General features: G+C 47.8%; 1 protein-coding gene and 1 long non-coding RNA gene across 3 annotated transcripts; both read left to right on the top strand.

Annotated features, from left to right (window-relative positions):
• The first annotated feature begins 19,656 nt into the window (after positions 1-19,656).
• On the top strand, positions 19,657-24,469 carry LOC125514301. Of its 2 annotated transcripts, none has more exons than XR_007286337.1 (8): positions 19,657-20,194; positions 20,297-20,427; positions 21,268-21,385; positions 21,633-21,799; positions 21,874-22,039; positions 22,745-22,911; positions 23,213-23,374; positions 24,055-24,469. It is a non-coding gene; the product is annotated as an uncharacterized LOC125514301 (long non-coding RNA). The 2 variants fall into 2 exon arrangements; XR_007286336.1 differs by having other exon boundaries at positions 19,660-20,194; positions 21,874-22,106.
• Positions 24,470-26,379: 1,910 nt separating this feature from the next.
• LOC125514300 (protein KINESIN LIGHT CHAIN-RELATED 2-like) lies at positions 26,380-30,220 on the top strand. Its single transcript, XM_048679614.1, has 3 exons — positions 26,380-26,688; positions 26,922-28,923; positions 29,786-30,220. Exons 2-3 carry the CDS (start codon positions 27,008-27,010, stop codon positions 29,997-29,999), a joined length of 2,130 nt encoding a protein of 709 aa, XP_048535571.1. The 5' UTR covers positions 26,380-26,688; positions 26,922-27,007; the 3' UTR covers positions 30,000-30,220.
• The last annotated feature ends 34,160 nt before the right edge of the window (positions 30,221-64,380 follow it).

The raw sequence follows: 64,380 nt of genomic DNA, 5'->3' as shown, positions 1-64,380 counted from the left end.
CTAACTCCTCAGTCTGAACAAATTCCTCAGAGACCAGAAGATCTTTGTCTCTGTCACTGAAGAAATTGACTGAACTGTATGAGATTTACAAAGGCTTCACTCGAAGGATTGGGTATGTGTAGGCTTTGAGACGAGCATCACTAGGAAATTTTTCCTTAGTATTACCTCGACCCCCTTTAACAGTATGGTGTTTCCTATGACTCAAGAAAGGAAAATGAAACTACGAAAACAAAAGTCTTCATGCTTCATAGTCCTCGCATCAATATCAATATCTTCAAGGTCACATCAATTTCCTCATTTTCAAAGTCTTCAAGAAAACCAAAGTCTTCAAGTGAAGACATTCATTTTTAGGGGTTGACTTTCGTAGAAAATATCAAACTCCTCATAGACTTATTATACTCGTGTATGTCGGCGTTCTGGGAACGGGGGTACCCAGACTTGCCTGCCTGTGGCCCATGGTGTGGCTTCATCGATGGCCTGGTATGGCCCACCTTCAACATCGACAACTCAAGACCCTCGCGAGGGGCCGAGCCTCACTAGGCAGATGACGCCAAGACCTCCATGAGGAGCGGCCTCCTCAGGCTGGCTCCTGAGGAGAGGAGATTTCTATGTAGGCTTCACCTCATGAGGTTCGGATGACGTGAGCCATGATGACCAAGGCTAGGCGGGTGCCAGCGGGCGTAGTGTACCAGTTTCCTCTTTGGTGCTTAGGAGGCAAGTGCAGACTCGGAGTCCTGAGGAATCAGCCAAAGGTTTCCATTTTGGTGCAACAAGACCAAGACCGCCAGGACGGCAGGACAGAGGTCATCACCGAGCCCACTGCGGCGTCACGACCAGAGGCTTTTTGCAGGCGGAGACTACTTTTGTCAGGATAGCATGTACTAGTTGTCTCCCTTCAAATTTGGCCGTTGTGGGAACCCTTCCCACCTTCATTTTGGGAAGAGGACGAAGGCCACTATAAATAGGGCCTAGCCACCACCATAGAAGGGGATCCGAACCAACGAGATCATCCTCTCCCCCACCAGCTCAAGAACACACCTCCTGAGGTTGTTCTCCCACTGTACTAGTTCATCCTCAGCCCCTCGAGGCCAATCCACCACAAAGCAGGAGTAGGGTTTTACACCTCAAGGTGGCCCGAACCTTGGTAAACTGTTGTGTCTTGTTTCCTTCCTGTTCATCGAGCTAGGCCGAGAGATTGGCGAGTAGGCAGACTAGGGAGGTTGAGTTCTTCGCACGCACCCCAGAGTTCGAACCTCTCAAGGGTCTGCGGAGCCCGAAATCCGACATTTGGCGTGCCAGGTAGGGGTGCGTCGGAGCCTCTCTTCCTCTGGTCGATTCGCCACCGTTTCACTGTCCCCATGGCTGATGCTCGTCGAGTTCGTGCTGAGCACCGGGCCGCCCTTGCCGCCCGCGTTGCCCAGACCACACCCGCTGGTGACGGTGCTCCCCGTTGTTCCCCATCGCCTGCGGCCAATGCTGCAACCGGCCTCGCGGCCCATGAGCAGCAGGCTTCATCGATGCAGCCCTTCGTGCGGCGCGATGGACACATCGCCACTCCATCGCTGACCCCGGCGACCGCTTCGTTGTCTCAAGCTCGTTGCGGGCCAGTGAACGTGTAGGCCGCGCTGCTCATGGTACACAAGCTCCTGCGCTACCGCCCCATCAACGACCTCTACGAGGACTGGCTGGACCGCATCACCGAGCTCGTCAGCGTCGCCGGAGAGTCTCCTGCACCATCTTGCTCGCTGCCTCGCCCGTCGCCTATCACGGGTGACGTGGCTCATGGAGCACCTCCTCCACCTCCCTGATAGGACGCCATCATCAAACCAAGGCGCGAGGCTCCATGGTGCGACCCGCCGCGCAAGGCGCCGGCGCGCGACGAAGAAAGCTGCCAGGTGGTGCAGCGGCCGCAAGGAGAGGCGCGTGCGCTCCCAGCACCGCCACGTCAAGACCGCGCGCCTCCTGCGATAATGGCGTGTGAGCGCCAAGATCAGGCTCCACCTCCATGGAGGGCTCCCGTGACCACGGCTGGATGCCGCGCGTTCACCCTGGAGCTGCGCAGCGTCGTCTGGCTAGGGAAGTTCAAGCCCGAGCTGCCTCCACGCTATGACGGCACCCCCGACCCTGCTGAGTTCCTGCAGCTCTACGAGCTGAGCATCGAGGCGGCCAACAGCGGCGAGAAGGTTATGGCGAACTGGTTTCCCATGGCCCTCAAAGACGGCGTGCGCTAGTGGCTCCTGAACCTCCCCGCGGGATCGATCTCTTCCCGGGACGAGATGCGAGAGCGTTTCGTCACCAACTTCCAGGGCACTCGCAACCGCCCGTCAGCTGCGAGTGACGTGCGACGCATCAAGCAGCAGCCAGGAAAAACCTTGCAGAAGTACATCCAGCACTTCAACAGTGTTTGCCTCAACATCCCCAAGGTGTTGGATGAGGCCATCACCTCGGCATTCACTGATGGCGTCCGCGACGTCAAGATGAAGGAGGAGCTCGCCATACACGGGGACATGTGCATAACCCTGGAGATGTTCAACATGGCAACCAAGTGTGCAAGAGCTGAGGAGGGACGCCTCTCCCTCCTCGAGCTCCCTGAGGCTGACCCAGAAGACAAGAAGATCAAGGCCAAGGACGTGAAGCGCAAGGGGCTGGCCATACTCACGGCCGAACCAGAAATGAAGCGAGGCTGCGACCATCCAGAGTCATCCAAGGGCAGCCTCCCATTCCGCGTCTTCCACAACGTGCACAACCACAACACCAACGACTGTCAAGAGCTCAAGGCCATCCGCGATGGGCACTTCGGTCGTCTCCCAGAGCGCAATGATCGAGGCTACGACTGCGGAGGAGGCCGAAGCGGAGGACGCTGGGACGGTCGCGACCAGCCTCATGAGGACCGCTGGCAGGGCCAGCCTCATGAGGATGCCTGGAGAGACCAGCCCCGCGAGGACCGTCCTCGGGGCAACGCTGGCCTTCCCCCGCTTCTGCCACCACCGAGAAGAAACGCCGACCATCACCAGAACGAGGGGGCTGGGGGCTTCCAGGAGCCTCGTGTCGTCGCTTGCATCCTAGGCGGCGCTCAGGCCCCATCCTCCCATCGCATCTTCAAGCAGTTCGCGCGTGAGGTGAACGCAGCCATCCCCAAGCTCGAGGCAACACATCCACTCAAGTGGTCCAAGTACACCATCACCTTCAGCTCTTCCGACCAGCTCAAGTGTGCGGCAATTGTCGGTGCCCTTCCAATGCTCTGCTCGCCTACCATCAGCAACGTGCTCATCACCAAGACACTCATCGATGGCAGTGCGGGGCTCAATGTCATTTCCATCAAGACGTTCGACCGCCTCCAAGTGCCCTACAACCAGCTGTACCCCACCAAGCCTTTCTCAGGAGTGACCGATGGCTCCACCACCCCGATAGGGCAGATCCGCCTCCCCATCACCTTCGGCACCCGCGACAACTACCGCACTGAGCTTATCGACTTCGACGTCGCCCACATTCACCTCTCGTACAACGTCATCCTCGGGTATCTGGCCCTGGCCAAGTTCATGGCAGTGACCCACCATGGCTACAATGTCCTCAAGATGCTAGGAAGTTGCGGCATCATCACCATCGCCTGCGAGGAGAAGGATGCGATGTGCTCTCTTGAGCGCGCCTACCAGGCTGCGGCGGTTGAGGACCCGGACAACAAGGGCGCTGTCTACCCTCCTGAGGCTGTCCCCAAGAAGAAGAAGCAGCTGCTCCGCCAAGGACCTCAGGAGGGCGGGGCGCCCGGCGGTGCTGCCTTAAGCTTTGCACCCACCGACGGAGCGCCTTCCCCTCTCGCATAGGAAGGCGTGCCCAGCGCCCCTCTCGGGCTGGGCTCGGGGGCTCTCCTCTGGAGGGCCTCCGATCTGACCAGCGTCACGAGGGAGGTGTTCGGGCACCATGTGGAGGCGTGCTTCAATGCGCGCGCTTCCATGAGGAAAGCACATGGCGCGAGGCGCCAGGCGCTCAGGAGTTCATGACCAAGGCAACCGAGGAGCTTCAGGAGGCAAGAGCTATGCGAGGTGATCGTCGCCCACCACCCGGCGTAGCTCCCTGCCCCGGCGAGGACAGCGAGCTGCGCGCCTACGTCAACATCCCTGGGCTCAATAGGGCCGCGTCCTAGGAGCTCTTCTGGCCGTCCCGTGTTGGTCGGTGCGAGGGCCCACCTCACAGCTATGTCTGCATGACTTTCGGCTTGTTGAACAGGGTTGTTGTGCATCAGCGCCACATGCGGGGCGTCCTGACAGCTCATGAGGCCAGGCACCAGGCGATCCTGACGAAGATGATGATGGATCCTCGCGAGCCCCCCGGGCCTCCAGAGCCTCCCGAGGTTCAGGACCTGGGCGGCTCATGAGGGGCGACTTCTGCAACACGCGTCTTTGGCTACTCCAACATCTCTTCAGCAACGGTGCCAGGTGACATCTTTTGGTTTGTCTAGTTGGGGGCGCCCCTCGAGTTGCATTATCCCCAAGCCATGTGGGTCCGTCCCTGCGACATGTATCCTTCTTGCATCTATTAGAACTGGCTTTACCTTCGATCATGAGTTGCTTTATGATTATCATCTGTCTGTCCGATGCTTCGTCGCCATGAACGTCGTACGCCCTTGCAATCCCACCCACGACCGCCTCATGATTAAGGACTGGCACGGTGTCTATGCTCGGGTTCATCCCTGCAGTGTTGCTAAACCCAAGTCGCTGAGCTCTGGCTCGCGGGCCAGCTCCCGTGCACGTCACCTCCCATGGCCCTTGGTGCCTTATTCTCGCATGAGTAATCGCAGGCGGATGAGTAAGGGCGCGTGACCCGGTGTCTCATCACCACGGGAGCCGCACACCGGTTGTCTTTCTTCAGGACCTTCGCATGAGAAGACTGGGCACGGCGTCTGTGCTCGGGTCCATCCCTGCAGCGTCGATAAACCCAACGACTGAGCTCTTTCTAGCGGGCCGGTCCCGTTCGCGTCACCTCCTGGGGTCGTTGGTGTTTGGCCTTCTCATGTGATAACCTCAGGAGATTCACTCGGCGCAGGTTGCCTGACCATCTCGCAGGATTATCACAAGTGTTCCAAGCCAAATTCAGGCGCAACCTGCCTTGAGGTAGGGCTTCACGAGTCCCGCGCTGGATCACGAGTGCCCACACACACCTCTCTAGCCCCGTCGTGCAAGCCACATGTCAGGGCGGGGCTGTACATGCCCCGGAGTCTCCCCTTAGAGGAAGGTCCCACCCACATACCAGTGTAAGCACCATGCTCCGCGCTGGCAGTCGACATGGTCGAGGAGCAGCTATGCCCGTGCAAGAGCGGAAGCGCCATGCTCCACACTGGTGATAAACAACTGAGGGTGGCCTCATGGTTGCATTAACCTCAGGCGAGCCACCGGGCTCGATGCTCAGCCTCACCGTGCCGCTTTCCCCTTGGGAGAGTTGCGCGAGGGGGGATGGGCACGGGGGCTATGCTCAGGTCATGCCTGGCGTACGCCACCTCGTCAGGTCCCTCGGACCTGGTCTTCACGCACCCCTCCCTAGCGAGAGCCCAGCGAGGAAAGGTATGGAGGTTTGTTCGTACGTCAAGGGGGACTCTTGAGCATCGTGACTCAGGAGCCTAACTGGTCACGTAGCCTCTCACCCCTTGGTCTCGTCCTGGTGATCCGGATGATCCAACAGCGGCTGAGGTATGCGCGGGGCGGGGCCCTGCCAACGCAGAACGCTAGGACCTACTCTCGCATCTCCTCCTCGAGGGTTGTTTGTACGTCAAGGGGGACTCCTGAGCATCGCGACTCAGGAGGCTAACTAGTCACGTAGCCCCTCACCCTTTGGTCCTGCCCTGGTGATCCGGATGATCCAACGACGGCTGAGGTATGCGCGGGGTCGGGCCCTGCCGACGCAGAACACTAAAGCAAACAGAAAGGAAATCACAGAACCGTAGCAAATTATTACAAAACATGTTGTCTCTTGAAAGTACCAAGCATAAGTTCTTACGCCTCCACGAGGCACGATACATGTTGCAGGACTTGAACAGAGGGGAGCGCCACCATCGAGCCTCTTGTTCAGCCTTGGATGCCGCCATTTCCCGCTTGGGGAGCCCCCTCGTCGACGATGTCGCCGCCGTCCTTGCCATCAGTCGTGGTCGCGGGTTCGACGACGAGGAACTTCCGCAGCAGGGCCTCCACCTGATCCTTCACGGCCTCGGCAGCGGCAGCATAGGACTCAGGGTCCACAGGCTCAAGCAAGGCACCAAGGTCGAAGCCGGTGTCCCGGAGATAGAGGTGGTTGAAGACACGCGTCACGGTTGAGGTGGAAAGTGCGCGGGCCTCACCCTCCACCATGGGGCCCACTCCGACAACGATGCCCTCGAGCACCATGACGAGCTTGAGGAGCAGTTGGACCTTCCTCCGGTGTCACCAACGGGTCCTTGTACCCGCTCCCGTAGAGATCCTGCAGCGCCTTGCGGGGCCTCAACTCGAGGGAGTCAAAAGCGGCGCGCCCCACGGCGACCGTCTTCTCAGCAGTGGCGAGGAGCTTCTTCCTGGTCTTCGGCCGAGCTTCGTCCTCGGAGACAAGCTTGGTGTGGAACGCCTAGGCCGCCTCCACCTCCTCCTTCCGCTTATCCAGGCGACCATGCTCCATGGCCTGTTCCCGGGCTACCTACTCCAACTCGGCATCATGATCGGCGTCTGCAGCCTCTTGGGCCTTCAGGTCCTCCTCCCGCACCTCGAGCTGGCGGGCCTGAGCGGCCTGCTTATCACGGAGGGTCCTCAGCTTAGCCTCCGCCGCACGACCACGCACTTCAGAGGCCTTGGCGTCCTTCAACACCACATCGCGGGCGACTGCGGCTAGGCCGGACACCTTCCGGCCCTCCTCTGAGGCCGCCACAGCCTGGGCCCAGGCTGCCCTGACGGACACGTCGGCCTAGAGCCACCTCGAGACCAGCTCCAGGCGCCCCGACGCCCTGCGCCGGTCGGGGCCCTGAAGAGCATCCCGGAGCCGGTCCGGTGTGGAGAAGGCCTCCTCCAGGGCACCGGGCGCGACAGAAGAACCATGGCCCGTTGGCGTGATGGCTAGGGGAGGAGACGGCGCCGGCGTCAAGACTGGTGAAGCAGTAGCAGTGGAGAGGGCCGGGGGCTCCGGAGCCCTCGGGTCCTCAGTAGGTGAACTGAGCGTGAGTGCCTCCGGAGTCGGCTTGGCTGTAGGGACTGTCTTCTCCTGAGGCTGGGCCCTAGAGCCTCGGGAGGGTAACCCTGCCGCAGGAGCACGAGAGGCAGCCTCGCCCTTCTGCGCCAGAGTCGTTGCAACCATGACAGGTCGCTTGGCCTCAGCGGCTCCAGCGTCCTCTTTATTCCTCTTCGCCGCTGACATCAGCCTGGCATGAAGATGGAGACATTGAGTACTGCGTCGAGATCAAAGAGCAAGGGCAAGGAAACACACTTACTGATCCTTGGCGACGTAATCCCTCTTCCTGCCCAAGAGTGCAAGCTTCCCGGGCACGGGCGTCGTCGCGCTCTCAGGGGCGGACGAACGCGTGGCCAACTCTGTGACGATGGCGGCCGGCAACAAGGTGGATCCACTGCCCTGGGGAATCAGCGCCGAACTATCCTTCATTAGGATCCCCTGCCTCAGCCTCTTCCGGGGGGTGACCCCGGTGGAGAGCGGCGACTCCCTGACTGGGTGCTCGTCGGCGTCGTCGTCATCATCAGAGAAGGCCCGGAGGAGCTCGCTCTGCCACGGGGGAGAGGTCTCTTCCACCTCCTCCAAGGTCGCCTCTGATTCTGCCTTCTCCTCCTCCTCGAACTCACCAGAGGACACTGGCACCAGGGAACCCAGGGGCTGGGAAGGCTTCAGCGTCATGAGCCCTTGCTCGTTGAAGGCAGGCATGGCGGCGGCCACCTTCTCCCCATCCTCATGACGGTATAGCGGGAGATGGGCTTCTGGGGGCTGCCCTGGTCCTTCCCGAGCAAGGTACGCATGACCTTGCTCAGCTCCTTGTCAGACAAGGCGTCTGGGTGCAACCGGAGGTCATCTTCCGCACCCTTGAAGCTCTACAAGGGACGCAAGTGTGCCTGGAGCGGAGCCAGGTGCTGCATCAGGAACTCCTTGATGATCATGGCCCCCATCAGCTGCTCCGCGTCCAGGTCAGCCATCATCTGCTCCAGCAACCACTCCGCCCGGGGGTCGGTGAGCTTCTCGTGAGTCCACCAGTCCAGCTTCGCCGGGAAGGCGGTCGGTAGCTCCAGCCGAGCATGGGAGCGCTTGGCGTTCATGAAGATCCACCTGTGCCGGAAGTCCTCCACCTTTTTCCCAGCCCTCGAGATCGCGTTGCTGCCATGAACCGCGATTAAGCTGGCGCACCCAGAGCATTGGTCGTTGCTTATTCAGAGGTAGAAAAAGTGGCGGAACAGCGCAATGGAGGGCATCACCCCCACGAGTGCCTCGCAGTAGAAGGCGAAGATCGACATGAGCAGGATGGAGTTGGGATGAAGATGGAGGGCGTGGAGCCCGTAATGGTAGAGGATGGCATAGAAGAAACTGGAGAAAGGGGGAACCAGCCCAGCAAAGACGCTGTGCAGGAAGAAGGGGTAAAAGGTGTCACCCAAGGCTTCCGACTTGGCAGAGCCGACCTGGAGCTCTGTCTCTCCCCCCTCATTGCCTTCGCCCGCCATCAGTGGGACCATGGCAGCGAGGTGCTTCTCGTCAGCGATGGTGGATGCACTCAGGGCCGGCTCGAACCAAGAAGCCAGGCGCGTAGCTGGAGCTGAATACTTTGCCTTGTCGGTGGCCATCAACGGCGAGTTCAGAGGAGGGATTTAGCAGATCTGAAGGTGATTGGAGCAGAGGAAGAAAGGGATGGAGCAAGACGAATGTAAGGCAATAAAGGCTCAATGGCAGGCGCCAGCCTTTTTTCAGTCGGGAACGGTTGCCGAGGCCACGTAAGGAAGCGAAGACACCCATGTCCCATCAATCGCCATGCGTCAACCAAGGCCGTAGGCGGTTAGGGCCCGCGGCGCTCCGCACTTGCCCTTTGGCTTTGCCTCAAAGCCATGCTCGAGCGCGGCTTGGGCCCGGGGGCTACTGTCGGTGTTCTGGGAACGGGGGTACCCAGACTTGCCTGCCTGCGGCCCACAGCGTGGCTTCATCGACGACCTGGTACGACCCACCTTCAGCATCGACAACTCAAGACCCTCACGAGGGCCCGAGCCTCGCAAGGCGGACGACACCAAGACCTCGATGAGGAGCGGCCTCCTCAGGCTGTCTCCCGAGGAGCGGAGATTTCTATGCAGGCTTCACCTCATGAGGTTCAGATGACATGAGCCATGGCGACCAAGGCCAGGCGGGCGCCAGCGGGCGCATTGTACCAGTTTCCTCTTTGGTGCTTAGGAGGCAAGCGTAGACGCGGAGTCCCGAGGAATCAACCAAAGGTTTCCATTCCGGTGCAACAAGACCAAGACCGCCAGCTCAAGAACACACCTCCTGAAGTTGTTCTCCCACTGTACTAGTTCATCCTCAGCCCCTAGAGGCCAATCCACCACAAAGCAGGAGTAGGGTTCTACACCGCAAGGTGGCCCGAACCTGGGTAAGCTGTTGTGTCTCGTTTCCTTCCTGTTCATTGAGCTAGGCCGAGAGATTGGCGAGTAGGCAGACTGGGGAGGTTGAGTTCTTCGCACGCACCCCAGAGTTCGAACCTCTCAAGGGTCTGCGGAGCCCGAAATCCGACAGTGTACACTCACAAACACATTAGTCTCTTAACCTATAAGTCTTCAATACACCAAAATCACTAAGGGGCACTAGATGCACTTACACTCTCCCTCATATAAAATTGAATAATAATTACCGGTCTAGTTATCGATTGCCTAGGGACAAAATCTTTCTCTTGTGTTACAAAAAGCTATCTACTAAACAACTAACTTTATTATCTTGCAGATTACTCATAGTTTTATTCTCTCTAGGTACATCTAGTTTTATTCTTGCAAACCTATCCTATCACCTACAAAATAGTTTCATACTTGTTCTAGGTAAAGTGAACGTTAAGTGTGCTTAGAGTTGTATTGGTGGTTGATAGAACTTGAAGGGAATATAAATCCTACCTTTAGCTCCTCGTTGGGTTCGACACTCTTATTTATCGAAAAAGCTACAGTTGATCCCCTATACTTGTGGGTTATCAATCAACTATAAGATGTAATCAACACTACTAGCAACCCATAGGTACCAATTTGAGGTTTTGACACAAAGTTGAATACAATATATGAACTAGGGTTTAAGATGAGATGGTGCTGGTGACGATGTTGATGAAGATTGATCTTGCCAAGATGAGATGGTTGTTGGTGATGTCGATGGCTTTGATTTCCCCCTCTCAGAGGGAAGTGTCCCTAGCGGAATCGCTCCGCAGGGGAGCTAAAGTGCTCCTGCCTAGGTTCTGCCTCGAGACGACGGCGCTTCATCCCGAAAGTCCTCTCTTGATTTTTTTTCTAGGCCAAAACACTTCATATAGTAGAAGATGGGGGTCAGAGGCCAGCTATGGGCCCCAAAGGCATCAGGGCACGTCCAGGGGGGTAGTCGCGCCCTATTGCCTTGTGGGCAACTGGTGCGCCCCCTTTGGTACTTCTTTGCTCCAGTATTTTTGATATATTCCATAAAAATTCTCCATTAAATTTTAGGTCATTTGGAGTTCTACGGGATAGGTATCTCTGATATAGCTTTTCTAGGTCCAGAATTCTAGTTGCCGGCAATCTCCCTCTTCATGTAAATCTAGCAAATTAAGAGAGAAAAGGCTACATGATGCAAAATGGACGTATCACTCCACCATCGCCAAGGAACGTCACTCCTGAGCCAGTCATTCGCCCTGAACAAACTGGACAAGACTTGGAAGCTCCTTCTCTGCCAAGGCCAACTGAATCAGTGCCCGTGGCCTCCACTGCTCAAGTTGATATACCCTTGAAATATGCTTCTAAAGAGGGTCAAATTCCTCGCTCCGAGCTCTCTGCGGCTCCTTCTCAAGATGCTCTGAGAGTCTCCGATCCCGTTGTGATCGAACAACAACCTAATCACGTGGCCAACTCGGTACCACTAGTTGCTCAAGGATCCACACCAATTTCCCGAAACAAATCATGTCCAACAACCGACTATTTCTGAGGCTCCATTATCAGTAGCACCAACCCCATCACCGCTCAAGTTGACAGTTAATACATCTGTGAGAACAAATGAAGCAGGTCCCTCTGCAAGGACATCAGTTTCTGCTTGCCATCCCAACTCCATTGTATATGATGATGATTTCCTTTCGCCAGAAGAACTCAAGTACCCCAATCCTCAAGAGGAATTTCCCATATTCTCTGTTGGTGCTGGTGCGAAGGGTCCTCTATTCAACAGAAATGTGCATTCACAATTCTTTCAGGACATCAACTATGATGGACCTCGCTCTAAGTAGATTTTTGAGTGGATGACCAAAGGCAAATGGATCAAGTGTACTTCAACACATTTCACCTTGCATTTTTCATTTTCCTCTCTTTGAGCATGGAAATACCGAGATTCGAGTGCACAACATTGATGTGATCTTCGATGAAGATTTTAAGTGCACAATGGACAAGGAGAAGATTCACGACTACTCTGGTCCTCCTCGTCCTGAACATTTAACTTTTGAGAACCAGATTCTATATCATCCACTCTCCTACACCATATGCCCATTGGCTGGCATGAACACTGACAAGACCATATCTGATGTTCTTTGGAATGCCATCTATGCAATCTCTGAAAGATACATCTTCGATATTGAAGATATGTTTCTGCGCATTCTGAAGGATTCTTCTCAGTTTCCTTTCACCGTAAAGGTATTTGCTCCATGGATCCAGAAAGTCATTGATCATGCAATGGGCACAGTGTATCTGGCAAAGGGAAGCCACGAATGATTTATTCCTCCTGTTCGTCATACCATGCAAGCAATGGAAGATTTCACCTTGGGAAAGTCCTGGCGTCCCCTCAAGACTACCACCAGAAGTTTGATGGTCCTCTCCTTCCTCAACATGATCGAATGGTTTCTCCACAGCCTCCTTGACAACTTGAAGTCAGTTTTGGCACGCAACAACTGCTTCTGAAACATATGGAAGATGATAGGCAGGAGAATGAACATCTCGCCAATGAGCTTAATGCTATCAATAACCGCACCGAGCTGATGCATTCGATCGCTGATGAGAAAAAGAAAAGACTTTGGAAACTACTTCGTAAGTTCTTCACCAAGAAGCAACTCCTGAATATGAACCTCCAAGAGCTCTATGATTATATTGACAAAGGCTTCACAGTTGAAGACTTTCAAGAGCATCTTACTCCTCTACTGCCTGCTCGCGAGCCAACCACCTATCTCCTTCATCTGAAGCTTCGCAAGCTGCTTGAAGAATCCGAAGCCATCTCACCAAAAATAAAGCCCTCTGAAGAAAATGTCTTAACTCGCGTTCCTCGGACAAGACTCACTTTAAGACGCAGCGAGATATTGCCATCTGTTAGTGTCAAGTACAATGTCTATGCCATGTCCTAGACCTAAGGTCCTCATATGTTCTCAGGATGAGGGTCAACTCACTTAGGGTCTATCAAACGCTACTCCGTAACTGAGTAGTTATAAAGGTAGCTTTCGAGTGAGTCGTGAGACATGCCGTGAGACATGGCTGACCAAGAAGGGATTTGCCCCTCCTATTTGGAGAGATATTCTCTAGCCCCCCCTCGAGTAATCAGATTCGGAAAGCATGGCCATGCGACTTGGGTTAAGTGTTAATCCAGTTCTGGAATTTGTATCACGGTGTCGAGAAGAGAGGTCGAGCTACCACAAGGGTGACAAGTACTCACCTTGAGCTTGACAACATATATCGTAAGGCAAAAGGAATGTTGGATATGAGACACATTGACGAGGTTCGTCAAACGACTTTACGCACACATGGGAGTTGGCACGTTCTGCTAGGAGCCGCTACCAATAATCAACTCTGGTCATGTCCATTGTACGTGAACCTATAGGGTCACACACTTAAGGGGCTGCAGCCCATTCGGATTGGATCCCAGTAGAAAATGGATGTAGACTCCTAGTGGGCTCAAGTGTTGAGCCCACCTCGGAGGTCTATATAAAGGGGAGTGGGCGCACCACTTAGGGTTGATCTTTTTCCACCCTCGATAACCGCTGCCACAACTCCCCACACGCATGTCATGCGACCGGACCTAGCAGTCCGCCGCCCGATGCTGCACCCCGCATGTGTGTATACCTTGGAGGGATCGCACTTGCGGTGCTTGGATGAACTGTTCGAGGGATCCGCGAGGTGCCGTTCGTGGGAGATCATCGTTCATGGATCTTTTTTGTTCGCGGGAGATCGACGACGCGAGGAGGAGACACCTCGGGAGATCGAGTACACGCATCACGAACTATACTTCCGTCGTGGAGATCTAGCACAAACGAATCATTTCCCTAGGAAGTGGGGAGGGGCAAGTCAATGTTTCGTGGGAAACCACCCCGGCACGGGGTGCTCCTGTTCGACGCCCTCAGTGCCGCTTAGACTAGTTGGTGCTCGCATGCGACTTATAACGGTCCGACCTAGTAACCTGCTCTGAAACACAACAAACGATAGATTCTCAAAAAGAAAAAAAAAGCAAACACGGAGAAAAAAAGTAAACGGGTTATTCCTCACGTCAATTTTGTAGAAACGGGTTATTTTTTAGCGCATTGGGAATAACTTTTAAATGTAGTTAAATTCTCACATCTGGTTGTATTATTAGTCGAGACGTTCGTTGTACGTGCACACTTATAGTAGTAATATTAAAGGGAGGATTTTTTTTGTTCTCCGCCCATCACTCCTCCTACTTCCCAACTTCTGTACATTGTTGATTATTCTTGGGTACATTGCCTCCTGGGGCCAACCTCATGTGTGGTGCCGTGTAGGCCCGTGTATGATGCATTCATCGATTAGGCATGTGTATGAGGCCCATTGGGCCTCCGGATGTTGCCGCTTGGCAGGAGCTCCTTAAGTGCATTGCTCTCCAGTCGTCCAACGTGGATCAGCCAATCGATCACATCTCCTGGCATCTCGAGTCTTCGGGGAGATTCTCCACCAAATAGCTATACCAGGGCATTGCGGCTGCTCCCGGTCCAGAGCGTCTTGTTGATATCTGGGCTATTAGACTTTCACTGAAAATTCAGATCATCCTGTGGCAATGGATCCAGGACCGGGTTCCTTCAGGGTGCAGGTACTTGAGAGGAATGGCCCGGGTAATGGGATTTTCCCCTTATGTGGGACGGCGGAGGATTCGAATCACATCTTACTCGTGTATCCATGCAATTCCTTTGGAGTTGCTTCCGAGAGGTGGTCGGTGAACATTGGTGCAACAACAGTTTCCCCGGCCTCTTCGCGGAAATCCAGGCCTCTCAGCATCGTCTCCGCCACATTAGGTGCCTGGGTGTTGTAGTTCTCGCGTGGACGCTTTGGCGGTCCGCAATAAACTTGTGATCCAGCGTGCGCCTCTTCAACGAGCTACTGGCATGGTTTTCGAAATGTGTGTCTATTTGTAACTCTGGAAGCCGCTTAGCCGCCCTCAGGACCGAGACGCCATCTACATCCTCATTGCAGATATTCGAGCGATGGCCCTTCGCTTGGCGCCGCCGCTTCCTCCTCCACCGCCTGAGCCAGATTAGCCACTTGGTGGCCTGAGCTACCCCTTTTTCGTTTTATTTTGGTCTTGTTGAGCTATGCCCTCAGCAATACCTTCTTGAACTATTGTGTATGCGACCCGTGTGTGTGCGTGTGTACGGTGTGAACCATTGTTGGATCTTGTGGCTCTGATTGTTTGCTTTATATATAAAGTGGGGCCGTAATACTCACCTGACATTTCCCAGTGTGGGAATCTAGCACAAATAAATCATTCCCTTAGCACGGGATAGGGGGGACGAGTGAACGTTTCATGGGAAACCACCCAGCACGGGGAGCTCCTGTTCGACGCCCTTAGCACCGCTTAAACTAGTTAATGCTCGCAGGCGACTTTTAGTGGGCTGGCCTAGTAACCTGCTCTGAGACACATCAAACGCAAGATTAAAAAAAAAGCAAATGCAAAGAAAAAAATGTAAACTGGTTATTTCTAACTTTAATTTGGTAGAAGTGGGATGATAGGAACATGGATGGCCGTAGGCAGCCTACTAGGTCGGGCTCATTTAGTTGTCCACTAGAAGAAAACAATGCTATTTAACCCTTTCTTTAGTAAACATATACTACTACATACCCAACATAATTTATATGAAAACCAAAGCATAAATCTGAAAATGAATTCTTAAAACTAGTGAAAACAACCACAAATTTTAAAAAAAGGTTTATAAAAATTGGAAAAAATCACATAAATGAAAAATGTTTGTGAATTTGAGAAAGTTCACGAATTAGTAAAAAGTTCATCAATTTGAAAAAGTTCACGGATTTTGAAAAACATTTATGAAATTTGGAAAAAGTTCATGAAATTTGAAGCTAACGAATTTGAAAAAAATAACGTGTGAAAAGATCATGCATCTGAAAAAAGTTCATATATTTTGAAGAAAATATTCACTAATTTGAAAAATTTAATCGATTTTGAAAACAAGTTCACAAACTTGAAAAAAGTTCATCGACTTTGAACAACAGTTCATTCATTTTCGAAAAATTTCTTTGATTTTGAAAAAAAATCATCGATTTTGAATTAAAAAGAATCACAAATTTGTAAAAATTTCACCGGGTTTTTTAAAAAAAGTTCACGGATTTGAAAGAATTCACATATTTTGATAAAAAAAAGTTCATGAATTTGGAAAAAGTTCACCTGGTTTTAAATTCATCAAATTTGATAAAGCTTCATATTAAAAAAATAATGTATTTTTAGTAAAAGGAAACTCCGAGTAAAAACTAATGAAAAACCGGTCAAACAAAGACCAAAAAAAAAGTCCGAAAGGCACGGAATAAGAAGTTGAAGAAGTAAGTTTTAGTAGGCTCATTTGAGCCGTCCGAGTCGGTTACCACATCTGGAAGTAAACACTGAGGTTCAGAGTTCCAATCTCACCACCCACAAATATTTTTGAAGGTTAAAAAAATGAAAATGGGCCGAGCCCAGAAAGCAAGGGGGTGTGAGCCAGTTTGTTTCATTGCCTTTAACGGCTGAAGGCGCCAAATAGGAATCGGTCCCAGCACAAGCCAAATCCTATTCGGTGCCTTAAGCGTCAAATATAGGCCAGCTCGTACAGGGCGCACACCCCCCGATCTCACATCGTCGCTATATGGGCTGGCCCTTTTATTTCTGTTTTTAAAGCGCAAAAGCAAAAAAAAGCGGGTGCAGTAGGAATCGAACTGGGTAGCTGCTGTTTCATCGTACACTACACAAACCACCACGCCACCAAGCCTATTCTACCTATGTACACCTTTTCTAGTTCTTTTCTTCCTTATACTTTGCTTTTATCATTTTTCCTTTTTTTCATTTTCTGTATTCCTTCTTTCCTTTTCCTTTTTCTTTTTTCTTTCTTCCTGGTTCGACACAAAATCAATGAATTTCTCAGATTCGATGAACTTTTTTGAAACTTGATGATGAACTTTTTTCAATCTCGATGAACGTTTTTCTCAAATTCGATGAACTTTTTTCAAACTCGATGAACTTTTTTCTCAAATTCTATGAACTTTTTTCAAACTTGATGAACTTTTTTTCAAACTCGATGAACTTTTTTCTCAAATTCTATGAACTTTTTTCAAACTTGATGAACTTTTTTTCAAACTCGATGAACTTTTTTCATATCCATGAACTTTTTTCTCAAATTCGATGAACCTTTTTCAAACTCGATGAACTTTTTTCTCAAATTCGATGAACTTTTTTCAAACTCGATGAACTTTTTTTCAAACTTGATGAACTATTTTCATATCCATTTATGAAAAGCGATGAACTTGTTTTAAATCTATGAACTTTTTTCAAATTTGTGGTATTTTTTTATCAAAATCGATTAATTTTTTTTCAAATTCGTGAACTGTTTGAGAATTCATGAACTTTTTTTCTCAAAATCGATGAACCTTTTTCAAAATCCGATGAACTTTTTTCAAATCTGTGAACTTTTAAAAAATGTGATGAACTTTTTTGTGAACATTTCTTTGAAGTCCGCGGCCTTTTCAAAATCGATGATCTGTTTTTAAAATTAGCGAATTCTTTGTTCAGTTTTTCTTTCCCTTTTCCCAAATAATGTGTACTGCCGCAGGAACTCGGGGTCAAATAAAACTGTTTTCGTACATAACACATCAATGTTTTTTTGGTGCAGTGGTTGAAGCCCCAAGTACATGAGCGAAAGCACGTGGGTTTGAATCCCTCTTTCTGCATATATTTTCTGTCCGTTTGTTTTTTATCTTCAGAAGGAGGGCTACATATATTTCGGCTCGTTCTTGGGCTGGCTCGCATAACCAGGTGCGTGGGCGCTCGGTTCGTTTGCTGGCGCATAAGGTGCCAGCGAGGTGCTCTCCCAGCACAACCCCCTTGACCTCAAATTTTTTGACGCTATTAAAAACAACATGTGGTAAGGAAATTGGACCCAAAAACGGCCCAACTTTAGTACCACAAAAAACAGGCCTTAAAAAAGCTAAAATAGTTGCATCCGACTTAATTAAATAAAACCCTAAAAAACTTAATTAAATAAAAACATACAAATTTGGCATCCGTTTTATAATAAAAATCGTGTAGCCGGCAATTCAAAATAATACATATACTGTATGTACTTTTATGTGAAAAGCTGCCAATGTCCAAGAAAGTAATTTGCCATAGCTCTGAACTGAAATCTAATTTGCCATGGCATCAAAATTTGCAAGTACATGGCAAATTTGCGTACTGAATAATAAAAAGACCTACAGAAATTTCACCATGGTTTTATAATAAAAATGCCATGCTCTATATTTCTTTGTCATAACATATAAATCACATGCATTAAAAATAAATTTGACACGGTAGAAACAATAAAAGTGCCATGTAATGCATCAAAATTTGCCATGGTTAAGATAAAACACTGCAAACATATGCAAAGATGTTGTGAAAAATAAATTTCCATGACACTGAAAATATTTGTCTTGGGGCCCAGGAAAAACTAAGTTGACACGATTCTGAAAATAAATTTGCCATGGCTATGAAAATAAATTTGACATGGTTTAGGAAATAAAAATTACCATTGTCCAAGAAGAAACTAAATAAATTTGCCATGGCACTGAAAATAAATTTGCTATGGTCCAGGGAAAACCTAAGTTGCCATGGCTACGAAAATAAATTTGCCATGGTCTAGCCATGCAATTTCCCATGGTCTATGAAATTAAACGATCTCTAGCTCATGGCAAATGTAGAAAAATTTATGTCATGACAAATTTACAGCTTTTATTCTCTAATTGATGAAAAATTCTAAAAGAACATAGTACATTGACATGGCAATCGATCCATAATTCATAGCAATTTGCCATGGTCTATGAAATTAAAAGGCCACATATGCAAAGATGACAAAATGGATGTGTGCAACCAAACACGCCCTTGTTCTCCCATGTTAAAGATCCAAAAATCCAGCCAAAGTTTGGCTCCAGTTGGACTACATTGATACTTCTGCATGGCAATTGCCACAATCCACTAAGGCGTGGTGGATAGGTTTATCTGACGAGACCGTCCCCAACCGCAAGGCCATGGCCTCTCTAACCATGCTTGTCTCTTGGATAATTTGAAATGAAAGAAATGCACGGGGTTTTCGACAGAAGAGCACTCCTCCTATGATCCTTATTCAAAATATTAAGGCGGAAGTGTCCGCGGGTGCTAAGCAATTGGGCTTAATTATGTTGCGAGAGTAGCAACTCTTGTTGTAAGGGTGTGTTGTAAGGCTAAGAGGATCGAACTCTTTTCTCTCTTAATTAATATACCTGGCAAATCTTTTGCCCGGTTTAAAAAAAAATTCCAGACAAGGAGAGAAGAGCGTGCTTCATGCAGACGTCGTGAGTGCCGGGACTCTCGCACGCCACCTCACGCCAGCAAGCAGGCTTTGCTTCCCTCACGTCACGTGGGATGGCCTGGTTTCTCGTGGGCGGACGACGCACGGGCACGGGCGGCCACGCGTCAACGGACACGCGCGTCCCACAAGTGCCCGCAGCGCACGGTGATCGGCGGCAGAGACGCCCTCGGCCCTCCGCTGCTCAAACCGCGCGGACACCTGTACACATCACCGTTTCGAGCTGGCGGTGCTATCTACCGCCGCCGGTTCTAAAAGTTGCTCCAGGAGAACGTCGTGTGACGGCATGACCCAAACATTGCTCCAGGAGACGCAACGCATCGCTTCTCCTCTCTTGGATGCATGCATCGTGTGTGCACTCCGTTTCCGGCGGCATGAAAACGACGGCAGGACAACCCACCCAGGCCACCGGCCGGCGGGCGAGCAGCAGAGCAGGTGTGTTATTCCATTTGATTTGACGATCTGCGTGCGTTGGTCAGGAGCCAGCGGCGCTCCACAACTGCTCCAAATGCAGCATCCCCGCCGAATACAAAACACCGCATATTTCCATCTCCATTTTCATCGATGACTCCGTGGCAGGGAGCTAAGCCATCCCAATACAACCCTTTAACGATGGCGCAAAAGGCGCCTCCTGACGATGTCCACGTCAGATTAGCTACAAGACAAAGAGGTTTATATCCTCTGGAGAAGAAAGAGAGAAAGGGATTGGGCAGGTGAAGAGAGAAAGGGATTGGCCCCAAGTCCCCATCCCCCGATTCCTCTCCCTCTACCTTTCCCTCGTTGCCGCCGCCGCCACCGACGACCTCCCTGCAGCCGCCGCCATCAGTCACGCCCTCCCCAATGGCTGACTCTTCCACCCCTTTTCTCCTCCCCTTAACTTCTCCTCACCATCGGCGACCTGTCCTCCCCCTCGCACCAGATCGAGCAGCAGCTCGGGCAGGGCAGAGCGGACGCCGCCACCACCACTCAACGCCGGCCTCCCCCACAGCCGCCGCCACCACCCGCGCCCTCCACCACATCTGGCGCACCCACCCCTTCCATCCTCTCCTCACCTTCTCCCCACCAACGACGACCTCCTCCCCTCTTCCTCGTCACAGATCGACCAGCGGGTCCGGATCTGATGCAGGCTCAGATCCGGCACACCCGCAGCGCTTGTTCCACTTGAGGACGTCATGGACATGGTGCTCTAGCACTGGTGCTGCAGTCATGGACAATGTGCTCTCCCCATCTTTTCTCTCTATCTCTGCGTATGTGTTGGATTTGATTAAAATCGGCGTTGGTACTGTGTTCGTGATGCTCCCTCTCCTTTTGCTGTAGGAGATTATCACTCTCTACCTCTCTGTGTTGAATTAAGTTGGTGTTGCTGCAACCTCAACGCCCAAATAATCAGCCCTAACCCTAGCCCTTCCTTGGGCATGGAAACCAAGCAGACGGGAGGTGCATCACAGGTATGAATCCTTCCCCTTCTCCAGTTTCGAGTTGGTGACAAGTTCTGCCCTTTTTTGCTCTCTTCCTGATTCAATGGGCAGTACAAGATAACTGCTCCTGGTTCTCAAATTTCCTGTCCAAGTTATAGAGTTAGTAGCATTTTCTATCCAGCTTCTACAGTTAAAAACCAAAACCATAACACACCCCTCAGAAGAAGTAAAAACGAGCAAAGCTGAACATGGAGATCATCCTAGGCAGGAAAAAGGCGCATTATGGACAATGTTTAACAGATCCAATCCGTATTATACCATCTATGCGTACACGGTGCTAATCTCGACTTCATCTTCCTTTATGAATGCATGAGTAAACTTCTACATACTGGATTTCAAATGAAAGTCCTCTATTCTAAGCTGAATCCAAACATATGTAATCCCTTTTTGAAAGTGAATATATTTGTCGTGTTGTTAATAACATTGCGGACACACGGCCACTGATTTTTCATTATCAAACTAGGTCACTGATGTATATAGTTTCCCTCTACCATCACATCATGAACTTCTCAAAGCTGAGTACCGTAATAACTATTTTGTTTCTTTCTCCCACCTCAACCAAATGGCCGTTATTAAAGCTTAATTCCTGGGTTTTTATGCGCTCTGTTACATACTAGAGTAATGGCTATTTATTTGCTTAATTTATTACAACGTCTATTAATTATTTTATTTGTGCATTTTAACCACCCAGCAATCAGACATTTAACTCCATCATTATTAGTTACATAAAGAGAAAGAATATGTCCGGCCACTCATTTCTGTCCGTTACATGCACATCCACAATGATGTGTGCCATCTGTTTGTGCGTAGGTTGCTACCATCTAATGTGTGGAGAGAGCCGAGGAGAATATGCTCCGTTACCATCTTGTGAAGGAGGATGTTCACCATCCAAGGTGCTCAACATCACCATCATCTCTCGCTTGCCAAGGTGATTTATCTCATTTGCCATGCTCTGCGTGTCCGCAGCCATCAAGACATGGTGAATTTTTCTGTGTGGTGGCCATCGAGCCACGGTGATTTGTAGAGTTTTATGTACTGTGATGCCACATCTGTTAGTGCCTGGAGAGTTGTAGGGTTTTATCTATTGTGATGCCACATCTGTTAGTGCTTGTGGATTGCTAGGATTTTAGTGCACCATCATTACAGGTAATAGTATCTTTTTGCCCCTTCTACAGGGCCAATGCACAGCGGCCCAAGCTGTTCATTGGAATGATCCTCATCATTATCCTTACCGAAGCTCTTTGCCCTGTACGACCTCATCGTCGGCATCATCTTCTCTTCTACGGTTCTACCTTGTGTCCATTACTATCTGGAGCATTTGTTTTTTAGGATAAAATACAAGGTATTCAATTTAGTAATGTATTGTGGTATTACCATACAACAGAGTACAAGCTCATTTGTTTCAGTATATCACAGACCAAACAAGCCAGCCCAATTGTCGGGATGCTGGATATAGTGGTTGGAGTGTTGCAGCGGCGTCGTGGCAGCGGATGGTAGCGAGGTATTTGGTGCCCCGTTCTACTGCACCACCGTTTCCGAGTGGTCTTATTGATGGCAGTAAAGAAATCAGCGGGGATAGTAGGTTGTCTTCCTTGTCAACTACATATGTCGTCTTTGTTGTTGATGTTGCTACTTCCCTCAGTTGCGAGGTGAGTCTTAATTGCAGGTTTATTTACTTAATTTATCCTTTTGTGCTGGCATGGGACTTGGGTGGCTGCTTAACACAACGATCAAGCACATATAGAGTTGTTCTGATTCGTGCAATGCTGCGTAGAACCACAAAAAAGAGGGTGACAGATCATGTGCAAAGTTAACCCAACATCCTTCAGAGCTCATTAATGGAGCTTGCACTCTCTTTTCCATGTTAAAGTTTGGAACATGGAAAATGTTCACAGGCTTGATATGTGCTTCCGTCCTTCTGTAATGTAGATTTAAAATATATAAGGTTTTCTGATTGTCATTTATTTCCTATTTTTGATTCATGGATGACAGTAATCTACCTACAACACTCGAATGGTTTCAAGAAATTGGTGAAAACAAGTGATGTGTTTTCAATCTTTGATGTGTGAAGATGTGCATTGTGTGTGGATGTAAGGAGAAATGGAAGGATTTATGGCAACATGCAACAATTTTGTTGCTTACTTGTACATACTATTTTTTATTTACTGATATTCGTCGCAATATACCTATGTATCACACATACTACGAGGAGACAAAGTCTTAATTAATAATTGGAACCTGTAACTCATATATGTCCTTTGTTAAGGATGCATTTTTTGTTTTATAGGTCAGACTGAATTATATGTTCCTGTCCAAGCCCTGTTCACTGGCATTGCCTCTTGATTCCCTTCTCAGAACAGAAGATCCACGCTAAACATAACAAGTTCATTAGAGGAGCAAATGTTGTTTATCACCGCATCTCTTCACATGTTGACAAGCCCGATATTTATGAAGGTACACCTTTGTGCTTGGTGGTAAACTTGTTTCTTATTCACTTATATTCAGCATTTCCTTGGTCATTTTGTAATGTTATTTTCGTATTTTGCTCTGCATTAAGATTTATGCAAAGTCTGGTACTTGGCAGAAAATACTGCTGGTTTGTCCATGATTTTCTGCTGGGTTGATTTTGACATTAATTTAACAATGAGTACTTCAATTATGATATTCCGAAGTGCATGGGAGCAATATAGATTCGCTATTATTCGGTTCGAGCTATGTGGCAGAAATTAGCTTCATGCTTCTCTGAACAAACTAGGCACTATACAAGGCGCTGGCGCCATACCTGCTCGGTATGGACAGGAGAAGATGCAGGGGCTCCGCTTCTTGGCCTCGGTGACGTCCTCGTGCCCCTCCACCGCTGGTGTTGTTGCTCGGGCGGCACTACCGGTCTACTATGGCAGGCCTGCTTGTTGCTCAGGTGGGACTGCAGATCTTCTGAAGCTTTATTTTTCTGTACTATCTCGTTATTTTGTTTGGTTGGTGGCCGTGACTGGAAAGCTTGGTACTCCTGAATTCTGAAGTATCATTGTTGCTGCTTGATTTGTTCCACTTTCTTTGGGCGTAGGAGTTGGTGTGCTTGTATATTAATTTATTGCATCAAGCATGGAGTATCCTTTTTCTCTTGGAAAATGTTTGATCCTAGGGCTTTTTACTTGCACATACTAGATCAAATGAAGTTCATTGGGAGTGACACAGCTTCGCTCCTAACCGCTTGAGCAAGGCGGCGGGAAAGGCAAACACAACTACATGCCTCCTTCCTTCGGGCAACACCGCTGGTCCTTGCCTCCTCTGTCATTTGCTTCGGCGACTGTAGGGGGTGGGGACCTCGGGGTTCGGCCCCGACTGTCAGTAGAGTTACAACTTAATGTTTTCCATACAATTTCCCATGTCTACCTATGATCTGAGGAACTCCGCCTTTGCTTTTGGAGACTGCTAAACCTTCTTGTCGTGTCTCTGTGATCAAGACAGACCCTTCTATGTTAGTATAAACCTATTAGTATCTATCAAACTATCCTCTGCTTTATTAATGGGCACCGCGTGTTGATATTTCTGGCATATACTGATGAAATGTGCATAAATATGTGCTCTTTTTTATAGGTTTAAAGAAGAATCAAGGATCAGTTCAATGGTAATTGGACTGCTGATGACACTTGTTTGAACACATGTGATCCTCATAATAGAGTTGCCGTGAGTACCTTGCAGCCTCGCTACTTCGTTTTGTCCTGTTTGATGGAATACTACTACGTTGTGTGCCCCTTTCGATTTTGGCATGACGATTAGAGCAGATAGCGTTTCTGCTGAGCATGGCATGTTTGTTTGTCTCAGGTTGTAAATTTTCTTATAATTTTGTAATTTTAGACCTTCCTCCTATTAAAAGTATCTTAGACCTTCCTGTAAATAGAGAGGCAAAGTTTTCTTATTAAAAATATTTGCATTTAAGTTTGAAATATTTATGTTGCATCAGCTCACACTATTATTATTTTTTGTATAACATGACCCTCTGATTCAGTTATTGGGGTTCATTACTGAACTTTGTATTCTACTCCCTCCGTTCCTAAATATTTGTCTTTTTAGAGATCTCAAATGGTTACCACATATGGATGTATATAGACATATTTTAGAGTATAGATTCACTCATTTTGTTCCGTATGTAGTCACTTGTTGAAATCTCTAGAAAGACAAATATTTAGGAACGGAGGGAGTATTTAGCATTCATGTTTACCATTGATTATGGGTTAAAGTCAGCAAAGATATCACATTCACATATTTGCAAATCACTTTTGCTGAGTACAAGTGCCATCAAGAATCATCCTAGACCCACAAATGTGCGTAAGCTAGATAAGTGCGCACATGAACGCTTAGGAGGCGTGCCAATGGCACGCCCCAGCCGCTAGTCCCAATAATATGTGGTTTGATCGAAGCATTGACCAACCACCACGAGGCGATCGCACAATCAATGACGGGGTGCCCACTTGGACGCGGCACAGATTAGTTACAAGAAGACTACACGAACAAGCGAACAAGTTGCCCATGGATGGACGGAGTCTGCTCGGAGGAACCCATCCATCCGGCCAAATAAAGCCGCCACCACCACCACCACCACCTCACCGGCCGGTGGCCGGCCGGTGACGAGCAAGTCTGGCCAACCCCTGAAGCAAGCGAACGGCTAATCCGTTGTACTATATGTTTTGTTTCCGCCCTCCCGTCGCTTTCCTGCCACCCGATCCTCCACTCTGTCACCGCCCGTTTCTTTCCGCTAACTACCAAGCAACAGCACAAGACCAGCGACCCTTCCTCCTGCTGCCACTGGCACAGCAACGGCAGCTCTCAAGGACACATTGCAATCATAATAAGGTGGCGAAAATACACACCACAGGGTGTAATTCAAAATGGAAAGGTTCCTCAAAAGATATTTAAAAACTGTGCTCATATCAATTATATTCCTTTAAGTGATACTACTAGACACGTTCGCGGCTCTTTTCGAAGATAGGAAAAGGAGAAAAATAAGTAGCGGAGGTGACCAGCAGATTCTTGCCATTTCCTTGTAGCTCTGGTTCCTGTCTTCTTTTAATCACGCTGAAAACGATGGTTAAACTTAGTATAATGTGATGGATATCTTGTCCACGGATATTTTCATCGGTAGATGGGGTGTCTAATCTAACGAGAAATTTTATGACGCGACAACGAAGGAGCTTGTTAGAGGTTGCAATGGTTACTAGTTAGACTCAAGGCGACAATGAAGAGAAGAATGGTGACACATCATAATAGTAGAACGCAATCCAAATTAACCCATAGTCCTTACTTTACATGTTCTAACTAGCGGCATGAAGCTCCAACAATGACAAACACTTGTCGAAAAGCCAACAACAATGGTTTCGCTAACAATATGGATATCCCATTTGTTGTCATTCCATTTAGGTCTATTTGAGGATCATAGCTCGCTGAAATAACTTCTTTTTTGAAAGCAGAGGACCCCGACATCTACGTTCATTGTTGCATTCGATCGTACAACTTGCTTAAGACGATCCTAGAAATGGTGACAAGTTTAACCCGAGACAATACCTATCCGTCCAATTAAATTCTCGGCGCATATCCTATCCTATGTACGCGTAACAAAAAGAACATGTAAAATAAAGAGATTATGAATGCCAATGTAAAATCCATAGGCAATTACTACAATATGAAAGGCATGCACGTGACTCGCAGGCCGCCTCAGATATCAACATGTCATCCTAGAATTTACGATCACCCTGTGCTACGAGCCGCATCGTAATGCATGGCTCCACATTTCTTGAAATCTATAAATTCAGACATTGTGATTAAAATAAATTATGTACTCTATATTTCTTCTTCCATGGACCTCATCACAATGGCTGCTTTGTAAATAAAATCTTTACTCTCCCCCTTCCCGGTCAAAATCCATCTCCTCTTCCCCACAGCGACATTTGCTCTCCACCATCCCGTGCCTTTCCTCTTCCTCCCCCACCTATTTCATGGTGCTCTGACCTACCCAAGCTCCAATCCCACCCAAATGCAGCTCTAAAATCTCTCCTGTACTCCACCACCGCTGCTCCCCTCCCCAGAGCCGCCGCCGCGCGGTAGCTCCGCGCCACCGCCGACGCCCCGCGCCCCCGCAGCCTCTCCGCCGTCGCTGCCGTCGCCGCGCCTCATCGCGACGTCGCGTCCCTGCTCTCTCCACCCCGTCAGCGATCTCGGGCGTTGGTTTTCGAGGTATGAGCTCGTGTCCGTCCGGCGATTCCCAAAACCCAAACCAGCATCCGCAAATTTTCTAGATCCGCCCCTCCGCCCCTCCCCACGGTTAACTCAGTCAGTTAATCCGGCATTTATTAACAGCTTCCGAGCCAGCCGAAATTGGAGCTCTCATAATTGATCCGTGATGGTTTTGATTTTGCATCAATTACATCTTGCTTTGCCTTAATTGATTGTGTTCTGTTTCTTTCAAGGTATTGTGGAGAGCTCTTCAATTTCATCCGGCTCTGTTCTTCTGAGCAAAGGGTGAGAAGAATCTTTCGCCGGATTGTCCCCAAAGATGCCAGGAATCATAGTGGATGGAGTTGTCACAGAGGAGATTCAGCATGAGGTGGGTTCCTCTCAAAACAAGGAGAATTTGACGGCCCCAACCATGGCGCCAAGCATGCAGAGTGAGGCACTTGAGATGCACGTTGAGAATTCTGGTGCCGGGGAGCCCTCGATTGAGCAGCTCTACAACAACGTGTGTGAGATGGAGAGCTCAAGTGAGGGCGGCGGATCCCCATCACGTGAGAGCTTCGGGTCAGATGGGGAAGAATCAAGGATTGACTCTGAGCTTCGCCACCTTGTTGCTGGGGAGATGGAGGCCATGAAGGTCATTGAGGAGGAGGAGGAGAAGGAGAAGAAGGGGAGTGGAAGTGTTACCAATGTGGTACCTACTGCTGGGAATGGGACCCCTGTCAGGCCTCAGTCTTCTAATTCATCCAAAAAGAAGGCTACAAAATCACAGCTTGAATCTGATGCTTCTATTGGCCCCAATGGCAAGGCATCCCCCGAGGAAGGCGAGAGTGAGGTCAGCAAGCCCGGAAGCCGTGTTGGCCGTCGCCGGAAAGCTAGTGCTAAATCACAGAATGGAACAGAAGATGCTGGGCTCGATAACCCAGACCTTGGTCCATTTCTTCTTAAGCATGCAAGAGACTTGATTGCCTCTGATAATCCGCGGCGAGCACTGAAATATGCTCTCCGTGCCACCAAATCATTTGAGAAATGTGCAGGTGGAAAGCCAAGCTTGAACTTGGTCATGAGTTTGCATGTTGTGGCTGCAATTCACTGCAACATGGGAAAGTATGAAGAAGCTGTACCTGTCCTACAACGATCCCTCGAGATTCCTGTGACCGAGGAAGGTCAGGAGCACGCTCTTGCCAAGTTTTCTGGCTGCATGCAATTGGGGGACACCTATGGGATGCTAGGTCAGATTGCCCTCTCACTGCAATGGTATGCCAAAGGGCTTGAAATCCAGAAGCAGACATTGGGGGAGCAGGATCCAAGGGTTGGAGAGACTTGCCGGTACTTGGCTGAGGCTCATGTGCAGGCACTACAATTAGATGAAGCACAAAAATTGTGCCAGATGGCTCTTGACATTCACAGGGATAATGGCCAGCCAGCATCACTTGAAGAAACGGCTGATAGGAGGCTAATGGGTCTTATTTGTGACACAAAGGGTGACCATGAAGCTGCATTAGAACATCTAGTGATGGCAAGCATGGCCATGGTCGCCAATGGCCAGGAGACTGAGGTGGCCTCAGTGGATTGCAGCATTGGTGACATTTATCTCTCATTGGGTCGATATGACGAGGCTGTATGTGCTTACCAGAAAGCTCTTACAGTATTCAAGACTAGCAAAGGGGAGAATCATGCCACCGTGGCTTCTGTTTTTCTGCGGCTTGCTGATCTATACAACAAAACAGGGAAGCTAAGGGAATCAAAATCATACTGTGAGAATGCTCTCAAAATTTATCAGAAACCTATTCCAGGCACGTCTCTTGAAGAAATTGCCACTGGTTTAACTGATGTTTCAGCCATATATGAGACCATGAATGAGCATGACCAAGCACTGAAGTTACTCCAGAAGGCCTTGAAGATGTACAATAATTCTGCTGGCCAACAGAGCACGATTGCTGGAATTGAAGCTCAGATTGGTGTCTTGCACTACATCTCTGGGAATTATGGCGATGCATATGACTCCTTCAAGAGTGCGATTACAAAGCTCCGCACATGTGGTGAGAAGAAGTCCGCCTTCTTCGGTATTGCCCTGAACCAGATGGGGCTGGCGTGTGTTCAAAGATACTCCATAAATGAAGCTGCAGAACTCTTCGAGGAAGCTAGAACTGTTCTGGAGCAAGAATACGGGCCATATCATGCAGATACTCTAGGAGTATACAGCAATCTTGCTGGAACTTATGATGCAATGGGAAGGTAAGCTCCGTATTGATTCACTTGCCAAGTTGTTTCTTCTATACTGCAAAATAGACCATACACGTTTCTTTGACCATTTAACTGTTAATTTCCATTTTGCTAATATGTTTGTTTGACTTCTCATTATTGCCATCCTTCTAAGCCCTGCATAACCTACATGTGAACTTTAATAAAAGTGAAGTGCTTCCATGCACGCCTCGCCTTTATTATTTGTCCATGATTTATCGCTAAGTTAACATGGCGATCCATTTGGTTGCTCTCAAGCCTCAACTAGGCCGCTGATTACCTGTTCCATGTTAGCCCTCAGATGTCCTGGATATAGCACAGGATATGAGTAAAGCCATAAAGTGTTCTTATAAATGGCAACTGTCGAGCCTTTGTTATTGTTTAGCATCTTCCAGCTTGGCACATGATTAGTCTCTTTATGCAGCTTTATGCAGCCCAAATTGAATTGGGCAGATGCTGATTGCGATAAAGTTGGGCCTACTTAATTGAAGTAGGACCATCATAAAACCATCTTTAGTTGCTTGTCGTTGGCTGTTCAGTAAAAGAAAGATCACAATGCTTATCCTCTTGCTTTACCTTCTCCATTTGCATCTTTCTGTCCGTGTGGAAACTTCATGCTGCTTTGTTAGACCTGTGTGTCTGCCAGCTTTTCTGTAATATTCTTCCTAATCATGATGCTAGTTCTGAACTAAGAGTGGCCAGTTGTACTCTGGTCTAGCTGGCCAGATCAGATTTCTGAAGCAACATGCTATCTCAGCTACCTCTGAAAGCAAATCTGAGATTAAGAGATTGAAAAATGCATCTCCCTCTCAGAATATGTCCAGTTGATGATATTTCTGTTCTTTTGTGTTGCCAGACTGGATGAGGCCATTGAGATCTTGGAATACGTCGTCGAAATGCGCGAAGAGAAGCTAGGTACGGCGAACCCAGACGTCGACGACGAGAAGCGGAGGCTTGCCGAGTTGCTGAAGGAGGCTGGCCGGGGGAGAAGCAGGAAGGCAAAATCCCTGGAAAATCTTCTAGAGACCAACCCATACACCATCGGGAAGAGGACTACAGTTGCAGCGTGAGTGAACTACAGCTTTTGAAACAGAAAAAGGAACACTATGGCTAAGAATTTGTGTATCAATTGGTTTATTCAAATTTGGTGAGAGGGGTACATGGGAATAGTAGTAGCGTTTTGAGTATCGAGATACAAAAATGGTCTGATTGATTGTTGTAAAGTTGCAAAGGCTATTTTCACTTGTTATTACTTGCTCGGTGTCTAGAGCAATTAACTGTGCTCGTTGAACCGGTGTGTTTTGCCTAGTCCTACTACTAGTTTACATACACTACAACAAATAATGAACAGTCATAACCCTACTGTTTAGATGACACAAAAATGATCTGATTGATTGTTGTAAAGTTGCAAAGGCTGTTACCACCAGGAATGCCTTTTAGTGCTCGGGCGCTAGTGAGTTCGATCTTTTTCGCCAAAAAAAACATATTCCAAAGTCTTCAAAAAAACCTATTTTTTCCAGATTGTCATATGAATGCATATTACATGATTAACCCTACTGTTTAGATGACACAAAAATGATCTGATTGATTGTTGTAAAGTTGCAAAGGCTATTACCACCGGGAATGCCTTTTAGTGCTCGGGTGCCAGTGAGTTTGATCTTTTTCGCATAAAGAATCAAAATTCATATTCCAAAGTTTTTTAAAATTCTTTTTTTTCACATTGTCATATGGAGATGCATATTGCATGATTAACAAGCGAGCTATGCAAAAATGACAAATCAATAATTTTCACCCTGTGTAGTTCACGTGTTAATGCTTCTCATGTACTATATAGAATTTTTTTAAACACTGGAATATGTTTTTTTGAATTTTTTTTAGAAAAAAGGCTACATGGAGTTCGAGCACACAAACACCACACTCCACTTGTTATTACTTGCTCAGTGTCTATAGCATTAACCATGGTCGTTGAACAGGTGTTTCACCTAGTCCTACTACAACAACTAATGAACAATTACGTGTTAGAGCAACTTTAGCAGAATTGGCATAATTTGAATTGGCATCCGTCATATGAAGCACGCTCCATAATGATTTGGAGGCTGCCGGGCCTGGGAGCAAACACATATTCGACAAACACATCCTTCATACTCCCCAAGCTCCCTTCACCTCCCTCCTCCCAGATCTCCGACCCCCGCATCGCCTCCAAGGGCGGCTCGGGGGAGAAAGATGCCACCGTTAGGAGGCAACCTGTCGTCCTCCTCTCGCTTCACCGCCATCGGAGTCCCCGCTAACACAGTCGTGCTGGCTTCAAGGAAGGTGGCGGGGGGCTCGAGCCATAGACGATGTTGCACGCCCCTTCTCCAAGCCGCGGTGATGACTCCAAGGTGGAGACCATGGTGAGGTCCTGGCGGTTTGGTTCCTGGCAGTGGCTACCTCTAGTGGTACACCAGCCTGGCTGTCAACGAGCACGCGAGTTTCCGCGGCAACCCCCTTGCCAGTGCGCCTTCGGCCGCGTTGGCCCCCCATCTGCGTCTTCTCTACCGTCCGTGGCCCGCCGACATCTTTGTCTGTGCGGTTCCTAGCCGTGTTCTTCGGAAGCTACATTCTCTTCCAGCTTCCTGGCGGCTACGAATCTGCGTTCCCCTCCAGATCCTGGCTCACCGGCATCATCAATCATCATCTCGTCCACTACGTCTGCTCTCTCTGCTCTGCCATCTCTCCAACCCCATCCTTCACATCCATTGTCCTTATCCCGCCAGATTGAAAGCTCACATATCAAGTGGCATCCGGTGCCACCTTCTTCTTCGGCAGCGGGTGCGCAACACCCGAGGTGTCCTCCCCTTCTTGGAGATGCTGCCATGGCCTTTATCCATGCCCCTTTTTGAGCATCAGGGGAAACCCTAGGTTCAATCCATCAGATCGGACGGTGATGGCTTCACGCCGTCATTTCCCTTCTTGGAGGCATTGTCTTGATTGCTCGTGGAGTCCCCAGTGTTGGATTCAGAGATGTTGGATGTGGTTTGGGATGCTTTTGTTGGTGTGGGCATCCGGGGCGAAATGTACGACTTCGCTGGTGCTTCCTTCTTCCTTCTGCTTCTCGCTCAGCCTTGTCCTGCAACCCACTTGCTGACTATCTGCGCTTATGGTGGGGTGTACGTTGATCCAGTCGGGTTTGGAGTCATAACCGCGTGAAGAAGGTGGCTCGTGATATGTTCGTGGCGAGGTCTGGTACCCTGTGTCTCATCTCTTCGCCTCCCATGGTTGGAGTCTCGGCAAGGTGAGCTTAGTTGTGTTGTATCCTCTGTTTGGGCCGAGCATCCATGTCTCTCTGCTTCGAGAACCAAGCTCACGTCATCTAGCGTTCGTATTGTGATGTATGAAAGTGCAATATTGCACTAAAGTGTTTTTGACATTGATGACAACTTCATTTGTGTTTCTGACCGCATGCTCTAAGTGTTAACAGCCCTGAATAAGCTAAAAGTGAAGCATGGATGGTTATTTCCTCTCTTATTGGAACAAGGAAAAGCGGTGCGCTCAAGAAAAGAAGAGTACCTTAATGTTTTCTTATCTCTTGAGTCCTTAGGGTAGCCGCACTATTAAGAGGGGGTGCATCATAAAACATCCGGGGAATCAACTTACCTTCTCACATTGATCTGAAAATCCTAGTGCCAAGTCTCTGTTCAGGCCGGAACTTCCGGGGACGTCCGGAACTTCCGGGGACCGGAATGTCCGGGCGGGGTCCGGGAAGCTTCCGGGGTACCCAGAGAAACTGCACTTTTCGTGCGATCTCTCTGTGTAGCCCGGAACCTCGCCAGAACCTGGACGGAACTTCCGGGGCGGCCGGAACTTCCGGGCACCGGAACTTCCGTCCTCTGTGTCAGCAGCTTCCGGGGTACTACTGAGTGGTGCAAACCTTCTGTGTAGCCCGGAACCTGTCCGGAACTTGGCCGGAACTTCCGGGGTCCGGAACTTCCGGGCTGCGCAGAAATCTGCCTCCAACGACGAGATTTCATCCCTACCTATAAATAGTCTTCTTCTTCCTCACGAAGGGGTTGACGACTCCATTTCTCTCACCTCCATTTTTAGACCTCGATTTCTTGGAGATCTCCCTCCTTAGCCAACCAAAGCTCTTGATCTTTTGAGAAGCAAAGGAGAAGTGCTCGATCTACACATTCACCAAAGCGAAAGTTGATTCCCCCTTGTTTTTGTGGTACGTCTTGTTACTCTTGGAGGTTGGAGACTCCTAGACGGTAGGAGTGCTCCGGCGAGAAATCGACCATTGTGATTTCCCCCGGAAAGTTTGTGAGGGTTTGGAGACCACCCCAAGGTCTATCACTAGTGGTTGAGAAACGCCTTCATGGTGTTGTCTCAAGGAGAGAATAGGGTGAGCCTTCATGGCGTTGGTGTGCCTTCGTGGTAACACCCACCTCTCTAAACGGTGACGTAGCTTCCCTCCAAGGAAGTGAACATCGGCATACATCCTTGTCTCTCGGAGTTGCGGTTATTCCTAACCCTAACTCTCTACTTGTGGTTACTTGTCTCTTAGCACTTACTTATATATCATCTTGTGCTTGCTTACTCATATATATATTTGTGTCACTTGTTTATCTTGCTTAGCTCATTAGTATCATACTTGCAATTGTTAGGCTCACTTTCATTTTCCGCATTATTGCCTAAAATTGCTTAGTAACAATTAAAATTTGTAATTGTACCTATTCACCCCCCTCTAGGTCCATCTCGATCCTTTCAATTGGTATCAGAGCCTCATGCTCTATTCTTGTGGCTTAACCGCCCTAGAGCGAGATAAACCCCGATGGGACTCCCCTTGTTGTAGATCTGAAGGATAAAGGCGAGGCTTCTTCTAAAGTTAAGACCTTTACTTCTGAGGATCTAGAACGGGCCCTTGCTAAGCAAAAGGAGGAGCATGATGCTTCTCTTGAGGCCTTGGTTCAAATGAGGATAGCCACGTTGTCCATGGTGCTTGCACCACTTTCGGTTGGTGCGGCTTCGAGGCCAACTGTGCCTACTCCGCCACTTGGTCAACAACCTCCTAGCAATGAACACTCCAGTGTTCTTTGGCTTTATGCAAGACCCCAAGTTGAGAAACCTAAATATAACCCTCAAGGCAAACCTCCTTTACTTGATGCCACTTCCGATTTTGCCTTGTAGAGAGTTGCTATGTAGGATCATCTTCGATATGGAAATGATGAGATGCTGGAGATCTTGGAGTATGGTTATCATGTGGTTGATCCAAAGAATCCTACACCAAGAAAAATTTATGACAAGAATCTAAGTGACACTGCAACCATGTGTATAAGGAGAGGTATGGTTGAAAAGCAAAGGAGACCTTTCATACACATCACAAGTGCCAAGGAACTGTGGGAAAGTATTATAAGATCCAAGACCGGTACCTCCACCCTCCGGACTGCTCAATATGAAATTGCCAAGGGGCAATTGCAAAACTTTTGTATGGACAAAGGTGAAACTCCCAATCAACTCCTTGAGCGCCTCATGACTCTCACCGCTGATATTGAGTCGTGTGAGTGTGACAAGACACAAGATGGATTCAACATGACTAAGCGATTCCTTGTGGACAAGTTGCTCCATGCTCTTGCTCCATATCACCATCAAATGGTATGGGACATAAGACAACACCATGCCTTCAAGGAAATGACTACAGATGACATCATATCCACTTTCCAACTATTTGAAGAGTCAAAGGCAAATGCTACAAAACATCTTGCCATGCATGGTACTCCATCGTCAAAGATCAATGTCGGTGGGAACGACACCTATGGGATCACAAGAATCCCTACTACGGTTAGCGGGGCGCGGAGTCATGAGAAGAGCGGATCTAACAGGTAGCACACAGTTTGTTTATCCAGGTTCGGGCCGCGAGGATGCGTAAAACCCTACTCCTACTTTGGTGGATTGTATATCTGTGTTCTTGAGCTAGCTATGGGGCGTGAGGAGCTCCAAAAGGCCGAATCCCTCTCCTGGTCGCCTCGGGCCTCCTTTTATAGAAAAAGGGGTTGCCACAGTGGCACACAGGAGGTGGAAAGGGTACAGTGATGCGAGGTTATCCCTCGCATTACATGACAAGGCACATTTAATGCGTCTTGCTTAGGTGTCCTTGCTTTATCGGGGACGGGGGAGAGATCTGTCTCGTCCATCGCCGCTCCTTCTTGTGTCGACACGCGCCCTGGCCAGCGACGCCTGCGATGCCATGTAGGTAGGCAGGCAGCTGAGGTGGCGCAGTGGTGGGTCTTCACGAAGATCTGCATGCCGCCACGCGGGTGCCTGCCCAGCTGGTTGGGTCGGCAGCTGCATGCATGCGGTGGTGGAGGTTTAGTCGGCGTGGGCCTGATGGTGGCCCTGCGGATGTCCTTGGCAAGGGCCTTGCCGGGGCCCCGGCAAGGGTTTTGCCGAGGCGCCTGCTGTCATCCCCGGCAAGGCGCTTGCTGGGGGCCTTGTGGTCTTCCTCGGCTGGGATCCCGCCAAGGGTTGTCGTCTCCTTAGTGCGTATCTGATCTTGAATGTCTTCACAAAGATCTGCATGCCACCACGGGGATGTCTCCCGAATCCTTGCCCTTTGGGGGCAGTGGACTCAAGGGTGATTTGCTCCGTAGGCGCGAGATGAGTCGCCGTGGCAAGGGTCTTGTCGGGGCTGCTAGAACTGTCTCCCGGCAAGGATCTTGCCGGGGGAGTCCGCTTCGTCCCCTTTGCTCTTCGTGGTCTTGGCCTTGGTGTTGTTCTAGTTCTCTTGAGCTTCGGTCTTACCCTGGCTCACCTCCCTTGCCTTGCTTGGTGTGGTGGTGCCCGTGGCTCAGACTGCCCGTGCACAGTTATAGGGGTACAAAAAGTGTACCCCTCTTTTTGTACACCGACAGGAGCCCTCGGGCCTAGGCCACACATAAGCGCAACGCGTTGTTGGGCTAGGCCCAAAAACGGTGCGCGGGCAGGCGGGGCGGTTTTTACCTTGGTAAGGTTCTTCGCGTGCTGCGCTTCCCATGACTCCCGCGCGTGGCGCGGCGTGGGGAGGTGCGTGTGACGTGGGCAGCATGCGTGGGGTTGGTTCCCACGGGCATGCTTCACACCACAGTTAATGTGAAAGGAGGCGGCCCGTGTTTTCCCCCATAAAAAAGGAATAACCGCGGGCGCGCTGCTCACTTTCTCCTCTTTCCTCGTGCCTTTTCCAATCTCAGAGCCGCCGTTTCCTCTCTTCCTTTCTTCCTAAGCTTTCGCCGTCACCCGCCGTTGTTGCTTCGCCATCCCCCTTCCTCAGCCCTCTAAACTTCTTGGCCGCCATGGCGCCCAAATCCGTCAAGGGCAAGGGGGTGGCTAAGGGCGCTGGGACTGTGGAGCCGCCGGACAGCGCGCTGTCGGGGGACCGGACGAAGTCCGCCTTTTTCTTCCCCTCGACGGTTGATGTTCATGAGCTCCGGGCCTCCTTCAGGCCCCTATGGGGAGCGAAGACGGGGGGAGAGAATTCGGGACACCCGGCGACGCGCGTCATTCCTGCTGCTTGCGCCGATCCTGCTCCAAATCGGTATCCCTTTTTTGTCGATTATCTTTCTTGCGGGTTATGCCCCCCTTTCTCCGATTTCTTCTGTGACATTATGCACACCTTCGGCTTTCGCCTCTTGGATTTTACTCCGAATGCGGTGGCGTGCATGGCTTTCTTCGCGCATCTTTGCGAAGGCTTTGCCGGGGTGCAGCCCAACACGATGCTCTTCCGCCATTATTTCTTCCCTCGGATCCAGCCGGGAGGTGCCGTCTCTGGTTGCGTCACCTGGATCCCAAGATCCAAGGGGGCACCCGGACGGTGCCGTCAAGGAGAGGTGGGAGGAATGGCGTGGCCGGTGGTGTTGGATTGAAGATGAAGACCCGCCGGAATTCTGCAAGGTCCGCCGAGTGCCGCCGGTCCGTGGCAGCGATTGGAGTGATGTCGACGCCGCCGATGGGAGGCTCACTGTTGCCACTACTAGGATTCTCCGGCTCACCCGGGCTGGACTCACCCTTGAGATGATCGGGGCGGACTTCATTCGTCGCCAGATCGCCTCGTTGCACAACAAGGGGAGGCCAGCCTGGCTTTTTACGAATCCGGCTGACATTATGCGACTCCGCCCCGGCCTCGACCACAATTTCACGGTGTTGGCGCATGCCCACTTCTGCCAGCGGCTTTTCCAGCTTGATGTGGGTCGCGATGGCGAGGTCGAACGGACCGGCAAGGCCGCGAGGGCTGCCGCAAAGGTTGGCAAGGCCCTCAAGGGGTCGTTTTTCAAGCTGCCAGCGCGGGTGGTCCCGTTGTGCAACAATTCACGTAGGTCCGAGATCATCGCCATGATGCCGGACTGTAATGCGCACGGCCCTGTCCCGAGCTGGAAGGAGCCGAAGGACGCGGATGTGCAGCAATTCTTTGACACCCTGATAGGTGTATGTCAATGCTGACGCCGAGCGGTGGCTTGTCATGGACACCACCCAGGCAGAGCTGGACTACATCGCCACTAGGGCGAGGGAGGCACAGCTTGCCATGGAGGCCGGCAGCCTGGGGTGTGGAGGACAAGGCCGCAACGGCTGCGGAGGAAGAAGAGCTCACCCGGTGGGCGGCGGCCTCCGGGGAGGTCAGCAGCGCCGACACTGGAGCTCCGCTCGTCGAAGACGCGGCCGACGAGTCATCGTCGGAGGAGGACGTGGCGGCGGGCTCGACGCCAACCAGGGGAAGAGGGAAAATCCTGCGGCGGGCTGGCTCCGGCGAGCCGGTCCGGCCCGGCAGGGCTACGCGACCTCAATTGACCCTGGAGGGATCTGGGCGTCATACGAGGGCCACGGCAGCCAAGAGGTTGACGAAGGCCGCTGAGAAGAAGAAGACAATGGCCCCTTCCTCATCTGGGCGCGCACAAACCCCGCCGTCTTCGCCTCCTCCGGCAGATGTCGACTCGGATGTTGACGCGGAGGTCGCTTTTGATCTCAGGCCTCTCAGCCCGAAGAGGAAAAGGAAAGTGGTGGAAGAGGAGGAGGTGGATGACGAGTAAGTACTCCGTTCCTTACTACCATTTCCATTCCTATGAATTGAGTCACTTATCTTGATCCGTTTTTGCTTTTGCAGGGATGCAGAGACGTTGGCCCAGAGGGTGAAGAGGGCCAAGGCCTAGGCGGGCGGCCAGCCCCCGGCCAGTGCTTCAAAGTCGCCACTGGTGGTGATGAGCAGCCCGGACAGCAGCCCCCAACACAGCTCCCAGCGTAAGTTCGTCACCCTCCTCTTATCGACACGTGGTAGGCGTTCGATGCTATGGTGTTGACCTTGTCGGGTTTGCAGGAGGGGAGCGGCAACAGGAGGAGCCGCAGAGGGCTACCCCCAACACACCACCCCCATCGACTACGCCGCCGCGAGGGGCGTCCCCGGCAAGGGAATCAAGCATGGAGCCCACACCCATGGAGGAAGAGGGGAACTTGGGCGCTGGTGACTCTGCCATGGCGCCGAATGCTGGCGGGGAGGGGACTTCTGCTTCACAGCCTGGCACTGGTGAGTCGCCTGTCCTCCGTCTCTGTTTTCCCTTATTCTTTTTCTTGGCTTCAACGCTCCCATTACTACCCAGGCCCTCCTTCAATAGGTATGGAGGACGTGGATACTGTTGTTGGGAATATTGCTGAGGAGGCCGCGGCGGAGGCCGACAGGATTGCCGCCGGGGAGGCCGCCAAGGATGCTGCCGAGGACACCGCTGCGAGGGCCGCCAAGGCGACCGGCGAGGCTTCTGTCGAGGGCGCCAACGGTGGGCCTGCCAGTGAAGCCGGCAAGGCCACTACCGAGGAAGAGGTGGTTGATGATCAGCCTCCCTCCTCCTCAACCTCGGGCCCTGGTAGATATCTGAAGGTGGGCGACGATCTTTTCGTCCATCTCCCAGGGGCGTCAAGTTCCCGAGAGCCCGCCGAAGGGGAAGTCTTTGACGGCGAGGTGCTTGCTGCCACCGGGCTCGAGGTTGTCGATGAGCTGGGCGTTGGCGGTGATGGTTCTCCAGAAGAACAGCTTTTCCGCGCTATGGGGGCCAACTTCCGAAAACTCCAGGCGCTCTACCGTGTCCGTCTGGACAAGGTTAAGTCCAGGACGGCAACGGTGGACCAGGCGGAGGTGGATTTCAAGGCGCGCGTTGCTGAGACACAGGCCTGGTTCCACCAGACTCGCGAGGAGTAGAGGGCCTTTCAGGAGGAATTGGCCAAGCGCAATGTCGAGCTCACCATGAAGATGGCTGACATCAAGAAGGCCCAGGAAAAGGCGGCGAACTTGGCTGCCGCGGCCGAGGCCGTCCGGAACCAGCATCAAGCCGCACTGGATTCCCAGGAAGAGGACCTCACCGTGCGTGAGGCGAAGCTTGCCGCAGCACTCCGTGGCAAGGATGAGGAGCTCGAGGCCCTTGTCGCGCGGCGGACTCGCGAGCTGGAGCAGAGGCACAAGGAGGCACTCGATGCCCAGGCTCTGGCCCATGCCGGCAAAGTAAGGGAGTTGGAGGTGGAGCAGGACGAGATGAAGGAGCAGGCCCTCAAGCTGTCCAACGATAAGAGCACGCTCAACAACGCCTTGGTAGAGGCGCAAGGAGCGGTCATCAGCAGGGCTGGGGAGCTCTCCGAAGCGCAAAACTCCGTCAGAGATCTCAAGCTAAAGCTGGAGGATCTCGAGAAGATGTTGTCGGAGAGCAGGGCTCGGGAGGAGACCTTGACCAGGAGTCTGGAGGAGGAGAAGTAGCTGCGGGCGAACGAGGCCGCCTCCCACCAGGAATATGTGGCGGGCGAGAACAGATGGATCAGCCGTCTAGAGGACGTCGCCAGCAGGGTCACCTCGTAGTTGGCTACCATGGGGATGCCAAACGTGAGGTATGCCCCTGAGCACAGCGGGACCGTCAACGCCAAGATGACCCAGTTCTTCGAGGGCGTCCTTGGAGCCTTGGCTTATCTTCACTCTAGCAGAGCGGCCACGTCGGCCGGGGAAGCCCGGCAACTTTGCCGGGGGGTCATGACCAAGGTCCTCACCAAGATGGCGTACTGGAATCCCGACCTCGACTTCGATGCCGCGATGGATAGCTTGCCGGATGGTACTGACCTCACGGTGCTCAAGGAGCGCATCAAGCCCGTCATCAGCAGCATCGACGAAATCAAGAGGGTGGAAGGCCAGCGCCGGGATTAGGCATCCCGTTCTTCACCGCCGCTGCAGGTTCATGACTAAGACAAATTTCATCTTTAGTTAGAACCGCAGCAATGATGTGATGTAATATAACTTTGCAGTACTCTTAATTTCATGCACGTTATTTCCCCGTTCAATTCCTCTTTGTATGCGTGCCCTACGTCGATTGGGTAGGCTCGCCGGCGCGGAAGCCCCTAGCGGCGTTTTGGGGACGGATCCCCATGGGCCTGCTGGGTACGCGTGCTGCCGGACGAGCCACCTTTCCATTCTGAACGCGGCCGCTCGAACTGTCGAGCTTGACTCGAGTCAAAATCGAGAGCGTTGTTGATCGCGGAAGGCTACTCTGCCATTCTCGACGCAGCCGCTTGAGCTATTGAGCGGACTCGAAACAGGGCAAGGGCGTTGCCGATCGTGGGAGAGCCCCCTGGCATGCAGGTTTCTCATACAAAGGCGTGACATCTCCGGGGGGGGGGGGGTAACCTCATATAAGAAGGATAGAACAAATAAGGGTTCAGTGCAACTTAGCTTCTGTTTGTAGTCGCTCGAGCACTGATCTTCCGGCCTCCTTCCCTCTCCAAGAGCCACGAAGACGAAGGAGTGCTGGGCTGATTGCTAGAGCCGATTCTCACAACTGCGTCCCCCTACCTGGCGCGCCAAAGATGTCGGTGGGAACGACACCTATGGGATCAAAAGAATCCCTACTATGGTTAGCGGGGCGCGGGGTCGTGAGAAGAGCGGATCTAACAGGTAGCACACAGTTTGTTTATCCAGATTCGGGCCGCGAGGATGCATAAAACCCTACTCCTGCTTTGGTGGATTGTATATCTATGTTCTTGAGCTAGCTATGGGGCGTGAGGAGCTCCAAAAAGCCGAATCCCTCTCCTGGTCGCCTCGGGCCTCCTTTTATAGAAAAAGGGGTTGCCACAGTGGCACATAGGAGGTGGAAAGGGTACAGTGATGCGAGGTTATCCCTCGCATTACATGACAAGGCGCATTTAATGCGTCTTGCTTAGGTGTCCTTGCTTTATCGGGGATGGGGGAGAGATCTGTCTCGTCCGTCGCCGCTCCTTCTTGTGTCGACACGCGCCCTGGCCAGCGACGCCTGCGATGCCATGTAGGTAGGCAGGCAGCTGAGGTGGCGCAATGGTGGGTCTTCACGAAGATCTGCATGCCGCCATGCGGGTGCCTGCCCAGCTGGTTGGGTCGGCAGCTGCATGCATGCGGTGGTGGAGGTTTAGTCGGCGTGGGCCTGATGGTGGCCCTGCGGATGTCCTTGGCAAGGGCCTTGCCGGGGCCCCGGCAAGGGTTTTGCCGAGGCGCCTGCTGTCATCCCTGGCAAGGCGCTTGCCGGGGGCCTTGTGGTCTTCCTCGGCTGGGATCCCGCCAAGGGTTGTCGTCTCCTTAGTGCGTATCTGATCTTGAATGTCTTCACAAAGATCTGCATGCCGCCACGGGGATGTCTCCCGAATCCTTGCCCTTTGGGGGCAGTGGACTCAAGGGTGATTTGCTCCGTAGGCGCGGGATGAGTCGCCGCGGCAAGGGTCTTGCCGGGGCTGCTAGAACTGTCTCCCGGCAAGGATCTTGCCGGGGGAGTCCGCTTCGTCCCCTTTGCTCTTCATGGTCTTGGCCTTAGCGTCGTTCTAGTTCTATTGAGCTTCGGTCTTACCCTGGCTCACCTCCCTTGCCTTGCTTGGTGTGGTGGTGCCCGTGGCTCAGACTGCCCGTGCACAGTTATAGGGGTACAAAAAGTGTACCCCTCTTTTTGTACACCGACAATCAATCTTGCATTGAAGTCTAAGCATGCATGTGAAGATGAGCAAAGTGAAGAAGAATATGATGATGATGATGATGAAGATGGTGATGAGGTTGAATCCGATGAGGGCCCTTCATATGAAGACATGGCTCTCTTTGTCAAGAAGTTTAGCGCAGGAAAATTCAAGGGAAGATTTCAAAAGAAGAAAGTAAGAAAATGCTACAACTGTGAAGAAACCAACCACTTCTCAAATGAGTGCCCGTATGAGAAGAGAGAAGACAAATGAAGGTTTCCCAAGACCTTTCCCAAGAAGAAGTTGCCAAATCCTTTGAACTCCAAGCTCAAGAAGAGAGATGGGAAAGCAATGGTTGCTCAAGAAGAATCCGATCCAGATGATGTTAGTGGTGTTGCCGGAGTTGCTCAAGATTATCAAAACACATTGAGGCTAGTCAACAAGAGTGGTGAAGTTGTCACCTCCAACTACATGAAGGATTACAAGGGCAACGCTCACAAGTGTCTCATGGCGAAGGCCGTGGTAGAAGATGAAGAGGACCAACACTCTCCTGAGAAGGTCAAGGTAACCCCACGATCAAATCCTCCTCTTTTTGCTCCTCCTACTCCTAGGGATGAGTATCTTGATGCGGAGGATAGTTATGAGGATGATGATATAAATGACCCTATGCTTGCTAAACTAAATAAGTTCATGTGCTCCCTTAAAGGAAAGAATCTCACTATGTTTCGTATGCTTATGGAGATGGTGAGTAAGCACACCATTTCCATTAAGGAACTCGAAACCCTCGTCACCAAGGAAAAGGAAAAATATGCAGTCCTTGAGCGGAAAGTCCAATATGAGGAAGCACGCAATGATGAACTATGCTTAAAAATTGGTGCAAACATTGATGTTCATACTAGAGATCTTGCCTCCTTGAAAAAGGCTATCGACTCTTGCGAAGAGTTGATGAATGATAAAAGTAAGCTTGTAAAGTCTAATGCTTCTCTCTCTAAGGAGTGTGAGCTTCTATCCGTGTCCCTCAAGACCAAGGAAGAAGAGCTCACCCTTCTTACAAAGAGTTTTGAGACACTCAAGCTTACTTATCTTGAAACTCTAGCCAAGGCTTACTCTTCTCCTGTTATCAATGTTGATGCTTGTACTACTGACTCTAGTAGTGATCTAGCATCTATTCTTGAGGAGAATCGCTTTCTCAAAGCTCAAATCGAGAAAGGGCTCATGACATGTGCTCAAGGGCAAAAGAACCTCAATGAGGTGTTGAGCCAACACAATGAAGTGTTTGCCAAAGAGGGACTCGGGTTTGACCCGAGCACAAGCAAGAAGAAGACATCCTCTCAAAAGTGCACCACCCCTCTAAAAGAAACTTTTGTACGAGAAGGGCACAAGGAGAAAGGTAAGGTTGATTGTGGTAAGGCCACAAGGGGCATGCCCACTGTCAACAAGCCAAAAGAGTTCATGCCTCCATCCTATGTTCTTCGTAAGACTAAGTATGGAGAAGTTTATGCAAAGTTTGTTAGTCCTCGAAATGCATTTCGGTTTTATGCTACTTGGGTCCCTAAGACCCTTGTGACTAACTTGAGAGGTCCCATTGCAAAATGAGTGCCTCTAACCAAGTAATAATTGTGTGTAGGTTGCCTTCTATGGTGGAGTAAAATGGGTGATTGATAGTGGATGTACCAATCATATGACCGGAGATAGCAAATTGCTCTACGACTTCATGGAAGCTATTCAACCATTTATGAGCATTATGTTTGCTGGAGGATCAAAAGGACAGGTACTCGGCTTGGGTAAGGTGGCTATCACAAATGACATGTCTCTTGCAAATGTCATGCTTGTCCAATCCCTTAAATATCATTTGCTTTCTGTTCGCCAATTGGCTTCTGTTGGCTATGATACACTATTTGGACTAACGGATGTGAAAGTCTTTAAGAGAGATACTCTCGAAGTGGCCTTTGTTGGAGAGTTGGATGGCAACCTTTACACGGTTGATTTCTCGAAAGAGAGCACATTCCATGCAACTTGTCTAATGGCCAAGGCCGACAAGGGGTGGCTATGGCATCGCTGGCTAGCCCATGTCGGTGATACGTCTCCAACGTATCTATAATTTTTTATTGCTCCATGCTATATTATCTACTGTTTTGGGAAATATTGGGCTTTATTATCCACTTTTATATTATTTTTGGGACTAACCTATTAACCGGAGGCCCAGCCCAGATTTGTTGTTTTATGCCTATTTCAGTGTTTTGAAGAAAAGGAATATCAGACGGAGTCGAAACAGAACGAAATCAACTGGAGAAGTTATTTTTGGAAGGAAACACACCTGATGGACTTGGACCCCACGTCAGAAGATACGGGAGCTACCCACAAGGGTGGGGGCGCGCCCCCTGCCTCAAGGGGCCCCCGTGGATCCCCAGACGTGCTTCTTCTGCCTATATAACTCCATATACCCTAAAACTTCCAGAACGCAAGATAGATCGGGAGTTCCGCCGCCAGAAGCCTCCGTAGCCACCAAAAGTCAATCGGGACCCTATTCCGGCACCCTGCCGGAGGGGGGAACCCTCACCGGTGGCCATCTTCATCATCCCGGCGCTCTCCATGACGAGGAGGGAGTAGTTCTCACTCGGGGCTGAGGGTATGTACCAGTAGCTTTGTGTTTGATCTCTCTCTCTCTCTCGTGTTCTTGATTTGGCACGATCTTGATGTATCGCGAGCTTTGCTATTATAGTTGGATCTTATGTTTCTCCTCCCCCTCTTCTCTCTTGTAATGAATTGAGTTTCCCCTTTTGAAGTAATCTTATCAGATTGAGTATTTAAAGACTTGAGAACACTTGATGTATGTCTTGCCGTGGATATCTGTGGTGACAATGGGATACCACATGCCACTGATGTATGTTTTGGTGACCAACTTGCGGGTTTCGTGACATTGGGAACCTATGAATAGGGGTTGGCACACGTTTTCGTCGTGATTCTCCGGTAGAAACTTTGGGGCACTCTTTGAGGATCTGTGTGTTGGTTGAATAGATGAATCTGAGGTTGTGTGATACTTATCGTTTAATCATGCCCACGGATACTTGAGGTGACATTGGAGTATCTAGGTGACATTAGGGTTTTGGTTGATTTGTGTCTTTGTTATTCTAGTACGAACTCTAGGGCTGTTTGTGACACTTACAGGAATAGCCCAACGGATTGATTGGAAAGAATAACTTTGAGGTGGTTTTGTACCCTACCATAATCTCTTCGTTCGTTCTCCGCTATTAGTGACTTTGGAGTGACTCTTTGTTGCATGTTGAGGGATAGTTATGTGATCCAATTATGTTATTATTGTTGAGAGGACTTACATTAGTGAAAGTATGAACCCTAGGCCTTGTTTCCACACATTGCAATACCGTTTACGCTCACTTTTATCACTTGCTACCTTGCTGTTTTTATTATTTCAGATTACAAAAACTATTATCTACTATCCATATACCACTTGTATCACCATCTCTTCGCCGAACTAGTGCACCTATACAAATTGCCATTGTATTGGGTGTGTTGGGGACACAAGAGACTCTTTGTTATTTGGTTGCAGGGTTGCTTGAGAGAGACCATCTTCATCCTACGCCTCCTACGGATTGATAAACCTTAGGTCATCCACTTGAGGGAAATTTGCTACTGTCCTACAAACCTCTGCACTTGGAGGCCCAACAACGTCTACAAGAGAAGGTTGTGTAGTAGACATCAAGCTCTTTTCTGGCGCCGTTGCCGGGGAGGTGAGTGCTTGAAGGTATATCTTTAGATCTTGCAATCGAGTCTTTTAGTTTCTTGTTTTATCACTAGTTTAGTTTATAAAAGAAAACTACAAAAAATGGAATTAAGTTTGTCTCATACGCTTCACCTTTTCAATATTTTTCGTGAGTATGATGGAAAGGATAATTGTGCTCAAGTGCTAGAAGAAGAAATCTATAAAATGTTTGGCACTAAATATTTGAATGATGATCATGATTGCAATGTTGTTAGTATGAATTCCTTGAATATCCATGATGCTAATGATATGCAAAGCCACAAGCTTGGGGAAGCTATGTTTGATGAAGATGATATTTTTGTCCCCCAAGCTTTGATGAGAAAATTTATTACGATGAAAAGCATGCCTCCTATCTATGATGATTATTATGATGACACGTATGCTTTAAAGAATAATAATAACAATGAACCTTGTCATCTTGATCTTAATTTTCAATCACATGATAGTTATTTTGTTGAGTTTGCTCCCACTATTATTCATGAGAAGAATTTTGCTTATGTGGAGAGTAGTAAATTTTGCATGCTTGTAGATCATGAAAAGAATGCTTTAGGTGCTGGTTATATTTTTGAATTCATTCATGATGCTATTGAAAATTATTATGAGGGAGGAACATATGCTTGTAGGAATTGCAATAATATCAAGTTTCCTCTCTATGTGCTTAAAATTTTGAAGTTATGCTTGTTTTACCTTCCTATGCAAGTTGATTCTTGTTCCCACAAGTTATTTGCTCACAAAATCCCTATGCACAGGAAGTGGGTTAGACTTAAATGTGCTAGTCATATTCTTCAAGATGCTCTCTTTATGTTTCAATTCTTATCCTTTATGTGAGCATCATTGTCATTATCATGCCTAGCTAGGGGCACTAAACGATAGCGCTTGTTGGGAGGCAACCCAATTTTATTTTAGCTCCTTGATTTTTGTCCCTGTTTAATAATAAATAATCCATCTAGCCACTGTTTAGATGTGGTTTTATGTGTTTAATTAGTGTTGTGCCAAGTAGAACCTTTGGGAAGACTTGGGAGAAGTCTTGTTGATCATGCTATAAAAAACAGAAACTTTAGCACTCACGAGAACTGCTGACATTTTTATTTATAGAGTGCTATTTAGTTAATTCTTTTTTCAGGTGATTAGTAGATAAATTACTCAGGTCCAGAAATTTATTTGAGAATTTTATGAGTTCCAGAAGTATACGTTTGATCCAGATTACTGCAGACTGTTCTGTTTTTGACAGATTCTGTTTTTCATGTGTTGTTTACTTATTTTGATGAATCTATGGCTAGTAAAATAGTTTATAAACCATAGAGAAGTTGTAATACAGTAGTTTTAACACCAATATAAATAAATAATAAGTTCATTACAGTACATTGAAGTGGTGATTTATTTTCTTATACTAACGGAGCTTACGAGTTTTCTGTTAAGTTTTGTGTTGTGAAGTTTTCAAGTTTTGGGTAAGGATTCGATGGACTATGGAATAAGGAGTGGAAAGAGCCTAAGATTGGGGATGACCAAGGAACCCCAAGGTAATATTCAAGGATAGCCAAGAGCCTAATCTTGGGGATGCCCCGGAAGGCATCCCCTCTTTCGTCTTCGTTCATCGGTAACTTTACTTGGAGCTATATTTTTATTCACCACATGATATGTGTTTTGCTTGGAGAGTCAATTTATTTTGTTAGAATTTGCTTGCTGTTATTTAGAACAATGTTTTGCATCTTTTATTTCAATAAAAGTGGCATTGATAGCCTTTACTATGCCTATGTTACAAGTATACATGTTGCTGTTTGAAAACAGAAAGTTTACCGCTGTTGCAATAATTCCCTAGAAAAGTCAGAATGTGATAAAATGCTGAAAACTTTTGCATATTAAGCTCTTATAAATTTACTGCAGTGGGAATTTTATTTCATAATTTTTGGAGCTAGGGAAGTATGGATGTTGCAGCATTCTTTACAGACTATCCTGTTTAGGCAGATTGCTGTTATGTTTGCATTGTTTGCATATGTTTGCTTCTTTAATGATTCTATTTGAGGATATGACTATTAAATATGCAGAGGCATTTAGTATGCAATGTTGAATAATAATTTTAGTGATTTGCTACAGTAGAGTATGATAAGGTTTTTGCAATGGTTTATACTAACTTATCTCACGAGTCCTTGTTGAGTTTTGTGTGGATGAAGCTTTTGAGATTTAGGGAGACCGTGATATGAGAGGAATTAAGGAGACACAAAAACTCAAGCTTGGGGATGCCCAAGGCACCCCAAGATAATATTTCAAGAAGTCTCAAGCATTTAAGCTTGGGGATGCCCCGGTTGGCATCCCACCTTTCTTCTTCAACAACTATCGGTTAGTATCGGTTGATCCTAAGTTTTTGCTTCTTCACATGAAGTTTGCTATTCTTAGATGTCATTTTATTTTGCTTTGCTTGCTGTTTGAATAAAGTACCAAGATCTGAAATTATTAAATGTTAGAGAGTCTTCACATAGTTGCATAATTATTCGACTACTCATTGATCTTCACTTATATCCTTTGGAGTAGTTTGTTGTTTGCTCTAGTACTTCACTTATATCTTTTAGAGCACGGTGGTGGATTCGTTTTATAGAAACTATTGATATCTCATGATTCACTTAGCTTATTTTGAGAGTCTTAAATAGCATGGTAATTTGCTTAAAATCCTAATATGCTAGGTATTCAAGAATAATAAGAATTCTCTTATGAGTGTGTTGAATACTAAGAGAAGTTTGATGCTTGATGATTGTTTTGAGATATGGAGATGGTGATATTAGAGTCATGCTAGTTGAGTAGTTGTGAATTTGAGAGATACTTGTGTTGAAGTTTGTGATTCCCGTAGCATGCACGTATGGTGAACCGTTATGTAACGAAGTCGGAGCATGAGGTGTTTATTGATTGTCTTCCTTATGAGTGGCGGTCGGGGACGAGCGATGGTCTTTTCCTACCAATCTATCCCCCTAGGAGCATGCGCGTAGTACTTTGTTTCGATAACTAATAGATTTTTGCAATAAGTATGTGAGTTCTTTATGACTAATGTTGAGTCCATGGATTATACGCACTCTCACCCTTCCACCTTTGCTAGCCTCTCTAGTACCGCGCAACTTTCGCCGGTACCATAAACCCACCATATACCTTCCTCAAAACAGCCACCATACCTACCTATTATGGCATTTCCATAGCCATTCCGAGATATATTGCCATGCAACTTTCCACCGTTCCGTTTATTATGACACGCTTCATCATTGTCATATTGCTTTGCATGATCATGTAGTTGACATTGTATTTGTGGCAAAGCCACCATTCATAATTCTTTCATACATGTCACTCTTGATTCATTGTGTATCCCGGTACACCGCCGGAGGCATTCATATAGAGTCATCTTTGTTCTAGTATCGAGTTGTAATTCTTGAGTTGTAAATAAATAGAAGTGTGATGATCACCATTCAATAGAGCATTGTCCCCAAAAAAAGGGAAAGGCCAAATAAAAAAAGAAAATAAATAAAAAGGGGCAATGCTACTATCCTTTTTCCACACTTGTGCTTCAAAGTAGCACCATGATATAGCGAGTCTCATATACTGTGCTTCAAAGTAGCACAATGTTCTTCATATAGAGAGTCTCATATGTTGTCACTTTCATATACTAGTGGGAATTTTACATTATAGAACTTGGCTTGTATATTCCAATGATGGGCTTCCTCAAATTGCCCTAGGTCTTCGTGAGCAAGCGAGTTGGATGCACACCCACTAGTTTCTTTTGTTGAGCTTTCATACATTTATAGCTCTAGTGCATCCGTTGCATGGCAATCCCTACTCACTCACATTGATATCTATTGATGGGCATCTCCATAGCCCGTTGATATGCCTAGTTGATGTGAGACTATCTTCTCCCTTTTTGTCTTCTTCACAACCACCATTCTATTCCACCTATAGTGCTATATCCATGGCTCACGCTCATGTATTGCGTGAAGATTGAAAAAGTTTGAGAACATCAAAAGTACGAAACAATTGCTTGGCTTGTCATCGGGGTTGTGCATGATTTAAATATTTTGTGTGGTGAAGATGGAGCATAGCCAGACTATATGATTTTGTAGGGATAGCTCTCTTTGGCCATGTTATTTTGAGAAGACATGATTGCTTAGTCAGTATGCTTGAAGTATTATTATTTTTATGTCAATATTAAAATTTTGTCTTGAATCTTATGGATCTGAATATTCATATCACAATTAAGAAGAATTACATTGAAATTATGTCAACTAGCATTCCACATCAAAAATTATCTTTTTTATCATTTACCTACTCGAGGGCGAGCAGGAATTAAGCTTGGGGATGCTTGATACGTCTTCAACGTATCTATAATTTTTGATTGCTCCATGCTATATTATCTACTGTTTTGGGCAATATTGGGCTTTATTATCCACTTTTATATTATTTTTGGGACTAAACTATTAACCGGAGGCCCAGCCCAGATTTGTTGTTTTATGCCTATTTCAGTGTTTTGAAGAAAAGGAATACCAGACGGAGTCGAAACGGAACGAAATCAACTGGAGAAGTTATTTTTGGAAGGAAACACACCTCATGGACTTGGACCCCATGTCAGAAGATACGGGAGCTGCCCACGAGGGTGGGGGCGCGCCCCCCTGCCTCGTGGGGCCCCCATGGCTCCCCTGACATGCTTCTTCTGCCTATATAACTCCATATACCCTAAAACTTCCAGAACGCAAGATAGATCGGGAGTTCCGCCGCCAGAAGCCTCCGTAGCCACCAAAAGTCAATCGGGACCCTGTTCTGGCACCCTGCCGGAGGGGGGGAACCCTCACCGGTGGCCATCTTCATCATCCTGGCGCTCTCCATGACGAGGAGGGAGTAGTTCTCCCTCGGGGCTGAGGGTATGTACCAGTAGCTATGTGTTTGATCTCTCTCTCTCTCTCTCGTGTTCTTGATTTGGCACGATCTTGATGTATCGCGAGCTTTGCTATTATAGTTGGATCTTATGTTTCTCCTCCCCCTCTTCTCTCTTGTAATGAATTGAGTTTCCCCTTTTGAAGTAATCTTATCGGATTGAGTCTTTAAAGACTTGAGAACACTTGATGTATGTCTTGCCGTGGATATTTGTGGTGACAATGGGATACCACGTGCCACTTGATGTATGTTTTGGTGACCAACTTGCGGGTTTCGTGACATTGGGAACCTATGCATAGGGGTTGGCACACGTTTTCGTCGTGATTCTCCGATAGAAACTTTGCGGCACTCTTTGAGGATCTATGTGTTGGTTGAATAGACGAATCTGAGGTTGTGTGATGCTTATCGTATAATCATGCCCACGGATACTTGAGGTGACATTGGAGTATCTAGGTGACATTAGGGTTTTGGTTGATTTGTGTCTTAATGTGTTATTCTAGTACGAACTCTAGGGCTGTTTGTGACACTTATAGGAATAGCCCAACGGATTGATTGGAAAGAATAACTTTGAGGTGGTTTTGTACCCTACCATAATCTCTTCGTTCGTTCTCCGCTATTAGTGACTTTGGAGTGACTCTTTGTTGCATGTTGAGGGATAGTTATGTGATCCAATTATGTTATTATTGTTGAGAGGACTTACATTAGTGAAAGTATGAACCCTAGGCCTTGTTTCCACACATTGCAATACCGTTTACGCTCACTTTTATCACTTGCTACCTTGCTGTTTTTATTATTTCAGATTACAAAAACTATTATCTACTATCCATATACCACTTGTATCACCATCTCTTCGCCGAACTAGTGCACCTATACAAATTGCCATTGTATTGGGTGTGTTGGGGACACAAGAGACTCTTTGTTATTTGGTTGCAGGGTTGCTTGAGAGAGACCATCTTCATCCTACGCCTCCTACGGATTGATAAACCTTAGGTCATCCACTTGAGGGAAATTTGCTACTGTCCTACAAACCTCTGCACTTGGAGGCCCAACAACGTCTACAAGAAGAAGGTTGTGTAGTAGACATCAGTCGGCATGAGAAATCTTCAAGATCTCTTAAAGGGAAATCACATCCTTGGACTAACAAATGTCTCTTTTGAGAAAGATCGTGGGTGTAGTGCATGCATAGCCGGGAAGCAACATCAATCAAAGCACCCACCCAAAAATATTGTGTCTACTTCAAGGCCTTTGGAGCTCCTTCATGTGGATCTTTTTGGGTATCCTTCATGGGATAGTCTTGGTGGGAAAAATTATGGACTTTTCATTGTGGATGATTACTCAAGATACACATGGGTGTTTTTCCTCAAGTTCAAACACGAGACGAAGATCACCTTCATTGATTTTGCCAAGCAAGCACAACCCAAGTTTGACAAAGAAATCATGGCAATAAGAAGTGATAATGGTTCCGAGTTCAAGAATTACACCTTGGAAGGATTTCTTAGTGATGAAGGGATTAAACATCAATATTCTGCACCATACACCCCTCAACAAAATGGTGTTGCAGAAAGGAAGAATCGTACACTTGTGGAGATGGCAAGGTCCATGTTGGATGAATACAAGTCTCCACACAGTTTTTGGGCCGAGGCTGTCAACACCGCATGTCATGCATCAAATCGACTCTTCCTCTGCAAAATATTGGAAAAGACTCCATATGAGCTTCTAACCGGGAACAAGCCAAATGTCAAGTACTTTCGTGTATTTGGGTGCAAATGTTTCATCCTCAACAGAAAGGAACGGTTAGGAAAATTTCAATCCAAAACAACCGAGGGTATATTTGTTGGCTATGGATCAAACTCTCACGCCTATAGAGTCTACAACAAATCCAATGGATGTGTTGTAGAAACTTGTGACGTGGTGTTTGATGAGTTTAATGGCTCCCATGGGGAGCAAGTTGATCTAAGTGATGTAGGTGAAGAAGATTCGTCTCAAGATATTTTGACCATGGGTGTTGGTGCACTTCTTCCAATGGAACAAGAACCTCATGATGATGGAGAAGAAGATGAAAGCCTCACACATCATCAAACAACTTCAACACCCATACCACCACAAGTCCCTATTACTCAACCAATACCCATAGTTCAAGTACAAGATGATGATCAAGTTCCTTTTTATGTTAATCATCAAGAACAAGATCATCCTCAAGGGCAAGAACAAGAAAGTGCAATCATTGACAATGAACCTCAACAAATGCAAGAAGAAGAAGAAGATTTTCCACCACACATTAATGATCCATATGTATAGGACGTGGATGATGGACATGAAGTTGAACCTTGCGGAACCTTAACCTCCATCATGCCTCGAGTGGCCGGTCGTGTTGATGTTGATAAGATCCTCACCGGCATATCGGAAGGTAGAGTCACTCGTAAACAACTGACAAACTTTTGTGCTCACTTCTCTTTTGTGTCTAGTGTTGAGCCTCTCAAGGTACAAGATGCGTTGATAGACAACGATTGGCTCATTGCTATGCAAGAAGATTTGAATAGTTTCGAGTGCAATCAAGTGTGGTCATTAGTCAAGAGGCCAACTACGGAACACAACGTCATTGGTACAAAGTGGATTTTCAAGAACAAGCAAGATGAGAATGGTGTAATCATTCGCAACAAGGCAAGGTTAGTGGCACAAGGGTACTCACAAGTTGAAGGTTTGGACTTTGGTGAGACCTTTGCCCCCATTGCCCATCTTGAATCCATTCACATCTTACTTGCTTATGCTGCTTTCAATGGCTTTACATTACATCAAATGGATGTGAAGAGTGCTTTCCTTAACGGCCCTCTACAAGAAGAAGTATATGTATCACAACCACCTGGGTTCGTTGAACCCGATCACAAAGACTATGTGTATAAACTTCATAAGGCTTTGTATGGCCTCAAACAAGCACCTCGTGCTTGGTATGATCATCTTAAGAAGTTTTTACTCGATGATGGCTTTGTGAGAGGGGTGATCGATCCCACTCTTTTTACTAAGAGGGACAAAGGTGATTTGATCTTATGCCAAATCTATGTAGATAATATCATTTTTGGTTCTCCTAACATTCATTTATGCAAGAAGTTTGCAGCATCAATGACCAAGAATTTTGAAATGTCACTCAATGCGGATTTGAAGTTCTTCCTCGGATTTCAAATTCAACAATTTCAAGAAGGAATTTTCTTGTCTCAAGCAAAATACCTCAAGGATATCCTAGCAAAATTTGGCATGACTGATGCTAGCCCATGTAAGACACCCATGCCAACCAAAATTGTACTCACTGAAGACTCAAACGGTATCCCTTTCGAACCATCTAAATACCGCTCTATGATTGGTTCATTGCTTTATCTTTGTGCATATAGACCAGACATCATGTTTAGTGTATGCATGTGTGCTAGATTTCAAGCTTCCCCTATGGAAAGCCATCATAAGGTGGTTAAGCATATTCTTAGATACCTTGTTCACACCCCAAAGTTGGGTCTATGGTACCCCAAGGATGCTAAGTTTGATCTCATTGGGTACACGGATGCGGATTGGGCTGGAGACAAAGTGGATCGTAAATCCACCTCTGGTGCATGTCAATTCCTTGGACGCTCCTTGGTAAGTTGGTCCTCGAAGAAGCAAAACTGTGTTGCTCTCTCCATCGCTGAAGCTGAATATATTGCAACCGCCAGTTGTGCAACTCAGTTACTATGGATGAGGCAAACCTTGAAGGATTACGGTATCACCTATAGACATGTGCCTCTTCTATGTGATAATGAAAGTTCCATTAATATTGCTGAGAACCCCAAAGATCATACCCGCACCAAGCACATTGACATTAGGTACCACTTCTTGAGAGATCATGTGGAGAAGGGTGATATTGGCATTGCTCATGTTGGCATAGATATGCAACTTGCAGATATTTTCACCAAGCCATTGGATGAAGCAAGGTTTTGTCAACTTAGGCGTGAACTTGGTATCTTGGAGCTTGACAATATTATGTGAAATCTAGTACTCATTCATGCATTTTCATAATGTCGTGTCTAGATGTAGGCATGTATTTAGGGGGATACATTCAACCCATGAGTTATCTCACCCTATATGATGCACAAATAAACTAAACACTCTCAAAGTTACTATGTTCTCACTCTGTGACCTAGTACTTTAAATGATGGAGTTGTGATGTTGGGCTCAAGGTTAAAATCTTCGCAGTACCAAGTCACACACACTCAAACATGGTGGACTCGTCCACCGCCCTCTCTTAGAGAGGCTGGACTTATTCTTCATTTCTACATTTCTTTTTCTGTGTGTTCGTCCGGTGTTTTTCTCTCTATTTGCGGGTTCTCGTTGTTGCTCTTGTGTTTTGCCCCTAGCTCAGGTTCTACTCAAGCCTCTCTCATCTCGAAACCATTTGATATTTATCTAGTGCACAAGCTTCAAATCATCCCCACATAAATGTTGATGTGGTGTGTGGTGTCTTGGGAGCTTTCGGACCCCCTCCCCCTAGTTCTCAGGAGTTCAGAGAGACTGTAATCTCTCTGGATATCCCGGAACTTCCGGGGTGTGGCCCGGAACTTCCGGCCTTTCCCGGAACTTCCGGGCGTCGCGGGTAGTGGGCACATATTATGGGCAAGGGATATCAAAGGAGTTATTTCCCTTCTTCTCTGTTCCACTGCTCTCTCCCCCTGCGGCGCCCCTCACCCATCGGCGACTTCCGGGTGAGCTGTCGGCCCCCGGAACCTCTGGCCCCTTCATCCCTTTCATCGTACTTGGAGGGGATCTGTCCTCTCCACCATCTCCATGGAGGAAGGTAACCTAAGCTTCTCTCTGCTCTCTCTAAATTCCTAGGGATTGTAGGCTACGCTTATGGTTCTAGGATAAACACAAACCTCACACTCTCAAGCCCTGCATCCACTTTAGATCTGTAGTTCTCCATGACTTCTTTTTCTCAAATTGGTCGATCCATGTCAGTCCCCTGCCAAGATTCGGAAGGAACCCTGCGACCATGCTGGTGCCCAGAACTTCCGGGCAGGCCGGACCTTCCGGCCTCGCTAGGGTTTCCATGTTCGGGCTGGGCCGGTACTTCCATTGGCCAGAACTTCCGGGCTCCCCGGAACTTCCGGCCTCCGGAACTTCTGTCCACCCCGGAACTTCCGGCCTAAGCAGAGTTCTGTCAAAATTTCGACCAGTGGGATTCTTTGATTTTCTTTTTTTTAGGCTTCTGTACTTATTCTATCCCCATGCTATTCTCTATCTCTGTTAGCAGGAGGGTCCGGTTCGCGTGCTCACTCATCCAAGGTGTATGAACGGAAAACCAAAGCTAGGATCAAGAAGACAACAGCTGTTGTTTTAGGGCGTGAGAACATGTTTGACTGCCATCCTGAGGAAGATGCTGAGGCTGAAGACAGTGCATCTCCTCCTGCTGCTCCCGCCCACTCCAAGAAGCGAAAGACCACGTCCAAGAAGGCAAAAGCACAAAATGTACAACCTCCTCCTCCTGAGCCAGTCACCATGAAGGAAATGCCCGCACCGGAGTGGATTGCTCTGCGCCGTGTCAATCCCTATCGTCACGATCGTGATCATGTGGCTGATTCCAAGTTTTGGACACTTTTCCAGCAACGCAACTATGAAGAGATTTTTTCTCAGTTCGTCAACAAGTGTGTCACTCAGAAGAGCATCAACATTGCTCACTTTGACAAGACTCCAACAAACTCTGCTTACTTTGAGGGGATCCAGAACATGTGTGTGAAGCTCAACCTCCTTCCACTCATGCGCTTTCAACATGATGTGTCTCCGCCTCTTGTGGCTCAATTCTATGCCACTATGCATTTTGGGACAGATATGCAGCGCACTCTTACTTGGATGAGTGGTAATGAGAAGTTCTCTGCTCCGTTCTCCGTGCTGGCCGATCTTTTGGGCTATGAGTATACTGACATTACTGCTGACCGTGGCTACAAGATTCATGACAAAGGGATCTTCCAAGCTCTTCACTTGGCTGATTTGTATCCTCCGTCCGGAAAGGTTGGATCTGTTGGTAATCTTCTGCCTTTCTATGACATCATGAACTATATCTTTCGAGAGACCCTTGCGGTCAAGGTGGGTGACAAGAACAAGATTCATGGTCACCTCATCAACCTTCTTCACTACACTTGTCATAACTCCGAGCAGGGCCCCATTGATGTGATGGACTTTATGTGGCATGAGATGTACAGTGTGGTAGTAAACCGTAAGGTTCCTATCTATGCTCCGTACATTACTGCTTTGATTGCTGAGATTGCTCCTGATGCACTTGCGGGTCAGCGTCTGACTGGCCACTCCAGTGTTAACTTGCTTGTTAAGAAGGGCAAGGCAACTGCTCATGAGGGTGAAGATGAGGAGGAAGAGGAGCTACATGCTGGAAATCCACACCACTTTGAGCTTCGTCCCCGCTCACATACTTTTCATCATGGGGAGCCCAGTGACTCCGGGTCCAAGAAGAGCAACAAAATTTGGCGTCTTCTCAAGAACATGTTTTGTCTTCAACAAGATATGCATAAGAAGCAGTGGGAGGAGCACAAGTCTAGGAAGGAGAGCATGAAGGCTCTTAAGGATGGTATGCGTGCATCTGGTATGGACATTGCTCACGGCTCTGAGTCTCATGTGACTCCTTTTGAGAAATACCAGTCCCAGTTTGCTCGGTCTGATGTTGAAGCCGGTGATGAAGCCTCTTCTCACCGCCCTCCTGGCCCAGAATCTTCTGGAGAATCGTCTGGTGACTCGTCTGCGTCCCTCTCCTAGGGGCTGTTTGCGGATTCCTCCATCTTTCCTTTTTGCCATCTAGGTGACAACAGGGGGAGATGTTGTGATGCTTGATAGGGCTTATCGTTTATCCTTGAACCTTTGTTTTTATTTGGATCCTTGAACCTTTGCTTTTATTTTCCTCCATTTGGATCTGAGCTTGCTATGTTATGTTAATTAATCTATCTGTGTGTGAGAAACTTATGGCAAGGAGGTTACATGGCATATTCTATTTGCTCATATTGTAAGAGATATCTATCAGGCTATGATTATATTTATATCTGTACCCTCACTATGAAGAACAAAGGTTAGTAAAGTGTGCTATGTCTATATATCATTCTTGTGTGGGTATGCACAGTGATAGGGGGAGAATCCTCTAACCATGTCATTTCATTTCAAATGCAATCTTAAAATAAGGCATGGGTTGTGGGGGAGTACCTTCCTGTCATTAAAGTTGCTTAATTCTGTATATACTTTATGAGTTTACCCTCTCAAGCATTGTTGTCATCTATGTAAAAAATGGGGAGATTGAAAGTGCAATATTGCACTAAAGTGTTTTTGACATTGATGACAACTTCATTCGTGTTTCTGACCGCATGCTCTAAGTGTTAACAGCCCTGAATAAGCTAAAAGTGAAGCATGGATGGTTATTTCCTCTCTTATTGGAACAAGGAAAAGTGGTGCACTCAAGAAAAGAAGAGTACCTTAATGTTTTCTTATCTCTTGAGTCCTTAGGGAAGCCGCACTATTAAGAGGGGGTGCATCATAAAAACATCCGGGGAATCAACTTACCTTCTCACATTGATCTGGAAATCCTAGTGCCAAGTCTCTGTTCAGGCTGGAACTTCCGAGGACGGCCAGAACTTCCGGGGACCGGAATGTCCGGGTGGGGTCCAGGAAGCTTCCGGGGTACCCATAGAAACTGCACTTTTCGTGCGATCTCTCTGTGTAGCCCGAAACCTCGCCGGAACCTGGACGGAACTTCCGAGGCGGCCGGAAGTTCCGGGCACCAGAACTTCCGTCTCCTGTGTCAGCAGCTTCCGGGGTACTACTGAGTGGTGCAAACCTTCTATGTAGCCTGGAACCTGTCCGGAACTTGGCCGGAACTTCCGGGGTCCGGAACTTCCGTCTGTAGCCGGAACTTCCGGGCTGCGCAGAAATCTGCCTCCAACGGCCAGATTTCATCCCTACCTATAAATAGTCTTCTTCTTCCTCATGAAGGGGTTGACGACTCCATTTATCTCACCTCCATTTTCAGACCTCGATTTCTTGGAGATCTCCCTCCTTAGCCAACCAAAGCTCTTGGTCTTTTGAGAAGCAAAGGAGAAGTGCTCGATCTACACATTCACCAAAGTGAAAGTTGATTCCCCCTTGTTTTTGTGGTGCGTCTTGTTACTCTTGGAGGTTGGAGACTCCTAGGCGGTAGGAGTGCTCCGGCGAGAAATCGACCATTGTGATTTCTCCCAGAAAGTTTGTGAGGGTTTGGAGACCACCCCAAGGTCTACCACTAGTGGTTGAGAAATGCCTTCATGGTGTTGTCTCAAGGAGAGAATAGGGTGAGCCTTCGTGGCGTTGGTGTGCCTTCGTGGTAACATCCACCTCTCTAAACGGTGACGTAGCTTCCCTCCAAGGAAGTGAACATCGGCATACATCCTCGTCTCTCGGAGTTGCGGTTATTCCTAACCCTAACTCTCTACTTGTGGTTACTTGTCTCTTAGCACTTACTTATATATCATCTTGTGCTTGCTTACTCATATATATATTTGTGTCACTTGTTTATCTTGCTTAGCTCATTAGTATCATACTTGCAATTGTTAGGCTCACTTTCATTTTCCGCATTATTGCCTAAAATTGCTTAGTAACAATTAAAATTTGTAATTGTACCTATTCACCCCCCTCTAGGTCCATCTCGATCCTTTCATGTACCCTCCTTTGTACTCGTCCTAACTCTTCTAACAATGAAAAGGTACACAAGCTTTGCATTCACGAGAAAGCTACTACTACATACAAAGATACACTACTCTGTCATCGTCATCCTCCTCCAAGTCCGAATCTAGGTTGTCAAGGGGGGTCGAAGCGACCAACGACGCCCGTGCATTGTTGTTGCTCCTCCTCGTTGCTAGTTCCAGAGTCGAAGCACTCGCGGGTGCGCTCCTCTCGCGGTGGCACGCCTCAACTTCGAGCTCGGAGAGGCGCAACGCGACCCAGCTGGATCCTTGACTCCTCGGGCTCGAGCTGGACAATGATGGGGAACGCAAGGGCCAGCGAGGGGGGGGGGCGTCGTTGACAAGCAAGATGGCGCCCAAGGCGCTAGATTGACGCCGCCTGATGCCACTGGAGCCTTCGGTGCCATGGGAAGCGGCATGTTCCCATGACTGTCGTCACGGGAGCCACCACCATCATGCATGCCATGGAAGGAGGATCCGTCGACTGTCATGGCTAATGCGCCGCAAGGAGAGTTCGCACCACCAGTGTGCCGCGAGGAGTGTGACAACATTGTCACGAAGATGGCTAGTGGAGGAGGAAGCGGGGAAGAGGAAGCGGTGACTAGGGTTTTGATGATAGGGACGCCTCGTTGCCGAGCTTTTTACAGCCACGAACGATTAGGAGATGATGCAACGTGGCATCCACTTGGGAAAACCGCCATGAGAATCTAAAGGAGCGGCCGCGTCTTTAATATGATGGGTGATTATCTTTAATACGGCAGGTGGTTAGCGATCACATCCAAAGTTTTAAATAGCGCGCTAAGCCTCTTAGCGGCGGACCTCTTCTAAATGCTATAGCGTGCTACTTAAAATATTTACTCATGTGCTTGGACAAAAGACTCTTAGCGCATGACCTCTTTTAAACGCTATAGCTAGCAGAGCTATATTTTAAACCATGGTCACATCCCTCCACACCTGTACTTGCGAAGAAAGCTTCAAAACCTGGTTGTGGCACGAGGAAAGTTGAAACTTCCCTCCGGCACTGGCAGTTGGGTTCAGAGCTTCATTAGTTATGGCGATCACGACTTATATGTAAAGATTTGATGAAAACTTGTGTTCTATTGATTCTGGGCAAAGCCCTATTTATACAAGGATTTGGGGCGCCTCCGGAGAGGCGCCCGTGGCGCAAGAAGATGCCTGTACGGACGTTTGCGTCCGTACGGCGCTTTGGACACACGTGACGACCCTTAGTGCTAATGACGTTGCTTTATTCTTAACACTCCCCCTTGTACAAAGCTGCTTCTTCTATGTCTTGTATCCTTGTATAACTTTGAAAATATTGCTCTTAATCACAAGCGTATATGATCTTGAATAACTCCTCCAAAAACCCTGTGGGAAAAATATGAGGAGAATAGAACTTGATATGTTGTTAAAACTCCATTAAAACCCAGTAGGAAAAATAAGGAGAAAATGTTACAACATATGTTATCGTCTCTTTGATAACTTATATGAGAAAACCTTGAGGATAAAACTCATTGGTAAGTTTAGAGGACAATTAATATGTCTTGTATACACTCATTAAAAACCCCGTTGGGGAAAAATAGGATGTATGACATATATTCTTATGTTGATATTACCTCATTAAAAACCTTGATGAGAACCATGAGAGTAAACTCATAAAGGGAAAAGAGTGCAATATAATGTTTGAACAGGTTATGATTCAGAGAGGCTCTCCCCCTGATCTTTGCAAATCTTGAAGTCGTCGCATACCAATCCCATGAACATATTTTTCAAATGTTGAAGCTGGGAGCGACTTTGTGAATAGATCAGCTAGATTATCGCATGATTTGACTTGCAAAATGTTTATCTTCCCTTTGTTTTGTAATTGATGGGGAAAAATAATTTAGGAGAAATATGCTTAGTGATATTGCTCTTTATGTAACATGTTTGCATTTGAGCAACACAAGCTGCATTATCTTCGTAGATAATGGTTGGAGATTCGATAGAACCTTTACCACGTGATTTTTGTATGTGGTTTATCATTCTGCGAAGCCATACACATTCACGTGTTGCCTCAAATAAAGAGATTATTTCAGAATGATTGGTGGATGTAGCCACTAGAGTCTATTTGGAAGACTTCCATGATATGGTTGTCCCACCATGTAGGAACACAAAACCGGTTTATGATCTAGCATTGTGGGGGTCAGATAAGTAGCCAGCATCAGCATACCCAATCATATCAATGTCCAAATTTCTCTGAAATTGAAAGAATAGGCCAAGATCCTTTGTGCCTTGGAGATATCGAAAGATATTCTTAACTCCTGTCCAATGGCGTTTAGTAGGAGCTGCACTATGTCTAGCTAGTAAATTCACTGCAAATGCAATATCAGGCCTGGTGCAATTTGCAAGATACATGAGTGCTCCAATGGCACTGAGATACGGAACTTCATGTCCTAATATCTCTTCTCCATTATCCATTGGTCTAAATTGATCTTTCTCTACGTCTAGAGATCGAACTACCATAGGAGTTTTGGATGGATAGGATTTGTCCATATTGAATTTCTCCAATATTTTCTGGATATATGCGGTTTGATGAACCAAAATACCCGAGGGAAGGTGCTCAAGTTGTAATCCTAAGAAATATTTGGTTTTACCCAAATCCTTCATCTCAAATTCCGTCTTTAGGTGATTGCGTGCTTCATCAATATCTTGTGTGGTTCCAATGATGTTCAGATCATCAACATACACAGAAATAATGCAAAATCCAGTTGTGGACTTTTTTATGAAAACACATGGGCAATCATCATTATTGGAGTATCCTTTTTTCAAAAGGAACTCACTAAGTCGGTTGTACCACATGCGACCCGACTGTTTTAAGCCGTATAAAGACTTATTTAGTTTTACACAATATGCGTTGCGTTTTGCGTTTGGATTCGGGATTGGGACTCAGGAACCTTCATGTATATGTCCGAATCAAGTGAACCGTAAAGGTAAGCGGTCACTACGTCCATCAACTGCATAGATAGACAATTTTGCACTGCCAAAGATATAAGATATCGGAAAGTGGTTGCACTCATTACTGGAGAATATGTTTCAGTGAAATCAATGCCGGGTTTCTGCGTGAAACCTTGTGCTACGAGCCTTGCTTTATATCTCACCACCTCGTTGTTCTCGTTTCTTTTACGAACAAAAACCCATTTGAATCCCACGGGGAAAACTCTGGGAGGTGTAGGTATTGCTTCAGTGAATACCTTTCGTTTATTGAGCGAGGCTAATTCTGCTTGGATTGCATCCTTCCATTTAGGCCAGTCGGAGCGTTTCTTGCACTCTGACATGGTCTTTGGATCATGATCAGTGAGAAGGGTATCTGCAATCTTTTCAGCAAAATATATGTCGACAGTCGTAGTCTTACGGTCAAATGATTCTCCAGAATCAACGTAGTTGATAGAAATTTCCTGCACCCTTAGTGACTCTTCGTGATTTCCCAATACGATTGAGTCTGGGTGTTCGGATGTCCCAGTTAGTTTGTGCACAACTGAGCTGGGTTGTGGAGGTTGTTCTTCCACTGGGTGTATATTACCCATTTGATGATTATCAACACTAGGTTGGTTTATATTTACTGGTTCGGAGAGTTTCTTTCTCTGTTTCCTTTGTTGCTTGTGAGGAGCTGAATCCTGTTCCGTGGCCGTACTTCTCCCCCTCTTCCTTTGGACAGGGGGTTGAGTAGTTTTGGTTGGTACCTCCACTCTTTCAGGCGCGTTTTTAGCAGGATTGTAGGATTTGGTAACACCTTTATAGTCAGTAAATGAATCTGGCAGGTTATTTGCAATGTATTGCAAATTAATTATTTTCCGAACTTGAAGTTCAGTTTCTTGAGTACGTGGATCGGAGGAGGAAATGCCTTGGGCATTCCAATCGATTTCCGGGCATTCTTTTTGGTACTTGATGTCTCCCCCTAATGCCGGGAAATGGTCCTCATTGAAGATGCAGTCAGCGTGACGGGCTGTGAACAGATCCCCCGTGAGGGGTTCAAGGTACTTGATTATCGACGGTGATTTGTACCCCACATAGATCCCCAATTTTCTGTGTGGGCCCATGGATGTATGCTGCGGTGGTGAGATTGGCACATATGTGGCGCATCCGAATTTACGTAGATGGGAAATATTTGGTAGGTTTCCACGTACTAATTGCAGAGGGGAAGTGCTGTGATATGCAGTTGGTCGCAATTGGATTAAGTCAGCAGCGTGTAAAACTACGTGACTCCAACAAGAAGTTGGTAAATTGCAATTCATTAGTAAGGGTCGTGCAATGAGCTTAATTCTCTTAATTAGAGATTCGGCCAATCCATTTTGAGTGTGGGACCGAGTGCTGAACTTCAATGCCTAATGCCATGCAATAATCATTGAAAGCATGTGAAGAGAATTCAACAGCGTTGTCCATTCGAATTGATTTAATTTGATTCTTAGGATAATGAGCTTGCAATTTGAAAACTTGTCTCATTATTTTGGCAAATGCATGGTTTCGTGTAGATAGTAAACACACATGAGACCATCGTGTAGATGCATCTATTAGAACCATGAAATACCTAAAAGGTCCAGACAATGGTTGGATCGGACCACAAATATCACCTTGAATTCGTTCAAGGAATTGTAGTGGTTCTGCTTGAATTTTAAGATATGAGGGTCTTAAAATGAGTTTCCCAGTAGCACATGCAGTGCACATAAAATCTGAAGATTGTGGGAATTTGGCTTCATTTAAGTCATGACCATTGGAATTGCGGATAATTTTCCTCATCATCCCTATACCAGGATGACCAAGGCGATCATGCCAAGTTTGGAATGCATTTACATTCTGAAAAATTACCTTATACGCAACGTGCTCTACGGGTTTTATGTACGTGTAGTACAATCCTGATGATAAAGAGGGAATTTTCTCAAATATATGTTTGCCATATCCGTTGTCTTTGGTAAAGAGGAGATATTCCTCTTTGTTATCTTCATAAGTTTCAATGTGGAAACCATTTTTGCGGATATCTCTATAACCTATGAGGGTACGAGTTGAATCGGGATACAATAAAGCATCCTCAATTACAATTTGTGTACCCATGGGGAGGGTAAATATGGC

Source organism: Triticum urartu, chromosome 6 (genome assembly GCF_003073215.2).
Source record: "Triticum urartu cultivar G1812 chromosome 6, Tu2.1, whole genome shotgun sequence".
NCBI lineage: Eukaryota > Viridiplantae > Streptophyta > Magnoliopsida > Poales > Poaceae > Triticum > Triticum urartu.
Note: the sequence above shows the minus strand (reverse complement) of the source record. Positions and strands in the feature narration are given on the sequence as shown.

Bases quoted from the DNA above. Each gene is read 5' to 3' on its own strand.
- LOC125514300 (XM_048679614.1), top strand. From the start codon at position 27,008: ATGCCAGGAATCATAGTGGATGGAGTTGTCACAGAGGAGATTCAGCAT. The intron at 28,924-29,785 runs GTAAGCTCCGTA...TTGTGTTGCCAG, and splicing joins ACTTATGATGCAATGGGAAG to ACTGGATGAGGCCATTGAGA.